General features: G+C 39.3%; 2 protein-coding genes across 2 annotated transcripts; one reads left to right on the top strand and one right to left on the bottom strand.

The window, feature by feature from the left end:
* Positions 1–13,882: 13,882 nt before the first annotated feature.
* Positions 13,883–20,459, top strand: msl2b (MSL complex subunit 2b). The gene is made up of 3 exons (XM_074693855.1): positions 13,883–15,113; positions 16,940–18,321; positions 18,809–20,459. The coding sequence occupies exons 1-3, from the start codon at positions 14,972–14,974 to the stop codon at positions 19,106–19,108; spliced, it is 1,824 nt and encodes a 607-aa protein (XP_074549956.1). The 5' UTR covers positions 13,883–14,971; the 3' UTR covers positions 19,109–20,459.
* A 1,942-nt stretch (positions 20,460–22,401) lies between these two features.
* On the bottom strand, positions 22,402–35,819 carry LOC141807822 (tumor necrosis factor ligand superfamily member 10-like). The gene is made up of 6 exons (XM_074694040.1): positions 35,643–35,819; positions 34,732–34,857; positions 30,539–30,584; positions 28,438–28,554; positions 28,093–28,337; positions 22,402–24,762 (listed from the first exon to the last, which is right to left on the bottom strand). The coding sequence occupies exons 1-6, from the start codon at positions 35,748–35,750 to the stop codon at positions 24,553–24,555; spliced, it is 852 nt and encodes a 283-aa protein (XP_074550141.1). The 5' UTR covers positions 35,751–35,819; the 3' UTR covers positions 22,402–24,552.
* Between the last annotated feature and the right edge of the window lie 25,129 nt (positions 35,820–60,948).

The raw sequence follows: 60,948 nt of genomic DNA, 5'->3' as shown, positions 1-60,948 counted from the left end.
AGTTATCACTGAAAAGTCCAAGTGTTTAACTCTGCACCTTAACTTTATCTATGGCGACAATACAAGTGATAAATGATAATCAATTAAACAGTTTTCTACAGGTTTGATGGGTAAAGCCTCAGCATGTTTGCATTTCAACAGCCAACTGTGCCCCTCTTGGTAGACAGAATGTAAGCCGGGTGCGGACAACTGTGTCATTTAAACAGTGCGGCCTGCGAATAAATCCTAGATGAAGAAAAATGTGATACAGTAAACAAAGAGCAACGATGGAAGACATCCATTTGTCGTTGTTGTTATCGGCATGTGGCTCTTTGTTACAAAGCGCAGTCAAGCTATGTTTCAGCAGCCACTGTCTATTCACTAATCAGCAGACTGTAGTGTTGTAGCTCCACCTTCTGGGGTTGGATTGTTATCTCAACACCCCAACGGAAAGGTCCCAAGAAGTGGGACGGTTTGTCTCAGTCATTTGCGCTTCTGCCCTGGGATTTGTCGGTGGGAACGCCCTGGTGCCGTACCGAGACGAACCACACACAAAGACAAACTGAAACGCTTGATGGAAATGAGGATAAAGTATCTTTGGATGCTCGAGTTATGTTCATTGCTTATAAGCACAAGAAGTTCAAGGTGATAGTTGAAGGTCAAACTTTTAATCTTGGAAGACGCGCCTTCACAGAAGACAAAACTTTTCCTCTGATTTTTTTTTCTGAAACTATTTTAAAGTTCACATGCATCAACTCAAAACACTCTAAAAATAAATCAACGAATATTTAGTTCATGCTTCCTCCACTCTACCTATGGAAGATCAGAATTTCTTTATTTACCTTTTGATTCAGACGGGAGCATCGCTCCAGCCAGCAACAGCAGACAGATCCAGCGTCCTGCACAGAAAACCGTCCTCATCTTAAAGCAGTGAATGGCACCAAACCTGACTCTGGATCTCAGCTGAAATCGACTTCAGTGTCGGACTGCTTGTCACGCTTTGGTTTAATGACAAAGAGAACCAGACAGATTATATCTGAGAAGCTGCAGCATCACTCCAAAAGAGGAACTGTTGTTGACGGTGTACGGTTCCTGGAGAGAAGGAAGTTAGAATCTGTAGATCATACACACACACACACACACACACACACACACGGACAAATTGTTGGTACCCTTCTGTTGAAGAGTGAAACCTCAACCAACAGGTATTGAGGGATAATCAGTCTTTGTCGTCATAAAGATGCATCTTGACTACAGAAGCAGCGTTTAGCTCCATTCATTCAGATGAGTTACCGTTTTTTAAACACTAAATTCACCCTGTTATCAACATAAAAATGTACGGTTGTTCTGTGGTCAGATTTAAGAAACGATACTATACAACAGAGGCAACATCTATCAAGTTTTGACCGTTACAGAGCAACCGGTGTTTTGGAGTTAATAGTGACCATGCTAACTGGTGACTCTCAGCCACAGTATCAGTGATTAACAGCAGGGAGTAACCAGTTAACAGGGTCACACTTTACACTGAAACACCAGGGACATAAATAATTTACTCTGGATGTAGTTTTTGGCTCTTTTATTATGATCCGGGTCTCAGACTCAGCAGTCTGTGTTTTTTTGGTCTGGGAGGGTTTCTGATTTATTGACACATGTTTACGTCCTGGTCTGTCACAGTCTGTTAAAGTGTTCATGGATAATGCATCGAGTGACAGTTGTGTGTTCAAATTGCTCCCTGGGTACTTGCTGGGTTACACTGTCCACCTAATATCTAAGTGATGATATTTAGTTTAAATATCTGTTTTTTTGTGGTGAACTCCTCCACGTCAGTTAAAATTGACTTGATAGAGAAAAACTGAGGTCAGTTTTGGAATCTGCATCCAAAAGTTAGTTAGAAACAGCTGTTAGACCTAACTCAACATAAATTGTGTTCCCCAGTGTAATTCAAACGGACAACAAAGAGTTAAAGCTAATATGCAACCTTTTAGTTTTATGGATTTATTGTCTATCACTAAAAAACTTTCAATACAAATTGCAAGCAAGTTATTCAGCTAACCACCAAACCAAAGACTCAGTTTCATTTGCAGAAAACCACCTTAGCTTTTTAATGTCCTTAAAAAAAGATGGAAGGTTCATTAAAACCGAAGAGGAGTAGCTAATTTTGTTGGAATAATAACATAAAGCTTAATTTACAGTCTCATATTGGTAAACTGGAGATGTTCACTTGGTGTGGGATGTTCCTCTCCAGTTTCATAGCTGTGGTGAGCGGTTCACTATGCTCTCGTCTAAATCCAATGAAAAGCTTCTCTCTGCACCTTTACCTTAATGTGTCAGGATGTCCACACATCTTTGGTCACATGATGTTCTCAGCACACAAAAACCCATCCAGGCAGTGCCAATGTAAAGCCGTACCACTGCAGTTAACTTGTAGGAAATCAAGACTCAATCAATCTTTATTTATGTTGCGTCATAATCAAAACAAACATTATCTAATACACTTTCCAAAAGATTTCGTCAGATTCATTTAAGAAGCATTAAACATGATGCTAGAAGCTAAAAGCTGCAGATAATTTTTTCATGAAACAACAAAAGCAAAGTCATAATCCAGCCATTAACATAATAATATGAAACATTTTATCCTCTATTTAAAAAAAAAACCTAACAGCACAATTTATTTCCCACCATCACATCTTATTATTCTTTGTCTTCCAATCAGACCACTTAGCATAGCAAAAACAAAACATACGTGTAACTAGTGTGTCTGTTTTGTTCTTCTGCTGATGTAAAATACTGATAATAAACACAGCTTTTTTCCAGGTGATTGTACACTGCTTCAAACAAACTCCAGAAACTTTTATTACATTTTCACCAAGTCTGTTCTGCTAATCCGTGTATAACTTCACGTCGTGTCTTTTTACAACCCCGGACGACAGTTTATTTTCGCCTGTGGAGTAGAAAGAGAGAAGAAATAATCAATATTAATAGCATTTTTTTCAATTTGTTGTACTTTTAACTCTCCTATCAGGGCATGATTTCAAGGCTACCCAAATTGCCGTGTTAGTAGTGCAAGCTCAACTCATGCCCAGGTGATATTTACAATGTGCTCTGCTCACATTGGTAAAAAGTAAAGTGACTTTTGACAGGCTTTTGAAGCTGACTTTGCAAATTCAAGAGACTGATTTTAATGTGTCAACAAGCTGTAACTTGTAATTAGAACGAAACTTTTTAGAAAATGAACATTTGGTCATAAACCAGCGTTTTCAGAGTTAATCGTAATGGTAGAATCAAAGTTGTTTGAGAACGTTTTTCCCGTATATATTTTAATTTTCTAGTGTGATCCAAGTCCCATCTGTTAGCACAACCAGTCTGGACGACTCCAAATACTTTGGCTTCACTTTTGCAGAGCATTCATGTCATTAATCTTTTAACACAGTCCGTAACTATATCTCAAATGACAGTGTTGGATGAGCTGCTTTAGACATAAACGACTGCAGAATCCTCAATTAATTAATGATGCCTAATTAATTAACACATAAAGTTGCTTTGTAGGGTTTATGTATAGATGGTGAGCATGATCGTGTTGATTCTTACCGCATTTATTTGCTGGTTTATCCACTTTGAGTCAGACTTGATGCAGTACCACTTCCCACTCTCAACCCTGACCCTGGGAGGAGAAAAAATATAAAATATAATTTCCTCTGTCTGATTCTAATAAAGCTGACCATTTTTTTTTTGTTAATGTTGGTTCTAAAAAAGTTCAAAGTTGTTGATTCAAAATTATGTCAGCCGCCCGTTGAAGCTACAGGATGGTCCTGGTTAGTATTTAACCTACCATTGTAAAAATTAACACCCAAGATGGGTCTGTTCAGGCTTTAATGAAGACTAGATATTATGACAGACTCTGAGAAGGTCAGCATCCTGTCAAAAACACCTTTTTGGTTTGACTTCATGTCACACCCATAGCCCCTTCCCTACAACACAGGTTTAATGCTGACCTCTGCAAAATAGAAACAGGCAGTCTTACCTGCTGCCTGGGGTCATGTTGGAAAATACAGCATTTTTTAACAAGGTGTTAGCTACTAGTGGTGAATGTAACCTATTGTACATGCTTTTGGGGATAACAACTGCCTCCATCTCTAAAAAATATAAAGGGAAGCTCTGTTAGTAGGGATGGGAATCGAAAACCTGTGAGAATCAATAAGAAATGTTTCAATACACCAATATCGTTAGCCTTTGTGCTTAACGATTCCCTTATGAATTCTTTACACTGTGCCTGAGCCGCTGGGCCTTACGTCAACTAGTCTGCTGCAGCTAACTTAGCCTAGCCGTTAGATAACGTTTCCCAAGAAAACTCTGATTCAGGATTTTCAGCTTGAAGTTTTACTGAAGAACTGACTTCATAAAGAAATGTACATTACTCTCTCTCTCAGGAGATTCATATTCAGTTCATTAGAAATGGTATAAATCACCTTATTTACCAAAATAACAAAATAGCATAAGCTTGATGCTAACGTATATGGGAAACTGCATTGATATGCTAGCAGTTAGCATACATCAGTATAACTTCAGCTTCAGAATAGAATTTCAACTTTCATCACAGAAACATATCACATCAACTCTTTGTAAAAAAATACTGAGAATTTCAAATGTCAAAAGCTAACAGGCTAATGAAAGGCTCATGGCTGACTTCATAATAACGAAAAGGTTCCAAAAAACTCAAACCATTGCTATAACCACTTTGAGACACTAGATGGCCTACTTGAATTATTAATATATTACAACACAGTACATCAACGTCACATTGTGTGCAATTTTTACCTGTTTCTGTTTAATTATGCCCAGAAATATCCAGACTCAGGGACCTATTACATTTTATTTTTGTACCAAGAAAATTCACAACAGGAATTGATAAGGGAATCGATAAAGAATCAGATCGATAAGCAGAATTGATAAGGGCATCGGGTAATTGCTGCGGGGTATTCTTTTATTTGTATTTATATTTGTGTTGTTGTTGGTCATGTTTATGTGTATAGCTGTATTTATTTGTATATTATGTGCAAAATCTGAGTCCTCCACCTAATTATTTGACTTTTAAACCATGAGCTGAGGTGTTCATTTCTTACTTTTGTTTTGAAAAATTATATGTATGTTATAACACGTCTTTAAACTTTGCTGTCAGTTGTTTTGAAACATGTTAATTAGCTTGAGTGGCATGCTGTACTTACGCATAGTTTTTCGAGTAACACCCCTTCCTGGGTATCTGTTTGATGCAATCAATGATGTTGAACTTTATGTAATTATTGGCTTCAAGACAGCAGCGTTCTCCTACATCGACAAGTGCTACACACACACACACACACAAAGAGAAAAAGAGAAGCATTGTCATTATAACATAGCAAAAACACCTCTACTGCTAACACCTGAAAGAGGAAACCATGGTCAAATTTCTTTAAGTCTATGACAAAAAGGGATAGGAGGCTAGATTCAAGTTTAAAGTATAACCTTTATCTAATTAAGATGGAGAAGCTTAAGAGCAAAACACCCAACACCCAAAATGAAGAGTCTCTGGCTGGTAGAGAGTCTTTACCCATCGATCGATCGGTGTTACACCACAGTTCTGCTTTCTGAATAGTCACGCCAAGTCTTTGCAGTAAATTCCACCACGGTCCTGTTTCTACTGTACTCTCATTCATGAAAATAAAAATAAAGTGAGCTGTGGACATGCTGGCTGCATTTCGAGCTATGCGTGTGGGAATAAAAAGCAATAACTAGCAGCTAGATTCTCGAATGAAATGCTTACCACTCGATTTGTAAAGCTTCACAGTCGACCGTGGCCTTGGAGGAGGAGGAGAAGCTCCTGTGATGTGTAACAAGTATTATCCTCCATTACTTTTAAAAAACGTCTTAAGATCTAAATTCTTTGTTTCACAAATCAATCAGTCTCTTTTTATCTGGCTTCCAACAAGCGTTGTAAGATCACAAGTTTAAAAGATAAGAAGAAGCCAAAACAGTGAGTTAAAGTCTTGAATCACAGTTGAATTAGGTGAAATTGAACTAACAGACAAAAAAAGTGAAAGAAGTTTATATCTAGCTGATACTTTCCACACTGTGTACGGTCGTAATCTTCTTCATTTACCTCGTAATTCAGGGACATACGCCGCTCCAGCCAGGGCGAGCAGACAGATCCAGCTTCCTGCACAGACAATCCTCCACATCTTCAAGAGCTGGACGGCACCAAACCCGACTCTGGATCTCAAAGTCCTCAGCGTTCAGTTTCTGACTGCTCCACCCGCTCGTGTCTAGTGATGACTGAAGCAGCGGGATAAGATCTGAGAAGATGCAGCTTCATGCCAGAAGAGGAACTGTTGATGACTGCGCAAGGTTCCCTGGAGACCCAAGTTTCAGTGACTTAGTAGGAACCAGCAGTGGTCTGGATTGCAGGGCAGGATGTTGCTGCACTTGTCTCAGTTGAAGAAGTTTGCAGTGTAGTTGCTCCTCAGGCTGCTCTCACATCTGTGCCCACTGATCGTCATTATCTCCCCTCTTTCAAAAACAGCCGGAGACAGACACTCAAACTTTTTAACAGGCGGGATGAGACGGACTAATTCCTGTGGGTTTGTTTAGTATGACGTGTGGGCATCTTCATATATAAAAAGACCAGACCTCTCACATGACACACTAAGAAATTAATAAAGATAACAGTTCTATGCTACGGGGATCTACTGAAGTTTTATTTACACATCTTTTGATTTGAATGACCCCACTTTATTTCTTAATATGTTTTCTGCCTTTGTTTGAAAGCATGAATGAATGATTGTGCTTCCCCTGCTTACTGAATAACTTCAAACCTTCTTGTGTGAGTTCACAGAAGTGTGACCCTGAGTCAGACCCAGAAATCCCCTCAGTGCATTGAATCAGCCGAAACCAGACATCACACATGAAGGAAAACCAGACTCAGTCATTGCTCAGTTGGGATTTATTTTTGGTTCCTTACAAAATAACATCTCAAAATCCAGATTTAAGGGTTTTATAAAATTAAATACAAAAATAAGTTTATTTTAAATAGATATCTGTCTAAAATGAATAAATAGTAAATCAGCAGAATGTGCTCTGAGTAGCTGCTTCACAGAGATGATTTCACTCAGTTTAAACTGCAGGTCAGTTTCCCCTGCAGAAGAGAAAAGCAAAGGAAAAATACATTTAGACTCAGAGTAAAAATAATAAAAACTGACTTATCTTTAAGTTTAAAACACAGACTGCTCTGCCTCTCTACTACTATTATTACATATTTCCTTATATCCTCACTGTTTTATTTTACAAACATCACCTTCAACCTTAGCTGTTATTTACACAATTCTTACTTTCAGTCAACATGTCTTAGTAAAGTTAATGTTTTATTTAATTTCTTTATTTTAAAACTAGTAAGAATTTTAATTTTTATCTGGTGTATATATCTCTCACAATCTTTCTTGTTGTGTCTAGAGTGCTTATTTATATATTTTATTTTTTTACTGACTCCGTCAATTGCTGCTGTCAACACAACAACATCCCAGTTTGGGATCAATTACTTTAGTAATAAGCAATTCTATTCTATTTTTTTCTTTTCTATTCTATACTGTTCAATCATATTATATAATATTGTATTGTAGAATATAAAAGAATATTTTTATAATATAATATAATATAATATAATATAATATAATATAATATAATATAATATTATTTTATATCATATTATATTATATTAAATTATATTATATTTTATTATATTATATTATGTTATATTATATTATTTTAAATTATATTATATTAAATTATATTGTTTTATATTTAAAGATATATTATATTAAAATATTAAATTATTTTTTTATTTTAAAATTGTGTTATATTTAATTAAAATATTATATATTATATTGTATTATATTATATCAAATTATTTTATATTATATTATATTATCTTATATCAAATTATTTTATATTATATTATATTATATTATATTATATTATATTATATTATATTATATTATATTATATTATATTATATCAAATTATTTTCTTTTATATTATGTTATATTAAATTATGATGTATTTCATGACTTTTCTTTTTTCCATGCTTTCTTTAGTACTTCAATAAACCACTAGGAGTAACTATGAGAGGATTTTCTGCCAGCTTCCCTCACACCAAAGTGAAGGTGAGTGAAATGTTTTCAACTTAAACGCAAAAAGAATAATTAAATAACATAGTTTGTTGTTAAAGCGCCTTTTTTCAATTTATTTAGAAAAAGTTGAAGTCATTCTGCTGAAGTCTTCAAGTATTATAACAGATAAAACCTTTGCTTGAGTTATAAATTGAGTCACTGTTTTTTAAAGCTGTGTTATATTGTGGAAGAAATCCACCATTTACTGATTTTACATAAAAACTGAGAAATCCTTCATTCTGCATTTGTTTTCTTCTGTTGACTGTAGTGTATGGTTGCAAAAGTCAAAAGCAACTTTTTAACAGAAGCTTTAGGTTTAATATAATTTATCTGCTCACCTTTTTAATCATGTCCACGAGCCACTGAGCCTCTGGACTGATGCACCTCCATTTCCCTCTCTTGCCTTTAACCCTGGAAACAGAAACAGAACAATCAGACATTTTCATTTCCTGGTTCATTTCCAGCTCAGATCTTGTGGGTAACTACATCAGTGATTTAAAGCATGCTGTGCTTACACGAAGGCATGGATTCTGCAGCGCTTTCCAGCAGTTTGTTCATAGCACGCTTTGATTTTTGGCACCCTGATGGAGGTGACGTTATGGCAGCAAGTCTCAGCTATGAGATCAAAGGAGTTAACTGCAAAAACAGACACACAAAGGGGAGGAAATACAATCATCAAACACATTTTGACAATACATCCAAAGCTTGAACTCAAAAATTAACATTCATGTACTCTAGTGTCCAGAACGTCCAGAATATAAAGCAGTGTTTGATTAAGACTTCAGTCTTACCTCCCGCTGAAGAAAAGACCATCAGAGCCAGCAAGGAGAGCAGAAACACCCAGCGGCCTGCAGAAAGAGTTGTACACATCTTCAAACACTGACTGTGGAGCTTGCTGTTCAGTCTCTGGAGGCTCAAAGTCTTAAGATGTGGAACTTCAGAGAAATTGGATCTTATATACTCCAGCCTGGTGCAAAAGAGGAACCGCTGTTGTTGTGAGTAATGATGCTAAGATGGAATATTAATGCTGCAGCGGTGACAAGTCAGAGGACAGGAACGACAAGTTTGTCCATATATGTTCAGGTGCTGTGTGGATTCATCTTCTGTGTGATGCTAACATCAACACGCCATCATCTGGTACCTGTACTCTGTTTCAGTCCCAGCTTAGTCTTGCTACTTCCTGTCGTGCAACTGGTCCAAAACCTGGTTCGGTTCCAGGAAAATTGTGCCCCTTTTCCTGGCTTCAAATGTAATTTAGATTTTAAGCTTTAGAGTTGTTTTCTCTTAAAAGCCCCTCGTTTTATTGTGCCCAGCCCCTTAGATCACATGACACAGGCCTCCTGGCTCAACTTATGGTGCGTTCCATTTGTACTCGCAAGTCGGAACTTCCGAGTTCTGGAGTTCTGGCAACTGGAACACTTTTAACTTGGAGATGACGTCATTCCCACTCCCAACTCCCCAGTTCTGAATACAAATGGAAGGCACCGTTATTAGCATAGAGGTGACCGCACTTGTGCAGTTGGGGCCAAGATGCTACAGTCAGCTGTGTGTGAATGGGATTTGTTAACAGAGGGGGCGTTACTACGACAACGGTTTTAGGATGAAATGTAAAAGTTTTGTTGCGTTTCAACTGGGCATTTACAAGGAAACAGATTGCCTCCAGAGTGGATTTTTTCTGAAACACTGCAGCCACCGTTGGCATTTTCAGTGGAAAAGCTGATGTTCTGCTTCGCACAAGCGCATACAATAGAATAGAATAGAATAAAATAGAACTTTATTGTCATTGTAACAAGTACAACAAAATTGAAGTCACAGCAGCAATCAAGAAAACAAAAGTCAGAAAGTACATAGAGAGTGCAAACAGGTCCATAATCGTTGCACTGGTTGCAATGACAAATAAAGTTCTATTCTATAATAAAATAGATGCTGACAGCTTGTCCATCATTGTCCAGTCAGCCAGCCTCCACCTCCACAGGGTCCAGGACTGAGCTTCTTCAGCAGTCTGTTCAGTCTCTGTCTCCTGGATCCTGTCTGCTCACAGCAGGTGAAGCTCCTCCAATGTGGTGTTGGTGTCTGCTGTTAGCTCTGTTAGCCATGTCTGTGAATAGTATGATGCTACTCTGCCTTCTGGTATTCCCTCTGTTGCTGGGTTAGCACGGCTAGCTCATCCATCTTATTGGAGATAGATCTTACGTTCCCAATAACAATGGATGGAAGGACAGGTCCATGTCATCACTTCTTAGCGCACACCTGAAAACCAGCACATTGTCCTCACCTCCTTCTCCTCACCTTGTGTGAAGACATCAGGCCTTGCACCAGTTAGCACTGACATGCTACAGGTTGCTAACAGCTGATTTCACATGTAAACAATGCAGCCATGGTTACATGTAGGATCTCCAGACAAAGACAGGAGAAAAAGTAGTAAAAATATCACTGAAGCCACAAAAAGTTTGGTGTCCATGACCAACAAATGAGCCATACAAAGTAATGATCCACTCCAAATACAAAGATTATGAAAAAGAGATGAAAAAAATGACAAGAAACGGACAAAGAGCAGAGACTGCTGCAAAAAGCAGCCATAGCCAACAGGGTGGCACCTCGCAACCAGTACAAGAGTACCGTTGTTACGAACATCGCGGGCTACCATGTTGTGCTTGTGCATCTGTTGCTCCACTTCTGCTCCTAGTATTCACCAATACACCAGATGATCGGACCAACTCTACTTTAGTGGAGATCTACCAAAAGCCGCTTCTGGATAAGACAGTTACGGTGCCAACTACATAGAATAGAATAGAATAGAATAGAATAGAATAGAATAGAATAGAATAGAAAATACTTTATTTAGGGGAAATTCAGGAGTCAGCATTTAAGCATTTAAGAAAACAAAAGTAAGAAGGAGTATAGAAAGTGCAAAAAAGTCCATAAGAAATTAGATGACGACATCCCGTCCACCACTCGTCCACCACTCTCCAGCCTAGCCAGTCTCCACCTCCACAGGGTCCAGGACTGAGCCTCCGTTTCTGTGTAAACATAGATTTTTTTTTCACTGCATTTTACTGCATTCTTTTGTTTTCAGATGATGCGTTGTTGTGTAAATAGGGCCTGATAGACCCCAGCATGCCCGCCGATGATGGGGACAAACAGGCCTGTTGTCCCATGAAATATTATCTCATCCAGGATCCAGGCAACTCAGTCTGCCTGGGTCCCCAGTGTCTGAATCTTGTGTCAATGGGTGACAAGACTAGGAAAGCCCCAGGTCCCAAAAATGACCACACTGCACTAAGCGTTACTAGTGATAACTTCAGTGACTCAGTTTTCTTTGTATTCAATGTGAGCACAAATTGGGGATCTCCAAACACATAGAGGCAGTAATAATAACCCTCACAGACTGAAGAGGAACTATTCTTAGCAACTTCTGTTTCCATAGTAAGCTAAGAAAAACTGTCATAGTGGCATGAGACACGCAAGACAACCATAAAAGAGCAATTACTCACATAAATGGAATGCAGCCGCATCTAAATGACATGAAACAAGAACTAAAGCACACTTTAAAAAATGAAAACAAAACTGACCCGGATCTTTCTTTTAAAATATAAAAGTTGTTCTAAAGCAGGAAAATATTTTTAGAAAATTCTGATTTTGTGAATCCAGGTATGTTCTCACACTCCAGCAGCACTTTTTAAATTGTGTGTCCAACAATCCAAGCCCTGAATACATTTAATTTATTGCACAACACAACAGATAAAGTCATTTAAAATTTATTTTTTAAACTCCACAGCTTTAGAAACTTGAGCATTTACTTCTTCCTTTCCTGACAGTTAACTAATTGATTGTTTAAATGACCTTTGTGCCCAAAATGACACCCAGTTGAAAATCTATTTTTATCATCCCAGTGGAAAGTCCCTGCTGGTCAGCGGCTTCCAACAGTCAACATAAATAACTCAAGGATTTTGTGGTTAAAACAGAAATAAAGAAAGAAACAACAGCAGAGTGAATTGGTGGACAGTATAAGAGTGTTTACATCATCTCTCCACTATGTGTGTCTTGCCGTGGGCGTGGGTTTGTAGCTATTTTTACTGATAAATGGGAGTCGTCACATCGTTCCATGATGAATTCTCTCTTCCTCTTAAACTCATGCTCCTTCATTCACAGACAGCAGCTCACACAGTTTCCATCTTCACACTGAACTATCTTTAAACTCAACCACGTTATCACCACATGCAAGGCTCAGCAGCAAGGGCGCAATATTTAATCAGAAATTTCAACATGTTAAAGGCTTTTATAAGAATATATGGGTACATAAACATACATCTTTTTTTAAGCCAAGATTTTTATTTCCTTAGAGAAAAATTTAACTGTCTTTATACTTCTGTTTTAATACAGCAGAGAGCAAATTTTTCTACAATTCCTACTGTCTGTTAAAGTTAGTTTGATAGCTTTAGTCTACAGTTTGCTCATAAATACAATTTTTTTTATGATTAAGTCTTAATTTTACTGTTTATTTGTTGGCATTCATGACAAATGCCCAACAATTGCAGCTGCTTCATGTCTGCTTTCTTGATCAACACCTCAGCTCTTTGTGTAGTGTAATAAAAACACTCAATAGTATCAACATGTGCCTCTTTGACTTGATTTTTGTTTGTATTCTCACTTTCTGAGCAATTTTCAAACCCAAAATTCATAAGTTAAAGCCCTTATGAGAGACATTTTGTTTTTTATTGATTTTGGTGGCATGTTTAGAGAAATCTCATCCTGCTGGCGTTTAACCTTGTCATAGGAAATTATCAAACAAGCTTCCACATTGCGCTCTGTACCTAACAATTATCTGATATGTCATTAAATTTAAGTAACACTGACAGTTCCAGGAGACATTTCCTGTGTAGGTATATGCATCCTCAAATGCAGTGTGTTTAAAATTGTTTTATATTTAATTAAATCTTTATTTGACTTGATTTTGCTGAGTTAATTATTCATAATATAGCTAATTAGTTCTTAATGATTTATGCATTATCACTTCCTGTTCTTTCAAACCATAATCTTGCATTATTAACACCAGCCTGGTTAAATAGAGAAGTAAAGTTGTTTTTTCTTAGATGTTTTTTTCATTGACTCTGCAGTTGTGACACTTTTGATTGTGAAATGGTTTTGTGTTTTTATTTCATCATAAAACCAACTTCCCTTCTGACTCATGAAAACATAAAATTTGTCACGTAATTCACTACACAGACCAGAATGGGTAGCACTGTGGGAATTGGTCATCTATTGCACGTGTTAATGGATGTTTGTTCGTTTCACTGAACAGAAAGTCATTGTGTTGCAAGAGCTCAATGATTGTAGTTTTTTTTTTTTTTTTTTTTTTTTTTTTACAAGTCCTTATACAAAAAGATGCAAACACTACGTTTTTCTTTATTTTTTTTATTTTTTCTTTAAAAATGTTCTTTTAGGCCACTTTTGTATGGATACAAGATGTGTTTTTTTTTTTCTTTACATCCACTGTACCTGATACTTGTTTGTATATCTGGCAATGTATTTATGCCCATAATTAATAAATTCTTGGATGAACTGTATGTAACCGTTTGGGGACATGGATTCACTTTCCTGTAGATAATCGGTTACGGGAAAATTATGTTCATAACAGGTGTGAAACTATGTTGTGTGAAATAATTATTGGTGCGCCCTGTGTTGATTTTTTGAATTAACCGCCTCTCTCGGTCTCGCGAGATTTGGTCTCGAGCGCCCCCTTGTTTGTGTGTGGGATAACGACGAGAGGTTTGAGGAATACTCCGCGGCTAACGATAGCACGATACACAAACAGGAATTTAATTATCTTTCGGTCTTTGCTGGCGCTCTTAATGTCCACCAAAAGCTGCAGAGGAACATAATTTCTGCTCTTTCCCCGGCTTTCCTCCCGTACTCACACCGAGGCGAGCAGCGACACCGCGAGAGCCCCGCTAATCCCGAGGAGGGGGACGCGGCCTGCTTTTCTAGCCGGCTTCCCGGTGCACCCCAGGCGGCTGCTACTGTCAACAGAGCCCGGTGCTTTTACTGGCATATTTTAATTTACACCACGAAAAGCGTCATAGCTTCGGGATTATTTTTGTTTTTGTACCTGCTGCCTCTCTACCATTTAATCCCATTTTCTCAGGACGTGCAGCTGTTTGCGTCTCCCTCCAAAGAGGAGCTTTTGCAGCCCGGACGGCCTGTTTTGTTTTCTCCACGAACAATAACACAACCATAACGAGCCTGCTGGGGCTGCACGGAGCTGGTGCCTCGCAGCAAAAATACACAAATGCGGTTATGAAAAATAGATGCATCGTGTGATACAAACTGGAGGAAGAAGCATGCATGAGGACTATGGATTTATCAGAAGGGGATCTGGAGCACTTTGTGAAGAAATGCTTTGTGTAATCATAACTCACGAACTGTATGGAAACAACCCGAACCCACGTTTTTTATATGCATGCTGTGGCTGCCTGTGAATGCATTTAAACCCGTCAGACCAAAGGCATCAGTACTTTAAAAGCCGGGACATCACATTGAGGATGGATTGGATGTGACTTGGGATGAGTAACCTCGATTGCTCCCTTCGCGGACTCCTCTATATGTGGGATTTACCTGTTTTATCCATCTATGCTCTCTTCAAAGCCTCCGGACTCCATTGACAAAATCGACGATTTTACCTCAGGACGTGCTTCTCAACAGCTGTGTGGTTTATTTGTGTTTGTGTGTGACTTTTAACATCTTAATCCACCTCTAACGGACCGGACCGGACTGGAGCCCCGGGACAGGCAGCTGAGATGAACCCGGTGAATGCGACCTCTCTTTACGTGTCCGCGAGCCGTTCGGTGCTGCAGTGCGACCCCCGAGACCCCCGGGCACTCGCGGAACTCTGCAAGCTGCTGCCGTTTTTCCGCCAGTCCCTGTCCTGCCTGGTCTGTGGTGAGTGCATTTTATTATGTTTATATAATGTGACAGTTAACCTGTGTGACGGAGTGTTTTAGAGAGGTGTTGGGTAACGTGTGTTGTTGTCAGCTGTGCTCTCAGTAGGAGCGAACCTTTAAACAATGCTGCTTTCAAGTACAATCGGAAATATCATTATCGACTATACACCCTGTGATTTAATACGGTTGGAAATAAACTCGAAAAATTAATCTCAAGGAACTTTTTTACTTTAACATTTCACCAGTAATTTCCAGTAATTAAAATCCTGTAACTTACGTTTTCGTTATACATAATGGAGACTTTTATTTAAATAAACAATAAACATGCAACGATCGTCATAAATATCATACAATTGGCCTGAAAATTGTAATATTTTGCAAAAAGCTCTTTAAAAAGCTATGAAAGTAATTTATTTTGAAAGGTTGAGTTAAAAATATGGTGTTCCTCTAAAAAACTGTCTGTAAAATATAAATGTAGTAACATATTTAAATGAAAAAACATTACACTTTTAAAGAACAGGCTGTATTTCTGCTGTTCGTCTTCACTTTTGTACCAGTAAATTGGATTTTCACTTATTTCTTATAGTGAAATAGTTTGGTTTACAATTATTTTCAATATTTATTATTTTATATAGTCTAATTATAAAAAACGGTAGATTTCCATGCTGTTGAGCAAATATACTTCATCTAAAACATTGCTAACCATGTGAGAGAATCAGTTTTCTATTAAGATTTGTCAAAGTTATTCATATTTGAGGGATTTGTTGTGTTACAGCGCGGCAGGTGTGTCTAACAGGAATGCAGTGTGTCAAAAAAAAACACAACATGAAATAAATACAATTTCAAAAACAGTTAAAAAGCTATTTTGGAATCTATTGATCAGTAAAATATTTGTATACTTCTTTTCTTCTCTTTTAAAAATCCTGAAAATCAAAATTAGTTAGAGCTGAGACTACCCATTTGGATTCAAGTCGTTTGTGAGACTTGAAGGCACCGTTTCCACAGAGCAGTGAACGCATCATAATTCACAGCGACACCCATCATGACACACCCCCCTCTGTGTGCTTTTTGGCAGCAATGGGGCGTTTCTCTGTCATCATTTTGAATAACAGTCCTGACAAACACTGAATGGATGCATCTTTCCCCCCACGCTCATCCCTGAATCACCAAAATACAGAATAATGCATGAAATAAAACAAGGTGTTAAAGTATTTTAGAGGTGTTAGCATCTGTAAATAAGTCAAATGTGGACTTGTTGTTAGAACAGCTTGTATTAGGATGTAGACTGCATCTTTTTTCCACACTGAGTTGACGTGTGTTCAGTTTTCGCCGGAGGAAAAGGCTTCATGTGTTTGCTGTGGTTGCAAGAATATTGAAAAGAGGAGCAGCTTCATTAAACTCCCAGATATTGATTCCTCCTGCACCTCCTCTGCATAAATAATAGCTCAATATGCAAGCAGCGCATACACCACGTTAAATATAGACTTCCTGCAGATACGTGGGATTTATCACTGAGGCAGTGTGCACAGTGTGTAGGGCTGGTTGTTTCTCATGAATGCACCTTCATCCTCTTTGCTATCTGCAGCTGCACTGCCTAGCAACCAGCGTTGCTAAGGAAGCCTCTCTGAAAGGGTGGTTGTCACCCAGTCGGGCAGGTTGCCAGACGCCACTCGGTTTACAAATATCACAGCAACAAAGAAAAATGAGGAAGTGACTTTTAGTAAACTCTTCTTGCACGCAGCGCCGCTCATTGTCAGATCATTTGTTTGTTTTGGTTTTTTTGTGTGATTATTTTTTTACTTTACTGGCTTCTCGTCTGTGAAGGTAACCTGCTGCAGGACCCCATCGCTCCCACAGACTCGTCATGTCAGCACTACGTCTGTCGAGGCTGTAAGGGCCAGAGGATGCAGCTGAAGCCGTCCTGTAGTTGGTGTAAGGACTATTCCCGCTTTGAGGAGAACCGGCAGCTTTCTTTGCTCGTTCACTGTTACAGGAAGCTCTGTCTCTACATCACACAGTCGCCGCTTGCCCCGCACATAGCAAGCGCTGCCAGCGACTCGCCGGACCTCCAAGCCATCCTCAACGAGGGCCTGACATTAGCCGAGAGCGAGCCGGAGGCGGAGGACGTCTCAGACTCAGCCGGCCTGCCACAGAGCGCCTCCACCTCAGAGTGTGTGCAGTCTGATGAAGCGCTGCCGGTGAAGGAGATCAAAGGGGAGGAGTCCTGCTCCATCAGTGTGAACGGACTGCACGACTGTAACGGCCTGGTCAGCTCGGACTCTCTGCAGCCCATCACCATAGAAACAGGTGGAGGTGTTGCAAAGCAGGAGAGCTTTTCAGAGGAGATGCCGGTGTGTGTGAGCGTGAGCGGGGCCGGGGAGGCCGGACTTTGTGACATCAGTAGTTTTGGGGATGACCTGAAACACGGTGGGGGGCCGTTGTTGTTGAGTGTCGAGGAGGTGCTCAGGACTCTGGAGACGGACACAGACCCTGACCCTGAGCCCAGCCCCCAGCCGGACTGCCCCCCCTCTGTACCTCAGTCCAGCCTCAACGGGCCTCACTGCCCATCAGGCCCTGACTCCTCCCGCCTCATCCCCTCCCTCCCCCCAGAGAACAGCCCCCGCCTCCTCCACCCTCACCCTCAGCCCTCTATGCAGCCTCCCCCTCAGCCCTCCACGGTCATCCCCCACGTCCCTCCTCGTTACCACCGCAAACGTTCCCGCTCAGAAAGCGACAGCGAGAAGGTGCAGCCCCTCCCCATCTCTACCCTCCTACGAGGGCCCCCCCTCGGTGCCAACAGCTCTCCTCATCACCCCAACCCTGGTGCCACCACCAAACAGGAGCCTAAGTTCCCTGCAGCTATGCCCCACCCACACCTGGCCCCGGTGCCTAACGGAGGACCCCCGAAGGTCGGCAAGACTGTGTTAGTCCCCAACAAGGCGCTGAAAAAGACTGTCGAGCACCACGGGGGCCCCAAGAAGGCTTACACTAAGGCCAGGCAGGGGGCCCCGAAGCCCCGTGCACAACCCCGTGACAGGGTGCCCCCACATCCCCACGCCCACCCACTGACGCACCCACCGAGCCCCTCCAAGCCGCTGTACAAGAAGCCTGTGGAGAAGAAGGGCTGCAAGTGTGGTAGAGCCACCCAGAACCCCTCAGTGTTGACCTGCAGGGGGCAGCGCTGCCCCTGCTACTCCAACCGCAAGGTGAGACCAGGACAGAGCGTGACATCAGAGTCTGAGCTCTACAACCTCATGAATCAGATATTAATTAGAATTTTTTTTAAAACTATTTTTTTCCTATTTGTTGTGTTATGAAGTGAATTATTCTCTCTGACATTTTTCAAACCTGATGTTTTGATTTATCTGTGAAATTTATGTTTTTTTGAGGTTACGAGGTGGTGTGATTTGAACTTTTAGCTTTTCCCCGGAAAATGATTTCATACTGTGTACCCATTTCTTTGTAGCCTTCAGTCCTTAAAGCAGATGTATTTTGTTTTTATTGTGGGACTGCAGGCGCTCAAACATTTTTGATCGCTCCTGTTATATTTCACTTTAATCAGAGTTGTCAGTTCCTTCATAATCTTAAATCTGTAACACATTTTTCTCATGTGAAATTCTTTCTGTTGTTCTGTTTTTGTTGTTTGAATCTCTCTTTGAACGTCCTGTGATTGATTAAAGTTTTTTTTCGTAGGCGTGTCTGGACTGTATCTGCCGCGGCTGTCAGAACTCCTACATGGCCAACGGGGAGAAGAAGCTGGAGGCCTTCGCCGTGCCGGAGAAAGCGTTGGAACAGACTCGCCTCACGCTGGGCATCAACCTCACCAGTATCACAGCGGCGGCCCTGCGTAGCCCAGCCACCAGCTCGCCGGGTAACACACTTCTTAACGTCACCACGGCGACAGGAGCCCCCGTCACTGCCGCCTTCCTGTCAGGGACGGGGCACGACAACCGGGGCTTTGACGATTCACTGGAGATGCGGTTTGACTGCTGAGGTCAGTCGTACGCACATTCCCCCGCCCCGCCAGCTGGGCGTTATCCATCAGGGCGTACCAGAGACCTGCAGGGGGGCGGAGCCAGAACAAAGGCAGCTACAGTGACAGGCGATAGCGAGGGTCACCAGCTGAAGCTGAGGAGTCGCCCTCCATTTATCGCCCCAAACTGCACCATGCTCGTGGTCTTGCAGCGTGGAGGAAGAGGAGGAGGAGGAGATGTAGCGTTACTGTATGTGCAGAGATTTCATTTCAGATAGAGCTTCACTTTTTGTTTCCTCTACTATGGGTAATGTGTAGAGCATGTTGTGTAGCCTCAGTGTGTGTGAGTGTGTATGTGTGCGTGCATGTGAGAGTGTATGTATGAGGGGAAGAGTTTGAGTTGCGATGGAGACATCATCATCAACAGAGACTGGTGTAATTTATATAAAAGAAAGAACTTTTTGTACGTGGACTTATCAGTTTCCTTTGAAGAAGACATTTTACGAGATATTTTATAAGTTACATCACAAACCAAGAGAAGCCGAGCAGGGGCACACCTGCACTCAACCAGAATATTTTCACACAGGTGGAAGGCAGATTGTGTTTTGACTACTAGAAATAATACTCACCACTTTTGAAAACAACACAACCGAAACAATAACTCCTGTAGGTAAACATTTACAATAACACAACTTTTGATATCGATTTCTGCCAGAACAGGGATGTGAATGAAAAACCACCAGCCAAACGTTTGTGAAACCTGTCTGTTGAATGTTTATACACCCAAACATTACTCTAGATGTTATCATGAACCAAAAACCACCACACTTGTAAAATGGTAAAAGCATCAAAGCATCTCTCCCTGGTTTGCTATTTAACCAGCTCAATCATGTGTGTGTTCTTGTATTAAGCACTTTCCCCACCTTTTCACACTCAGCTGAACACCACCACTCATCTGTGATCTGTTCTCGCTCGTGTCGAAAACTCTGGTTGACTGCAGGCCCCGCACGCCGTCACCACACGCGTTCTGGTTTCTGGAAGCTACACACATGCTGCTAAATTCCACAAAGGACTCAAGAAGGAGCGCACACCTGTTTTCCTCGTCTTTTCGTTCTGCTTGTTTTTGTTTTTAACAACATTTGCAGTATTTATTGGACGTCTCCTAACATAGGTTACGTGTTGGGCGTCAGTTCAGCCCTCTTTCTCTCTGCCTGTTGAGTCTGTTGATTCCAGTCTGGACTTTTCTCTGTCTCTGTTCAGTTGCTGTCGACTTCTTAGTGTAAGTTTCTGGTGTCTCCAAACAGTTTTTGTTCTCCCTCGGGGCATTTAAATACCTGTAATATATCTGTAACATATTTCCACAAAAAGAAAGAAAATCAAAATCTGACAAAGTGTCGTGTGATTATTTGACTCAATCCTAAACTGAAGTTTGATTATCTGTTCCTGCACTCATTAAAACAGACACTAGAGGGCAGCATGGAGCTTTACTGTGCAGCTTTTTATTCTCACCAGCAGGGGGCAGGCGACACCTGTTAAGATGAGCAGGTAGGTTTTATTTTGTACGCTTTCAAATCACCATTTTTGAATATTTTTAATCCTTTATGAAAGAATTACTTGTAAAACTGTTTCAATTAAACACTCACAGTGATCATATTAAATTTCAATTGAATTTGCAGCCCCACAATGAGTCTCACTTCCAAGATCCCTGATTCAGGATATTTCAGCTCATTTATCTTCGTGAGGATGTCTGAGATTCTTCCTGCAAATATTGGTATGTTTATTACACTTTGATTTCATGTTTCTCTGACTGTTTTTAAATATATTTTTGCTTGTTCACATATTATTTTTTCTCATTCTTATCCTTAAAAAGACGCCTCATCCTCTCAATGTAGGGATATTGATTTGTACAATCAACTGGAAGTCAACACGTGGAGGTCCAACTTGTCAGACCTGATCTTTTGAGACATGGGCTGTTTTCCAAACCTTTTGCATGTAGTTTGTAGTATGACTGTTCTGTTGGGTCTGTTTTGTAGTTTACAAAAGTTGCGTTTCCACCAAGCAGTCCGGTTCAGTTCAGTACGGTTTGGTACAGTTAATCCTGATCCTGTTTGTGTTTCCACAGCAAACTGTGCCCTCTCGTGGTAGGCGGCGTTTAAGTCGGATGCCAAAAGCCACAGCTGTTAAACAATAGCGTGACGGCCTAGCAGCGCGACATAATTTATCCTGATAATAAATCCAACGAAGAAGAAAAACGCGACACAGTAAACAAAGAGCATAGATGGAAGACATGCAGCATTTCGTCCTCTCTGTGATTGGCATGTAGCTCTTTGATACAAAGAACAATCAAGCTTTGTTTCAGAGAAGTCTGTGTTGTAGCTCCACCTTTCGAGAGCAGATCGGTTCAGTCTGACACCCATACGAAAGGGTCCTAAAAAGTGGGACGGCCCATCTCGGTAATTTGGGTGTCTGTCCCGGGATAAGTAAGTGGAAACCCCACAAAATGCGCGCCATACCTAGACGAACCGAAACCGGTCTGCTAGGTGGAAACTACTCTGGTTTCCAGTCTCGGAAGCCAGAGCTACAGCTGATGTTGTTTTTTTGTCTTTATTATAAATGTACAAAACAAACTATAGGCAGATTTTGATATTTAGCTATTTTGTTAATAATGTCACAGCAGAATCATCATTCTTAATTTCTAATCTTACACCAAAAGTTATATCATTTACTGAAAATAAATCTGGATTTTTACTTTTACAGCTCATGAAAAAAACATACAAATAAATAATCCACGTATGGTTTAAAAAGTGAATCAGTGGTTTATATGGGCTTGAATGAATTTGTAGAAGTAAACACAACTTTTACAACTTAACTTTAGTGTTGTTGTATTGTAGTTGTAATACTGACTATTTCCAGTAGATGGTGGTAATTCGCCAAAACCTGCTACCCAAATAGACAAACTGCATAAGTACCGTGCATTATGGGAAACAGTATGCCAGATAGATTGGTCCGTTGCATACTGAGAAATTTTCCTGGATCAGTAGGACGTCCGGGGATTTTTAGTATACTGCAGATTTTGCAAGTTTTCGTATACTGACTACTACAAACTGATATTCAGCTAAAACAGTAGGCACTACTGGTGTAGTAGGTGGTTCGGAAAACAGCCAGAGACTCTGACAGACTTCTGGCACCTTACCTAACAGGACTAAAATAGCACACTTTGTTATCTGTAAAAACAAATGCTGATACAGATTAGAGTGAGCAGAGTATCAGTTGGCTCAAGCATTCACAATCTGACTTATCAAATATGAGCTGGGTTATGACTTCTTTATTTCACATATTTACAAAAAAAATCACCTGATTATTTACATTCACATTCATTTTTTGTGTATCAGGTAAACCAAATTTAAAACATCTTTATTCTTTGAAGCCGCTCAACTGTTTGAAGTTTTTCTGACTGCAGATGGATGTTTCCACTTACTCCAAATGGAGGCTGAACATAAGGTACTGTTTTTACAGGATTATGCTCTCAGGTTACTCTGAACACCAGCCTCACAATACGTCAACAACAGAGCTACAAAAAATCTTCTAGAGAAGTCTTTGGTCATAAAATGTGGGTAAAAACACATCAAACACAGAAATTTCTACATTCAGGTGAAAATTGAGGAGGAAAATCTGTTATTTGAGTTATTTACAAGCGTTCTGCATTGAGAGCAGCAACATTTCATATTTGAAGAACATCTGTGATGTTGAAACTTTAAAACATCTTCTTTTGCTTTTAATTTTGCAATAAAAAATCATTTGACCATGTGCGATTTCTTCTCGCGCTCATCAATCATTTTATGATTTTTGTTTGTTGGTCTTCACTACAAGGCCTCTCACGCCATAATAGCTATTAGTTATTGACATGAGATTCGGCCTTGTAGTCTTAAGAATAATAAAAAAATCCCATGACTTCTGACTACAAAATAAAAAATAAGCTCAATCACTCATACGTCCTCGAATATTATTTCTAGTTTTGTCATACTGAAGATGTTTCAAAGTCAAACACACAGTAAATCCAACATGACATGAATGTGAAAGGCTACAGCCCGTAGGGAGTCCTTAATGAACTCTTTGGAAATCTATGATGGATGCACTATGATAGAGACAGCTGAAGGAGACACACGGCGATCCTGCCAACAGAAACAGAGCTCGATAAGCTCAGAGTGTTGTTTATAAAATGTGCTGCACAAATTTAGCGAGGCCGAGTTGATGTTTCTATGAAGGCCACAGCTCTCCTAACTTTACACAACATTTAAACAGAGCAAGTTCATCGAGAGCAGAAGAGAGTTTCTAGAAGAATCCTCGCCAACAATTTTTAGACACATTTAAAAAACTGAAAGTATAAAACAGAACTGAATATTTACATCTTTGCATGAACTCAAATTAAGATTAACTAGAAGTAGAGTGCCTCAAACCTGCATTGGGCAGCTCCACAAGTTTTTAGCATAGACTGTATTTATCATTGTTTTGAAGCCAAAATTCTGTGCTGGAGAGACTGTGAGGGATTCTGGGAGAATCTGAGTGGAGCGGGTGACAAAAATAATAACTATTGTTTTCTTTTGCGAGTCTTATCATTTCTTGTTTCTACCTCCCAACATATTTTACAATCCCCGAAAAAAACACACAAGAACAGCAGCTGTCAATCATCACCAAACGTGACATAAAGTCTCATTTTTTACCTCTTATAACTAATGAAAACTTTTCGGAAAAAAAAGAGGACTTGAATACAAGACAGTCAAATAATATCTTCAAATCACCACAACAATCAGACCTGAAAAACATTTCTGTGAGGTGTATTAATTTTTTAGAGTTTCATCACAGCCCATCTGGAATGACTGGGGAGATGGATTTTTTGAGCTATGCTGTAGCCAGCCACCAGGGGGAGCAGTTTTTGTGGCGACCTCACTTAGAGCCGAGCAAGATGACATCTATTTTTTTTAAAGCCTATGGTTTTAAGTTGCTAACGGCTGTTTTTACAGATGCTTTTCAAACCGAGCGAGTAAAATGTAAAACTTAACGCGGTGTAATGCGTCAAAAATAGCAGAAGAAATTACTCATGTCTGGTTTGGCAAAGATTACTAGCCTTTGGTAAAAGTTTTTGCATCAGGTCCTGTTTTTGTAAAATTAGGCAGAAATTCTCACGTATGAGTATTGTAAATTCTAAAATTCAGCCCCTTTAAACACAGAATTCTGTCCTTAAAACGCTAATTGCTTTTATTTACACCCACTAAACCTTCTCTTGGAGTTGGACTCCATCAGTTTGTTTGATTGTGGTTGTGTGTGATCCTGAAAAGATTTCTAAATGAGTCACAGTTTTTTTTTTTTTTTTTTCGGGGTTCATTCACAGGTGGAGTCTCAAAGTTTCACCGGACAGATCATCTGTCCCAAAAATAAAAAAGTGAAGTGTTCACAGATCCGAGTCTTAGCTGATGAGAAATGCCCCGAAGAAGCTGCTTTTCTCGTCCATGTCCACCGCAGAGGCGTTGGTCACAGTTACAAACAGGCGGTCACCGGTGGTCAGCGGGAACAGCCCCCCCTGGTGGGCGGAGTGCAGGGAAAACTGAGAGCCGCGGGACCAGCAGGAGGTTCGGCTCGTCTTCATCAGCAGGATGGGGACTGGATAAGAGCTCACCTGGAGGAGGCAGGAGAGGTGAGTAAAAGGCCCCAACAACAGCAACAGCAACTAATTTAGACAATACACCAACACCCTCTGACTGAAAAAAGAAGAAAACAATAAAAACAATCTACTTTAATCCTTTGAAGTGTTTGGGGGATCTAAAAGCCTCTTGGCAAATGTTTTTCCTTTTACTGCTGCTCTTAAAACTTACAGTTCAAATGTTTTGGATTGTTCCTCAGACCACAGCTCGGCAAAATCAGTGTGGATTAAAGCGCTAAAGTGTTCTTAATTCAGGAAAAAAGTGAATATCCTTGAGTTTTTATGACTCCTACTTAAGGAGTTGGGTAAAATGTTGATTAAAAGCAGAATTTGATTGTTTGCACATTATTTAATCCAATATTTAATTAGAAACAGCGGAAAGACAAAACCAAAACAGTTCAGTGGTTCATTAAAACTTAATGTGGGTTTTGAATTTGATGCCTACAAACACTAAAAAAAACCTATAAACACCAAAAATGTTGTAAAGTGCTGAATATAAAACACACTTAGAGGAATACTCCCACTCTAACAAAGTTGGTGTTGAACAGGTTAGCAAAAATAAGGTTCACTTCAATTGTGAGAGACAAATACTGGATGTGAGCAGCGCTGCAAAAACAGACATGACTCTGTAGTGGACATCACTGCATGGGCTCCAAAACGACTCAAAAAGACGTCTTGATGAGACCCTGAACTGCAGAGCTGCTGAAATAATACATCATGCAAGAACAGGACTTTTTACCTCGAGGTGAAATAAGTGATCTAAAGTCAAAGTCACGTGGTCCATCGGCCTGAGCTGAAAATAAAGTTATTAATCATCTGGTTGAGACAGCTCTCCCGGTCTTTATTTTGTTTTGGTGAGACAAAATAAAACATAAAACGCAAGGAGCGCTCTGAGAAAGGAGACATCTGTGACCCATCTGGGGATAATTCAAAGCACAGGGTCTGAGGGAATAATATGATGTCCAAATTGATTAACAGCTCCTTTAATACACAAACACTAAAATGGAAACCATCCTGAAAGGAGTTGGAGATGAGACCGGGTGCCATTAGCGAGATGCAAACCATTTACACGTATTGTCTTTCATTAACTGTCATTCGGACAGAGTTTGTCCCATGGATGTTTCATTATTGCTTCCATGTTTCCTGGTTGTTCCTCTTATATCTCCTTCAGTATAAAGAAGTCTCCTTTTATGTTTCCATGTACGCTCAAATTTCGTACAACTCTCGACTTTAACCCTCTCAGTTCTTACGTTAGTGTTGTTTATTTGAAAGAATGTGGAGGTTTGGACCATTTTCTGCTTTGATTTTTCTGCCATTGAGCAACCTAAACTTTAACTTTTAAACTTGACCAAAAATGTCTTACATACACAATGGATGGGACTACATAGTATAAAATTTGTCAACAGGGGGCGCCAAATTCCACACTAACTGGTTTTGCACGTCACATTTGTATTTAAAGCTATTTCACATAGCTTTTACATGACACACAATTTTAAAACGTTAAGTACTTTTCCTCAAGGGATTTGACAATTTTTGTAATCTGATATGAGATCTTACAATGTAAAACAATACTTCACAATTTGTAAACTTAAAAAGGACAAAACACAACAGCACATAATGAAACGTGTCATGTGATATTGCAGCATTATCTGCAATGTAGTTATTATGAGTTCTATAACCTTGTTCTTTGTAATGTTAGCTGAAGTAGGTTTTTAAAGTGAAAAACATTTATTATTATTCATTAACATTGTTTTACTTAACTTATGGTTATAAAACTCATTTTTATGTGACTAAACATTAAGCTTTGTAAAGTTATCTTAAGTTAGGCTAAGTTACAATTCTTAGCGATACAATGCTAAACTTTGCAATACTTTACTTTGTGATACTTTACTTTGTGAAACTATACATTGTGATAAATTATGTTTGAATGCTGCTTTACGTTGTGATACGTTATTTTGTGATACGTTATTTTGTGATACGTTATTTTGTGATACGTCACAATGTGATACGTTACGTTGTTATACGTTACGTTGTTATACGTTACGTTGTTATACGTTACGTTGTTATACCTTATGTTGTTATACGTTACGTTGTTAAACGTTACGTTGTTATACGTTGCGTTGTTATACGTTGCGTTGTTATACGTTGCGTTGTTATACTTTGCGTTGTTATACGTTGCGTTGTTATACGTAGCGTCGTTATACGTAACGTCGTTATACGTAACGTCGTTATACGTTACGTCGTTATACGTTACGTCGTTATACGTTACGTCGTTATACGTTACGTCGTTATACGTTACGTCGTTATACGTTACGTTGCGATAAGTTACGTTGCGATACGTTGCGATATGTTACTTTGCGATACGTTATGTTGCGATACGTTATGTTGCGATACGTTATGTTGCGATACGTTATGTTGCGATACGTTTCGTTGCGATACGATACGTTGCGATACGATACGTTGCGATACGATACGTTGCGATACGTTACGTTGCGATACGATACGTTGCGATAAGTTACGTTGCGATACGTTGCGATACGTTACTTTGGGATACGTTATGTTGTGATACGTTACGTTGCAATACGTTGGGTTGTGATACTTGTCGTCCTGATACGTTACGTTATACGTTGCGATAAGTTACGTTGTGATACATTAGGTTGGGATACATTATTTCGCGATACGTTATGTTGCGATAAATTACGTTGTGATACTTTATGTCTGAATGCTTTACTTTGCGTTGCTTTACATTGCAAAACTTTATGTTGCAATGTTTTACCTTCTGATACTTTACGTCTCCATACACCATACGAAACTTTACATTGCGATGTATTACATTGTAATACTTTGCTTTTTTGACTTTGCAAAACTTTACATTATGATACTGTACGTGGCATGAAGTTACTTTACATAATATTACTTTACTAAATGTTGCATTACATACAGTTATGTTGTGTTGTGTCAATCTTTTGACATGATTCATTACTTGACATACAGTTTTATTATTTACCATTAAGTTGCTGTTTTGTTAATTTACATTGCTGTATTAAGTGTTGTGTTACTTTACGTTGCAGTATTTTAAAATGCAGGACTTTACATTGTGCTAAACGTTGCATTAAGTCACTTTACACTTTTAGAACTTCTTCATGGCTAATTAGATAATTACAATAGTAAAACTATCATGATGCATTATCAAGCCTTGACACAGAAGAGGTGAGTGGAAGAAACTTTGCTGTAAAATCGTCGCTGATGAGACGGATTAAAATTCGAGACAAACCTTACGACAATGACAAAAAAGCAAGTATCTACCTTTTTATAGACGTACTGCAGCAGTGGCCTCCCCCGGTCCTCCGCCTCCTCGCCCTCCTCACCCTCCTCCTCCAGGGAGTGGGTGTGCCTGAAGTAGGTCTGGGCGTAGACGTAGTAGAGGCCAGGTTGTGGCACCACCAACTCTCCATCCACCAGCTGGACGTCCTGTAGGAACGCAAGCCCCTTCTGTCCCTCCCACCACGAAATCTTCTGGCCCTGAACCCGACGACTAGCAGGGACCGGAGCTGAGCAGAGACACAGAAAATGTTTTATATCAACATGACTCCAAACTTAATCTTTAAATTCTGCTTCATTCAGAGACCTGATGATTTCTGCTGGACTCACCTCCATCCGCTTGCTCCAGTTTGGGCACAAAGCTGCCGGTGACATGGGCTGCAACTTTGGGACGAGGTGAAGTTCTGTCCACCATCACAAGAGAGGGCAGCACCCGGGACACCTCATCTTACGGGAAAACATGAGAAACCAGATTAAAAATGAGAGCACACTCTTTGAAAACCAAACAGAAAGAGAAGAAAACGCTTTATTGACATCACACCCCTAAAAACCCAGTTTTAATAATGTTCTGTTTGAAGAGCACTTTGTAAAATATGTGGCACAGCGTGATCCTGGAAGGCAGCGAAATATCAAAAGATAAGTCACACTGTCCCTCATTTTTAAAAAGTTACAGATACTGTTTGAAACTTTCGAAACAGACTAAAAACATATTTTGAAGGGAAATTGAAGACAGCCAAAGGAAGTTAGAAATCTCCTCAGATGGGGGGAAAAGCTCTGCGCTCACGGTTTGTTTGAAGGAGTTTAGAAAAGATCTCAGACTCGGCTGCCCTAATTTCCTCAAGCGGATTGTTTCAGACATTTGGCACCCTGAATGCAAACTCTGTCCACTTTAGACTCCTGCCAAAGTGATTATCAGAAATACGCTCTCATCTTTCTAAAACAAACTGGGAGGGAGCGTAAATTAGCAAAAACAGCTCTGATGGTTTTGTGTTTCTTTGTTTAGTGTCCAAGCCTTGTAGCAGGTTTCAGAGCAGTCTGGGGTCAAACAGTGGATTTTGAAGCTATTGGGACATGACAGGTTGATGATTTTATTAATTTTGACGGCACTTTTCTTGAAAATTACAGTTCCTCTCAAACAGCAGACAAAAACGTGCAAATATTTTAAGACTAAGACAGAATAAAAGACAGAAACGTTGTTTTGATATACACTCACCAGCCACTTTATAAGGCACACCTGTCCAACTGCTCGTTAATGCGAATTTCTAATCAGCCAATCACATGGCTGCAACTCAATGCATTTAGACATGTAGACATGGTCAAGACGATCTGCTGCAGTTCAAAGTGAGCATCAGAATGGGGAAGAAAGGTGATTTAAGAGACTTTGAATGTGGCATGGTTGTTGGTCTGAGTATTTCAGAAACTGCTGATCTACTGGGATTTTAACCCACAACCATCTCTAGGGTTTACAGAGAATGGTCCCAAAAAGAGAAAATATCCAGTGAGCAGCAGTTCTGTTGATGCCAGAGGTCAGAGGAGAATGGACAGACTGGTTGGAGCTGATAGAAAGGCAACAGTAACTCAAATAACCACTGGTTACAACCGAGGTCTGCAGAAGAGCATCTCTGAACACACAACACGTCCAACCTTGAGGCAGATGGGCTACAGCAGCAGAAGACCACACCGGGTGACCCTCCTGTCAGCTAAGAACAGGAAACTGAGGCTACAATTCACACAGCAACACCAAAACTGGACAATAGAAGATTGGAGAAACGTTGCCTGGTCTGATGAGTCTGGATTTCTGCTCCACATTCAGATGGTAGGGTCAGAATTTGGCCTCAACAACATGAAAGCATGGATCCATCCTGCCTTGTATCAACGGTTCAGGCTGCTGCTGCTGGTGTAATGGTGTGGGGGATATTTTCTTGGCTCACTTTGGGCCCCTTAGTACCAACTGAGCATGGTTTAAAGTCCACAGCCTACCTGAGTATTGTTGCTGACCATGTCCATCCCTTTATGAGCACAGTGTACCCATCTTCTGATGGCTACTTCCAACAGGATAACGCTCCATGTCATAAAGCTGGAATCATCTCAGACTGCTTTCTTCAACATGACAATGAGTTCCCTGTACTCAAATGTCCTCCACAGTCCCCAGATCTCAATCCAATAGAGCACCTTTGGGATGTGGTGGAACGGGAGATTCTCATCATGGATGTTCAGACGACAAATCTGCAGCAACTGTGTGATGCTATCATGTCAATATGGACCAAACTCTCTGAGGAATGTTTCCAGGACCTTGTTGAGTCTATGCCACTAAGGATTAAGGCAGTTCTGAAGGCAAAGGGGGTCCAACCTGGTACTAGAAAGGTCTACCTAATAAAGTGGCTGGTGAGTGTATATTTAAGAAGAAAGACTCATCTTCATGCTGTCTTACCTCTTACGGCTGATGAAATCTGCCTTTGGTAACGCTGAGACAAAGACTGCAGAAGAAAAATCAGAAATACAGATTTAAAGCTATTGTTTGTAATTTTATGTGTGTTATATCCGGTTAAAAAGTCGCCACAGAAGCTTAAAAAAACACTGAATATTTTTATTTATCAGCAGAGATGCTGGAACAAATGACGCTTTCGAAGTTCAGCTGTGAGACAGGGTTGTGTTATTAAAGTGAGAACATACCCGTGGAGCAATAACAATATCCATTCTGGACAAAGAAACTAACGAAACCCACATGATTTAAAAAAAGAAAGGAAAGAAAACAGGGAAGTAACAAATAAACACGATCTGCCCAGACTTTAAACCTGATCCCTGTTGGAGTCAGGATCAGGAAGTTTTTTGAGAAGCCTCATGTTCAGGTCAGTAACAGATCCTCTCCTTCTTGTGTTTCTTGTTCCTGTACCCAAATGTTTCGACTCCAAAAGAGGAAACTTCTGCCAAACTGATGAAAACAATCTGAATTCTGGGCGAGATCACGACTAAAACTTACAATAAATTGAAAAAACGTGAAAACAGTTGATTTTGAAGCTTCAGGGTGAGAGGAGATGACATGCTGCTGAGTGAAACTGTCTGTTCCCCCACAGATAATACAATAGAAAACTTAACAATCAGCTTCACATGACCCTGAAATGTGCATCATCCTGTGACCTGAGTCAAGAAAACAGAGCGATGCTGTGGGTCAGACTCTCCCAGCGTCATGTTTGTGTTCTGAACTAAATTTAATCCCGCAGCTGAGTCAGAAAATAGCCAGCAAAGTCAGAGGAGAGGGAGGTCTGAGGGGAGGAGGACCTGAACAAACAGACAAACTCCCAGCGAACCGGGAGGAGGACTAACTCCTGAACGAGCGTGTGGGAGAATATGAGAGCCGGGCAGGTGAACGCATTCCTGTGCTGATTAAACCTCACCGGATCACATCTCATCTCCAGCTATGAAGGAGCTCATTGTGCGTCTGCAGACACTGATTTGGATCATTTCGGCATTTTTCTGCTGCTGCTCTTGTTCAGAGCTCAGGAATCTCCAAATGATGATAACATTAATAATAATTACAGAGATTCTTCCCCGGAAAGTCTCCTCTGAGCTTCCTTTAGTTCAGCTTTGAGGCTTTGACATCTCATGCAACAATTTTGAGTAAAATCTGTTTAACTCTGAGTTCAACCTTTTTGTTCAGACTCAATTTAAACAGCTTGAAGCTTCAATTTTGACCAATTTAGGGATTTTAAAAAATAATAAACTAACCCCTTGATGCCTGTTGTTGCAAATTTGCAACATAATCTGTCAGGTCCATTGACTGTATAAAGAGTGGACAGCGTGGCTCCGCCATTAATCATTGTACGGTTTTGAAGCCAAAATACCGCCGTTTCAGGCGCCACCATTGTAGCAGTTTGGAGCCAGATTCTGCGCAGTAGAGACAATGAGGGATTCTGGGAGAATCTGAGTGGAGCTGGGTGACAAAAATAATAATTATTTATTTTCTTTCGAGAGTCTAATCACTTCCTGACTCTACCTCCCAACATATTTTACAATCCCCGAAAAAAATACATGAGAACGGCAGCTGTCAATCACCATTAAACGTTACGTAAAGCCTCGTTTTTAACCTCGTCTAACTAATGAAAACGAAACTTTTCAGAAAAAAAGAGGACTTGGATACATGGCAGCAAAATGATATCTTCAAATCACCACAACAATCAGACAAGAGAAACATTTCTATGAGGTGTATTAATTTTTTAAAGTTTGACCACAGCCCATCTGGAATGACTGGAGAGACAGATTTTTAAACCTACACTGCAGCCAGCCACCAGGGGGAGCAGTTTCTCTGGAGACCTCACTTCGCGCCGAGCAAGATGACGTCCATTTTTTTACAGTCTGTGTTCAGGTCTTGATTCAGCTGTATTCATTATGTCACAATATATTGCTCAGAGGGAACTCATATCAATATATAATGCAACTTATTTATAACTGTTATTTGTGCTAAATTCACGTTTATAATCTCCTTTCAATTTAACATCTGTAAGAATGCAAAAGAATTTTATATTATTAATGTAGAGTGACTTTAGACCTTCAAAATCTGAAGACTGTCATTCTTAACTACAGCAGGAAATGATTAATCCTGAAATATGGGAAACTTTACCCCAAGTTTGTTACATTTTTGCTTGAAAACTACTGACACAATGATTTTTTTAAGGCTGTGCCTCCATGCAGCATAAATCATATTGAACAGTCTACAATCTTCTCTGGCTTCTACTGTGAAGGAGTAACAGTTCGGACTAGTGTGTAAATGTAGTATTTGTGAGAAGGGTCCAACTGCAGCTTCGCAGGCTGCGGTCTCACGGTGCTCAGTCGCTCGTGCGCAGTGTAATACGGAATAGCTTGCCTTGGAAAAACCGAACATAAATCGCATGTATACTTTTAATTGTTTAAAAATTATGTAAACGTTGGATAATTTTGCATCAATATTAATTGATGAGAAAATTAATACATATCATGAATTGATAACACTACCGTAATTTATTTAGCCTTATCCCTGCAAAACACCCCCTCCCTGCTCCTCTGCCGGTTTCCTCTGCACTCAGACGGGGCCATATTTTACTTGACCAAAAACACAAATAAACGGACTCCCACCGAAAAAATCTGATATCGGCCTGCATTCACGCTTTATTTAGAGAATTTTCAGCGCGTTACTTTCACACAAAAGCACCGCTAAATAAGGCTCTTGTATGTATATGGATTTCTTTATTAATTTGTTGTGACTCAGATGAGGGCTCATGAAGGAAATTAAAATAGAAGTGGATGTCTATGTTCATTTTGTTTTTGTTTTTTTCTCAAAATAAAAAAAACACCTACAAGGACCCCATGTTGGCTCTTCTACCTGTTGATCTTCACAGAGCTGGTAGCTCACATTATGTTATGTTATCCCATTTAGAGCACTGGTAATCTGGATTAGGTAATCTTGAGGGTGATCCACACGAAACTGAGACGGGTTATCTGATCCTGGATAGCAAAAAATTGGGATTTCCAAATCGGACGAAATTCTTTGAATATCTGGCCCAAAGTGATGAAACTTGGCATTTATTAAATTAAACTTTTTCTGACTTTTCAGATTAACTTGACGTTGATGTCGTGTTTGAGGGCTTTGAAAAGTAGAACTAGAGATATTTTGTGAATATGGATCAAATTTGGCACCGTGGTGCTTTCAAATATCTGCAGAAAAAATAGGTTAACTCCCAAAGACAGTCAAGCCAACATGGCTGCTACATCAAGGGATGATGCTCCAGATTTATCACCTGAGAAAAAGTGGGCAGCTGAATTCAAGAGGGGCAGAGAGAGCCGGACGTCCTGCCACAGCAACAACCCAAGAATTTGTTTAATTTTTGTTTTTTATTCTATTTTTCCTTACTTAGTTTTATCTTATTGTGATCTCTGAAATCAAACTTAACTGATACAAATCTCAAAATCAAAGAATTTCTTGTGATACACTTTGAGCTAACAGATCTGAAGTTTGCTGAGAAAACCACTCTTCGAATGTTTGTTGAATCTATTTCTGATGCCTTCAAGGAGGTCAGGAAACCAAAAACCCTCAGTCCCTTTAGTGACACACGTCAAACAGATGTGCCACATGTTAAAGAGTTTGATCCAGAGCAGATGAGCGTGTAAAGAGATAAATAAATCTTGCTCAAATCATCCCCAGTGGCAGCGGGGATGTCTTCGCAGCGGGTGGTGACCCTCCTGTTTTTGCTCTCCGTACAGATGTTGAGTTTTGATCTAGTACTTTTCGTCATTTAGGGATGAACTCACTGTGAAACTCCCTGCTGCGTAAAGTCTGATAACACAGGAGACCTCAAGATATTAAAACAAGCTCTGTGGCTTTGACAGATGAAGTGTGAGGGATTAGTCATGTCTCCAAACTCCAGTGGGTGTGGGTTTTTTTGTTTTGATCCACAGCAGGCCCAGGGGGAAGAAAATTGCTCTCTAAACGCCAAAAATCTCTGCATCTGGCCAAATAATCAATGAGTCATTAATACTGATAGGTGGAGGCTGTGGCGGTGATGTAATGCTGGACACAGCTTCAAAGAGACGGCTACCATCAGGTTGAAAGTTTGAGAAGCGTGGGTGCAGGTGTTCTGGTTTTCATCGTACCTTTTCTATGAGCAGGTGGAGCTGCTGGGTGACCTGCCAGCACGGATCCCCCCGGACAACTGTGATGCTCTGCAGATCAGCTCCCGTCAGACAAGAAACGCTGCTCCTGGCAAACGTCTCCTTCATCTGCAGAGAGGCGCGTTGAACAATTAGAGGAGAAATCTCTCTCAGTTTCTCATCAATCACACCCTGAGGAGGTATTCAAGGCTTTGAGCTTCTCTCTGATACACACTGTCCACATGATTTAACCACATTTAAAGCATAAACTTTCCAAACCACTCAGAAAAAAATCCATCCCTCTCATTTTATCATCTGTTTGGATTTCATGTGCCCATATTGCTGCTGCTCTAATGATTAACTCTTGTAAACACAGACTGAGAGCTGAGCTGGACTGGATCCAGGTAACCAAGGGACTCTGGCTTCACTAAAACAAGCAGAGTGAGTCCAACACACACACACACGCACACCATACACACACATGCAGCTATGTGAAAACTCGTCCTGATAATCACAGCTAATCATAAAAATAGCTGCAGTTCACCTCTGCAACTGCTGCCAGGACTTCTTACTTCCTTTTCCCCTGTTGTTTGCTGCGTGTGTGTCTGTGCATGAAGTTGTATTGTGCAGAAGTGATCAGTTTTCCCTCTAAGAGGAATAAATGTGGCCTGAAGTGCATTGTGCGAGGATCAGACGTGTGCCGTGGAGCGCAGCAGCAGAACAGGAGGACGCTAAAACAATTTGAAGTCGCCAGAACAAGCTGTCAGCGCTCAGTCTGCTTCTTGCACAGAAGTTTGTGCAATAAAAAAAGTTTTCAGACGCGATGAGAAGTTGAAGAAGTTGCGTTACGCACTGCGCGGTGATGCGTAAAGTCCCCCGCGCGTCTCCAGCTCCTGAATCCAAACTGTACTCACCGAGTTCAGAGCCGTGGTGAAGTGCAGCACGGTGATAGTGACGACCACAGTCTGCAGCAGAACCGCCAACAGCAGCAGCACGCCGAGCTTCGGACCGGAGCCCGTCATAACGACAGACCCGCCGTCCGGTACCCGACCAGCGCCGTCCCGTCCCGTCCCCAGACCTCCAGAGCAAGAACAATGGCAGAGAGCGGACTCCTTTACTTCTACCCTCCCCGTCCTGTGCGGGCAGGAGGAGGCGGTGGAGGCGGGGCCGGCCTGCAGAACAAGAGCTTTTCCCTCTCTGAATTTCTCCTGCAGAGATGATTGTTTCATTTCTGTGCTGCACAAACACTGATAGCCTTTCAGGTTATTGTGAACGCGCGTATCAGCGCCGGAGATCTTTGCAGTGAGCTTTACCGTGAGAAAAACACATTTTACATCACAATATGATCAGATATAAAGGTTGGAAACGTGCGCAGAGAGGTGCAGCAGCTGAATCTAACTCTGACTGGGATTTACAGCAGAGAAAACACCTATCAGTGAAGTCTGCGTCAGTTATATGAGGTTTCCATGAGATGAAACGGAACATTTACTCATATTGTTGCATCAAATAAAGTATGTTCATTTGACACGCTTAAAGACAGACTCTGAAATATTTAAACACATTCAGTTAGCAAACTGGATTAAGGAGAACTGTGACATTGAGAACGACATAAAGAGTTTTTTGGAACAAAGTGGGAAGAAAAAGAAATTTATAAGTGTCCTTTATACCTGTCTCATCAATGCAGGAATCAGCAGTGATTTAATAAATAACATTTATGAGGGTTGGGACAGAGACATAAAGAATTTAAAGGCCAAAACAAAATGGAATGAATGTTTACAGCTTACATACAAAGTCTCAACAAATGAAAATCTTAGATTAATTCAATATAAGTTAATGACAAGAGTATGTTATAGCAGGGACAGAACTCATAAGTTTGACTCATCTTCGCCTGTCACTTGCTTAAAGTGCGGTAGAAGTGACTCCCTCATCCATTCCTTTTGGTATTGTGAAAAAGTACAGAAGACATGGTTGGATATTGAGAAATGGCTTTTTAATATTTGTAAACAGAAATTTATATTTTCACCAGAAACATGCTTATTTCAAAATGTGATAAAGTTGAAATACCCTATGGGATGGCAATTAATATTTTCTTCACTAGTTTACAAGAAATTGCTGTTACAAAACTGGAAAAATAACGAAGCTCCAAGTGTAGACAAATGGAAAATCATAATGAAGTATTACTTGAGTATTGAGAAAACTTTGTCAGAGGACAAAAATAAACAAATGCAGTTTGACATATTTTTGAGGCTTTGTAAAAAATTTAACTATATTAGCTAAAAATTAAGCCCAACACCACCTGTTATATATATATATATATATATATATATATATATATATATATATATATATATATATATATATATATATATATATATATATATATATATATATATATATATATTTTTTTTCTTTCTTTTCTCTCTCTTTTGTTTCCAACAGTTGTACGAGTACAAGAACAAAAGAGCCACCAGAAATATAACTGTGAATGTGTGGTTGTGAGTGAGTGATTAAGTTTGTTTTATACTTTTATATATATATATATATATATATATATATATATATATATATATATATATATATATATATATATATATATATATATATATATATATATATATATTTAAATTTTCTTTCTTTTCTCTCTCTTTTGTTTCCAACAGTTGAACGAGAACAAAAGAGCCACCAGAAATATAAATATAACTGTGTGAATGTGTGGTTGTGAGTGAGTGGTTAAGTTTGTTTTATACTTTTAGTTATTTCAATGTGAGTATGTTGATTCTTTTGTTTGTTTGTTTTTGTTTTGAGTTTGGTGTCTTGTCTTGATTGTGATGTTGTCTTGTGTCCTTTTTATTATTTTTATTTTTATTTTTATTTAAAAAGGGGAAAAAATAAAAATAAAAATGGGTTATACATTTGTTGATAAGCAAATGGAATGTGCATTGATTAACTTTGTTTCCCCTCTGAGACAGGGAGGAGCTTCCTTGTTGTTTTTGTTGTCAAATAACGTGTACAATCCTTAAAATGTGAAATAAAAAATAATAATTAAAAAAAAAAAGAAAGGGAGCATTAAGCATCTCTGAGCAGCAGCAGATTGATTGAGGCTGTTGAAACATTTTCAGACGACCCTGGCATTCCTCTCATGTTGTATCTTTCTCATTTCACTCCTGATAAGCTGACATAAGAAGGGGCAGTGAGAACTCATGTGGTGGGAAAAACAGAGGATGGTGTTTTCCATCTTAAGATCTTCTCTGTTCATCCATCAAACTGCTCTCTGAGCTCAGCTTTGCACGCAAAAAGTTGTCTAAGGACACAGATGCTGTAATTTCACCTTAATAATTTAAATTTACTGCTGTTGTAGATATTTTTTATTGAACAACGGGCTGTTTGGAAGCTGAAAGCTCTCTTCTCTTTATCAGCCTGGATAACAGAGACATGATGTTCTGTTTGCTCCTTCACTGATGCCACCACACTGACAGATAAAGTGTTTCAGATGGAAATCAGAGCTTCAGCGTGGAGAGATATAAAAGAAAGTAGCATTTGTTTTCAATCTTTCCTGTCTGTTCATGTAGTTAACCTTTAACTGCTGGAAAAGTCCCATTTAGTGTGGAGATAAAACATCAGGAGGATAAAAGTCTTGGATATGTTCTCTTACAGCTTTTTATTTTTGCATATGATTCATATAAAATCGCACATGGCTTAAAAATGCTCTGAAATCTGGAGGCTGAGATTGTCAACATGCATATTAATATTTCAGAAGAAAACTGGAAAGCAGCAGTTTAAAATTTAAGGCTGAATGGAAATACTCCAAAAATGTCTGTATTTGTTGAAATCTTGCTCTTGTCTCTTTTATAACCCCCTCTCAGTCAAGGAACAGGGGTTGGTTTCATCGAACATTTTGAAAACGTGATAAAGTCATCGAACAATGTGCTTTAAAAGCAAAGAATTCCAATAAATGCAAAAGTATTCTTAAGTTTCTTGATTTTGATAAACCTTCAACGTTTAATTTTCACTGCAGTATTCCCAAAACAATGTTTTTATTGTTTTTCTGAAAAATCAACTCTAAGAAACCTGAATATTTACACACAGTGGGGAAAATAAGTACTGAACACGTCAACTTTTTTCTCATCACATTTATTTCCAAAGCTGCAATTCAAACAAAATTTCTACCAGACATTGGTATTAACTCAAATAATCCACACATGAAAAGAAATCACAACGTTCAGGTCCATAAATAATGATTATGTGGAATTAAGTACGATAACACAGGAAAAAAGTATTGAACACACCATGGAAAGGCTGTATACTTTGGCAAAGAAATGCACCATACCACCTGAAATCTGTCAGTAATTATTACCAACATCAGCTGGGCTAGAGCAAATTGATGCTCCCATAATAAAGGTGTTTTTTCACCAAGCAGTTAAATACCACACACCTCGTGATGGGTAAAGGCAAAGAGCTCTCCGAAGACATTCACAACCTGATTGTTGCTCAGTATCAGAATGGAACTGGTTACAGACTTATATCAAAGCACCTGAATATTCCAGTCAGCACCGTTGGGGCCATTATTCACAAGTGGAAGAAGCACCACCTTACCATCAACAGGCCACGCACAGGAGCTCCTTGAAGATTTCTGACCAGGGAGTCAGAAAGATAGTCAGAAGAGTACTCAACAAGCCAAGGACCACCCTGAAAGTGCTCCAGAAAGACTTGGAGGCAGCAGGTACAATTGTTACAGAGAAAACAATAGGCAATGCACTCCACCGCCATGGCCTCTGTGGACGCTCAGCCTGTAAGACTCCATTCCTCAAGAAAAGGCATGTTGAAGCTGGTTTAAAGTTTGCTAAACAGCATCTTGACAAGCCTGTAGAATACTGGGAGAATGTTGTCTGGTCAGATGAGACCAAAACTGAACTTTTGGGCTGTCATACTACATACCATGTTTGGAGGAGAAATGGCACTGCACATCACCCAAAAAACACTACACCAACAGTGAAGTTTGGAGGTGGAAGCATCATGGCATGGGGTTGTTTCTCATCTCATGGTGTTGGCAAACTTCATATAACTGACGGAGCAATGAATGGAGCCATGTATGGGGAAATTCTTGATCTGAATCTGCTGCCATCCACCAGGATGATGAAGATGAGACGTGGCTGGACCTTCCAGCAGGACAACGATCCAAAGCACACGGCAAAGTTGACTCTCAAATGGTTTCAAAAAAAGAAAATCAATCTGTTAGAATGGCCTAGTCAATCACCTGACTTCAATCCAACTGAACATTTGTGGAAAGAAGTAAAGAAAAGGGTTCACCAGAGGGCACCAAAGAATATTCCAGATTTAAAGACAATCTGTGCAGAGGAATGGGCCAAAATCACACCTGAGCAGTGTGGGCCATTAGTTCAAACATACAAGAAGCTTCTGGAAGCTGTCATTGCAAACAAAGGCTTCTCCACTAAGTATTAGATGAGTCTCAGTTAGCGTGTTCAATACTTTTTTCCTGTGTTATCGTACGTAATTCCACATAATCATTATTTATGGACCTGAACGTTGTGATTTCTTTTCATGTGTGGATTATTTGAGTTAATACCAATGTCTGGTAGAAATTTTGTTTGAATTGCATCTTTGCTACTTCTTAGCTTCCAGTTTGGGTAGACCAGGCCAAATTGATGTACTGCACGTCTAGGTCTCTTTGACGACATCACACCAGCTGACGAAGTTTAGCAGTTGGACGAGATAAAACACAAAGGTCTGTATTTTTCTCTGCTGAAAACCATTTCTGTAACTAATTTTGTAGTGATAGTGGACACAGGAGCCTAACTGTCAGACAGAAAAAGGACAGAAGAACAGAAGAAAGCTAAACAGGAGAGAGATACAGGGCTGTATCACTCTAGAACACAGGGGCTAAACTGTTTGTGCAAATGTTGCCTCCAACCCACAGTCAGCAGTTATTCTGCAGTGGTCTGTTCAAACTTGAGAGTCTATCAATAAAATGAAGAGTGAGGTTACGTTAGCTCTGATTGGTAGATGACTGGCAGGACATAACCAGGATTCACTAACGTTACACATTACAGACATGTCTTAGAGCACTGGGCTGTCAGCTGTGCTAAATATAGACAGCTACTGAACTACAGTACAAAATAACAGTGTTTACTTGTTGTCACGTTAGCCTACAGATACGTCAGAGCACCGAGCTGCCGATAGCACTACATAAAGCCAGCTACTAAAACGTTTCAAACTGTAGCATTACGCAACTGTTCTGTTGAGTCCCTTATTTCGGTGTGTTGTATCCAGTAAAAAATTGTCTTGAACAAAGAAATTTGTTTTGATCCAATCTCCATTTAATTTCAAAACAAAAACATGCCTCACTAAAAATAACTTGACAGTGCGCGTGAGACTCTGGGCCATGGTTAAAACAGATCCCCCTCATAGCATCTTTAAGAGAACATGTGAGCAGGGGAAGGGGTCTGGCTCCAATTCTGGACTTATCTGGAATAAGACACATTAAGATTTTTAGGTTTGCATCAACCTAAACAGAAATGTAAACAAGCTAGGTGGATTCACAAGAAACAAAACATAGTAAGATTACAGACATTACTGGTTTCACATAATTTGTCTAATATGACCCTTCAAAGAAAATGACAACCTCTCAGAGTCCAGCTGTCAAAGGAAAAATCTCCCAACTACAGGGCTTCAAACTTTAAAGTTCCTCAGTAAAGATGTTGTTGAAATGCTCACATCGCTGCTCCCAAACCGGTTTGATCAACTGAGAACTCCAAAAAATGTGATAGTGAGAAATCTGAATATTTTAGACTGAAACACTTCCCTGCTCACCCTTCTCTTCTGGGAAGTGATTGTGGCCTTCAAGGACAAAAAGTTACTGTGAAGCACAATAAGTCTGATTTTCTTTTTCTAAAGTTTTCACCATAAAAAGCTCTTATCTGTTGACCATTTCGAACGGCTATAGAGACGTGTTTCTTACGAGATATACACTGCCCGCCAAAAAAATAGCCACCTCCAAACAGAAAGGTCACACGCTATGATTTTTTTTGTTGGATCACCTTTGATTACAGCACACTTACTCTGTTTCCATAAGCTTCTGCAATGACTCAAGATTTGTTTCCATCCAGTGCTGCATTCATCATCTTCATTGCTGATGGCAGAGTCTGACTGCTGGGGGTCAGCAATCAGTGAGGCTAACCGAAAAAAAAGGCTTCAATTAGCTGGGGAGCATAGAGATTGGACTTGGTCTGATGAGTCCAGATTGACCCTGTTCCAGAGACATGGGCCATTAGGGTAAGAAGAGAGGCAGATGAAGTGATCACCCATCATGCCTCGTGCTTGCTGTCCAAGCCTGAGGGGGCAGTGCTCTGATCTGGGGTTGCTGCAGTTGGTCAGGTCTAGGTCCAGCAACAGTCTGTGCTCAAAGAATGAGGTCAGCTGACTTCCTGAATATACTGAATAACCAGGTTAGTCCATCAATGGGACTTTCTTCCCTGATGGCACGACCTTATTCCAAGATGACGAAGCCAGGATTCATCAACTTTTTTTTTGGATGGGCAGTGTATGTGCTGAGTGAAGACTCTTGTCCACAAATTCTCTTTGATAAACTGTCATCAGCCTGTAAACTTAAACCTCTATCATCTCCTGTTGCTCAGTGGAGTGTACTAAATAGTAAGGAAAGGCTAATATAACCTTTTATTGAAGGCTTAAAGAAGTGGAAAGATGGAAGAAGACATCTCATGTTTGGTGAAGCAAGAAAAATATAGAAAAGGTGAGCAAAGAGCCACAGTTACTAATGAAACAGTTAAATATGAGAAAATTCCAACACAAGTGGAGCTGATTTTATCTCATGAGTGAACAGCTTGTTCAACTGACCACTGAGGTTAACTGGTTAGAGATGGAACTAGGAAGCTGGGGCGATATGCTTTTTTCCAAATTCAATTTTTTTTTACAATTTTTGGGACACCAATTCGATTTATAGTGCGAGTCTTCAATATTCCAGATTTTTTGCGATTTTTGTTTCACTTTTTTTGACACCAAACCCAGTGAAAAAGTTGAACGAAGATAATGATGTCTACAGATGATATGAGGAACCATAATTTCCCAAAAAATGAACTTGCGTGAGAGTCTTTTTTAGAATTTATTCTGGGGATCTGACATTTCAGCTTTTCTTTAACTCAGCTTATTAAAAAAAGACAAAAATGAAGGATCTAAATTTTTAGGTATAACATTAGTACTTTTGATACCTTGAGTTTCAAGAAACAGTGACAGATCATTTTGAACAAAGACAACACAGTCACTCTGACATTAATCCCAAAACACAAGACCAACAACTGTCTGAGTTTAAGATTTGTTTTTAACATATTAACAAATGCGCCAAATAAAACTAACAACTGTTTGAGTTTGAGTGTTTTTTTGAAAAAATAAAATAAAGTGCAAAATTAAACAGTTTAAGTGTTAACTCTCCCTCGTTCATTCATCTTGTCTGAACAGCACCTGCAGTTAGGGATGGGTACCTTTCACATTTGAAATGATATGGTATCGATGCTACCTGGCAATCGGTACTGGTACTCAACAGTACCAATTTTCTGTACTTTTTTGTTTATATGTGGTAAAAAATATTAGTTTGTTTAATAATAAAGTATGACAATTTTTAAATGTAACATATTTATTCTTCAGTATATAACCTTGCAATGCCGTAATCATGTCAAGCATGGAGAATCTCCTTCTCTTCCACTCCTTCACAGACACATTGATGCTTTCAGGTATCTAAACATGGTACCTTTTGGTTTTAAATGAATTGGTAGTGGTACTTTTGACAGAATTCGTTCAGTACCTATGAAAGTACCTAACTCGGTACCCATCCCTACCTGCAGTGGTGTCAAACCGCAGTAATGTTGCGCCAACTACTGGTTAGGAGGACTTACTCGACATAAGAATTTTTTTTCATTGACTGTCAGCTGCTAGTATCAGCAGCCTTAATGAGTACTGATACCTTGAAATACGGCCAGTATCAGCTTGATACCTGATACCAATACCAGTACTCACCCATCCCTAGATGGAACCAACAGAGCTGTATAAACAGGACAACAAAGTTAAACATTTAAGGTTCATTCAAAGTTATCAAAACAAAACCAGTTTTATATTCAGGTTTGATTTACAGATACTTAAAAATATTACTTAATAATTCTATAAAGTCTGTTTTGAGAGATGCTGCTAAATAGACAAACTGCTCCTTTAATGGCTCTGCCTTTCAGTGAGGATGTTCCACCAAAAAAAGCAAAAGTGTTTATTTTTTTAATCAGTTTAACTCAGGATAGACGAAAACTTATCTTTTAGTGGAGGTTAAAAGGAAACATTTTGTCTCCCTCTTAGATTTAACATCACTAATCTTTTTCTTCTGTTGTTTTTTGTATTTATTTTCTCCTTTAATTTCATTACACAGTAAATCTTCTTCTTCTTTTCTTCAAGCAGACATTTAAACCCATCACACTGCTGGAGGGGTTTTTCCCAGGAAACAACCTCCCTGACACGTCACGCTTGGAACAGCGAAGTCAGCAGTTTCCCTCAGCGTCATGTCGCATCAGTCAGGGATGGGAAGCAGGAAATTTAAGACCTATTCATAAAAGTTAACACAGAGCGTATAAAAGAGTAGTTTTTCATTCATAGGATTAAAAATCTGGAAAGATTCTTTTTGGGGATCATATCTTTGATTTTTTAAGTCCTTCCACAGTCCAAAAGCTAACTTAGGAGCCAAATGAAGGTATTATTCAGAAACAAATCAACGGAGTGAGATGTGGATGATTGAACGGCCTTGGTGGTGTTTTTTATCAGTATGTAGCTGTGCCGTAAGACAGACCCAGCATATAAAAGGATCCTGGTCCTGTACTCGCTCTGCATCTGCAACATCTGGCCTCAATCTGGCTCCTACGCCTCGCCGCCCCCATGGGAGACGCTCTCTGCTTGGGTTTCACTGTGCTCCACTGCTGCGCGCCTGCAGGGGCTGCAGGGGGTAACACGCTGTACGACTGTATGTGTATGATTACGAGCGCGGGGAATATGTCGAGGTCATGATCCTCCATGAGAGCATCCTCCGATTTATCCTCCTGATACCAAACACTTGATTTTGTCACTCAGGAGGACTCTTCATCGACTCACGTTTCCTCCCTGTAGGTTTCCCCCCGCAGAACCACAGGACCAAGTCTTTAGGCCTAAAATAAATCTCCTCTGGACTAGCTCTTTGTCAGGCACGTATCCTCACAATGTGAATGGATTGGAGTCCCCACGCTGTGATTAATACAAACTCAGACACACACTCTGAGTGTGTTTCTGAACGGCGGCCAAGTTTTGACAGGGATACTAAGAGGAGAACTGACCGACTCCCCCGCAAAGTCGACTCCCTCCCTGTACTCAGCCGCTTTCCAAACTTTGTCTTCCACTCCCCACTGCCTCGTTCTGCCTCCCCCGCGCTCTTTGTGTCTGTCAGACTCTTTTTGCTTCTCTTTGTCTGCTCTATCCTGTAATTTATGCCACATTTTCCATTTTCCCCTGTTATCACGTACCCCGCCTCCTCTCTTCGTACACCAGCCTCTGCAGAGACCAGGTTAATCCCTGTTTTAACTTACATCAACAAGAAGAAATGCACTAAAATCTAAATAAAACCCACATCAACAAGAGGAAATGTGGGCTCATCTGTTACTCAACTCACATTATTACATGTTTATATCTGTGGCCTCCATCAGGCAACATTTAAAAGAAATCCATTCAAACATACACAAAGGGTACCATAAAACAGACTCTGACATATCCTCTGAAACAGATATTCATGGTTACCTTAAAACACTGAAGCATTGTTTTTCAGAGGATACCTTAAACATTTGATCATGACTGAAAAGCTGATGGGTAACCCAAAACAGACACCAGAGGGTACCTTAAAACATGGAAGAGGTTACACTTAACAAAATACTGAGAGAGATTTTAAAACAGATTCCAAATGCCAGCTTCTCTGAAACATGACCCAAAGGGCACTTAGAAACATACATTGTCTAGTACTTTGAAACAAAAGTAAAAAGTATTTATAAATGATAATTTGAATAGATTCTTATATAGTTATCCAGATCAGACGGTAGATCGGATACGCTAGAGCAGTGGTTCTTAACCTTGATGGGAGTACCAAATCCCACCAGTTTCATATGCCCATTCACCAAACCCTTCGTTAGTGAAAATGTCATATGAATTTATTCAAATTCAAGACATTTTTTTTTATTGGTGCACAAAATGAATCGTGCATGAACATCACCTTGTTCCAAGAACACAACCAACACAGTGCATGAACTCACAACAAATGAAATACCTGCAAATCAGTGTGACTTCTGCTGTTGCCTTTGAGAGACCAGCTCAGATATGTGTGGCTTCACCTTGGCAAGTGCCACTTCCTTTAGTTTTGCTGGTGCGAGACTCGAGTTGCTCAACTTGGCATTGCAAATCATGGAGATAGGACGCTGATATATGTGAATCAATGTTGTACATATTCTTTTCCTCTTTTCTTCCTTTTCTTTCTAGTATGGATTAAAATATGGCCAAGCAGGGCGTTTCATCACAAATTGACACAATGAGTCAGGTATGTTTTGCAGCGGAGGCTCCACAACCCCTGAGACTGACTCACCAAATCTCTAGGGTTGGATCGAACCCAGGTTAAGAACCACTGACCTAGAGTTTCTTCAAACATATACAAAAGGTGACTTAATACGTGAGTGAGAAAGGTACTGTGAAATAGTTTCCTACCAGTGGTGATTGCTCTAAGACTGCGAGGGAAGCTCAGCTTCCCCTAAAATGTCCCTAAAAAAAGTGTTGATATGTTCTGCTGTGTGGACATTTCATTGATAAAATCTGAGCTAGAATTCCTTCATCTTTTGTTCAGAATCAGCTCCTATCACAGGTAACTGGCTCCACCTCCTTCTCATTCACCCCCGCAGCGTCTCAGCGCTTTAACACAGTCGGACGCTGAGCGTCTTCTGACTTCAGCGGGGAAGTGTAGAGTGGGTTGTTCCACTGTGGAAACTGGACGGTCATTGGATAAACGCTGGGCTTTGTCCCGCCCATCGGACGCTCAGCGTCTCTGGGGGTCTATGAGGCAGTGGGCTGGCCTGGACGCTGGGCTTCTGCATGATGATTGGATGATCTGTCTGAGGCCGAATCCCTTTTTGATTGACAGTGAAATGAGCCAGTCAGGAATCTCGAAGTATAACCCTCCACCGGAGCCTCTTCTGAGTTCTACATTCAGTTTTTCTGGACTGATCCGGAGGTTTTATCGATCCCCAGCGAGTTTACCTTTCTTAAAAACGACGAGCGTTGTGTTTAAAGATTCTCTCTCTTTTCACCAATAAGCAGCTACAGCTACAGCTGCTAGCAAGCTGGCGTGTAGGGTAGAATTTATGTTTAAACAAATTTATGATGTAGGCAAAAAAAAATGAGCTTCTCCTACTTGACTGACCAGCAGCTGCCACTGATTCCTACCACACATACTTTAAAGGTACCTAAAATCAGAAATTATGCCTTTAAAAAGACATTAAAGAGCCCATTAAATACTTGTAAAAAAAAAAAAAAAACAGTTTACCTTGAAACAGGTACATAAAAATCAACCCCTTATGGTACCTTAATGCACCTTAAAAACTTACATGACAATTTACCTTAAATCAACAGAATTTCCATAAATACAATAATTTAACAGACCTTTCAACTCAGAAAATCTAAAATCTGTAAGTGTTTCTTGATACAGATATTGAAAGGGTACTTGAAACAAGAAATACTTGGACATTTATGAAACAGTATCTCAAAGAGAGGCTCAGGTTTATCTTTAAACTGGGTCAACTTAAAATACCAAAGGCACCACTCAGCAGATGTCAGGCAGCACCTTAAAACAGACACCAAAAGGCAACTTAGATTTTAGAGGGTACCTCGACACAGATCGAGAAAACATCTTTAGCAGAAGTTGAGAAGCAGCATCAAAGTACCCTTTGAGGATCTCTTTGAACAGTTTTAAGAGGATACTTTGAAATCAATTGAACACAGATGGGTACCTTAAAACAAACATCACATTGTATCTTTATAGGTAAAAGACACATTTTACCCTCACTTATAAATACTTTTAGAGCCTCAAATGACATAGTCCACTTTAACCGTGTACCAGACCCCACTGAGTACCTAGAAACAGACATTAGTGACAGTTATTGGCCTTTCATTAATAGTTCTTGTTCTGCTGAGATTTTTTCCCATAAAATGAGTCGTATTTGAGGAGCTCTGGCAGTAAAGTTGACTTTTTAATAACCTAAACTCCGGCCTCTGACTGAGCTTAAGTCATTACACTCCCTAAAAACACCTCGTGTCAACTCTGCCAGAGCTATGAAACTAATGAGGCAATAAATATAAAATTCATCATGCTTAACGTGGATAAGTGTGTGTTTCCATGTGTGTGTGTTAATCAGGCTTTGGATGGTTAAATAATGAGGGCTCGGCTCTGAAAAGCAGGCCCGTACAAGGTAACTGAGCTCGTATTTTCGGAGGTTATGTGAGGTATGTGAACGGTAAACTGCTCACATAATTTAACGTCCGTGGAAATAAGGATTATAAATAAAAACAGAGCCATTACTGATCAAATAATAACTGAAAAATAACATGCTTTAAATCTCTCCCGCTCCCTTGACTGCTCGGTGGAGTGTCTGCCAAAGTAAACACACACCTCATACACACTGCTTACACACACACACAGATTGTATCAATTTTATCACTCCCATTAGAAAGAGCACAGCACCAAAATATATTACACACACCTCAGGAAGGGACAGGCGGAACAATTCGACCAATCATAAATCAGAACCCGACAGGCTGACCAATGAGGGAGCAGGAAACTTTCTGGGAGCTTTCCAAAACGTCCAAACTGTTTCTGTCTCCCGCTTGTTTTTGCCAGTTTTTTTTTTTTTTTGGTTTTGATGATGTGTGTGAGGGAGTGTGTGTGTTCAGCATGTGATAGCTTGCTATGTGTGTGTGTGTATGTAAGAAGGCCCCTTCTTCTCCTCTGTGTGTGTGTGTGTGTGGGTCTGTGAAGGTGTTTTGGTGCAGGCTGCTCGCTGCCTGCTTCATTTCATTTGAGGAATCATGGGTAAAAAGAGAAGCAGGCGATCGAGGGGGTAACCATTCCCGAGAGAGAAAACCTTACAGATACAATTACTAAAACATGTACGTGTGTTAAATGTGTGTGTGTGTTCCTCTGTGTGAGGTTTTCCTGTGCTGGTGTGTGTGTTTATGTGATGGTTTATTTGTGCATGTGTGGCTGTTTGTTTCTGTGTTTCAAAACAGTTTTTCAAGACTGTTACTTATTCTACAAACATGATACTTTTAAATCTACGTTTTATAAAATAAAGAAAACTGCAGTTCCTTAAGTGTCCACTTGGGGCTGATGACAGACACAAGCAAAACCTTATTTGAACCCATATAAAAATGCCAATTTTTACAGCCTGGTACAAAAATCTGTCCTAGCAAATAATTCTTCCAGATCTCACCCATTTTCTTTTATCAAGTCTGTAAAACAGCTTTTTGGATGCTACGGCTACAATCTTTGGAAGGGTTTGGGTCATAGTCTGAGCTGTTAGGGGTCTAAGAAGAAGGCAATGTGGATTCAACCTGAGCTGCTTTCAGCTCATGGCACACAAACAGTGCTCTCCATCTTTCTGAAATAACAGTTAAGTAATAATCCTGTTTCTTGGCCAATAAGCTTATTTTTCATCAACACATGAAGCTTAAGATGGTGCAAAAGCATAACTTTAACTCGACTCTTTGAGCTTCATGCTTCCTCAGAAAGCAACAGGTGACATTAATGAGGTTTCGTCCTCTCAACTCAATCAGTCACACCCTCCTCAATGAGTCATCTGCACAGAAATGAGTGATCCCCCTTCATCCAAATGATAAATTGGGTCTAATGGTGTTCATTCAGATTCTGGGGCAAGCACCAAGTGGACACTTAAGGTACTGCACCAACACCAGAGGTTTCTGCATCCAATCATTTCATCATATATTTTACACCCTTTTTTTGTCAGAGTATTTCTTTAAAATATCAAAGCAGGCAGAGTTTTGGGGTAAAAAGTGTCACCTTTGGCCCTGTAACCTCACTACTGCATTGTTCGTAAAGGCTTTTGTTACTTAATCATAGACTGTATGAAACATGGACGTAATCTCGCCGACGTCACCCGCCTGTTTCTGAAACGGAAAATGAAGCAGATTGGCTTTAGCGGCCATATTGGTAGTGGCAAGGGCTTCGCCTACAGCCATAGGGCGCCGGCCGTCAGGTGACCCTCAGCTGTGCCTCTTATTGGGGGAGCTCGTGATGTTAATATCCTCTGCATGGCCGCGTTAGAAAAAAAATCCCCCCCCCCCTGTACAGTGGGTGCTGATAGTAAAATTAACGACTCATACAGGAGATGTTTTTTGAACCAGGCTGTAAATAGGTTAATTTCTGCTTTGAGAATGTTATATTTTTGTCTTGGTGTGTTTGTGACTTCCACTACTTCCAGAGCCAGCCTCAAGCAAACACTGGAGAAACAGCAGATTTTAGCACTTCAGCATTGTCTCATATTCTCAGACCGGAAGTTGTCGCTTGTACTTAACCTATTTATGCCCCAAATTTATAAAATCTTTTATCAGTTGAGTATCTCCAAATCATGTTGTGTTTTTATTTAATTATTTTTTCATTTTTTTAACTTTGTTTTGAGGAAAATAGGATTTTTGACTGGCAACAATTATTATCGGTGGTCACACAGCTTGTGACTGGGTCACCTAATAATTGTATAGAAAAAATGATAATTATAATACTAATAATTCTATATATTAAAAAAATAATATAATCATAATACATTTTTTAAAAAAGGTGGTGTGTGTGGGGGAGTGGTAGGTGTGGGCATTAGCTATGGTTAGTACTTATGTGTCAAGAAAATGGCACCTAAGTTAATTATGATCAATCCTGCAGGCAGTGTTTTTGACTAGCTATCCACCCACCGGCAACTTTTGTTGCCACTCACAGAAATAAGCCCATGAACAAAAAAAAATATATCCCAGGTACAATTTTTGGTGGAGTGTTACTCTAGAGTAGGGGTCACCAACCCATTTGAGACTAAAGGCTACTTAACGGCAATAAGTGCAAAATGCTGCTTTTACTTTATTTTTATTTTATCTTTAAGTGACAGTATCATGGGCAGTATTTAAATCCTTTTAGATTTTTTATTCTTTGTTGTCCTAATTGTTTCAATCCTTAATGTTTTTATTTTAACAGATGTTTTCCTTTCTTTTATTGGTGGTGGTTCTTAGTCTTTTATATATTTAAATATTTTTCCTCATATTTCTCTTTTACCTCTCTTTCACTTCTTCTCTTTTATTTCTTTTACTGGTTGCTTTTATGATGTAAAGCACTTTGTAACTTTGTTTTGAAAAGTGCTATATAAATAAAGTTTATTGTTATTATTATTATTATAAGTGGCACAAAGGGCTACTTGTCTGATAAAAACTTTCTGAAAAAAATTGCACGGATCACTTTTTAATAACATTAATCGCAGTAGAAGTTGTAATACCATGTGAAGAGACTGCTCACAGGTCAATGTTGATTATTTCACAATTATTATTAATAATTTACAGAACAATGATGGTAGGAGGGCGCTCCATTGTGAGCAGTGCTCTTTTTTGGAACATGCACTAAGGTGCCCACAAGAACCACATTGGTGACCCCTGCTCTAGGGACTTGAATAATTAGAATGATTAAATAATTATAATTTTCTCTGGGGGGAAAATCATAAGAAATTTATGATAATTTGCTCTTTCCACGATGATCCACCATGTCTTCCCCCAGAAGGAGCAGGAAGCAGATGATGTAATGTGACAGGAAACACTTGGAAACTATTTTTATAAACCAAAATCTTGTCAGCTGGCATATAAGTGGAAAAAGTTGCATTAGTGACGTTGAGATTTTTTATTGTGAGTAGAAAATGACAGTGATACACTTTGGCAACAATTGTTGTTAAGAGTCTGACTGATGTCCTAACTTTACCCCTTTATGGCAAAACAAGTAAAGGGAATTAAAAAAACTTAAAACCTGTAACAGACACCAAATACTGAATCTTCTGACTCCACTATTAACTTTCCTACACATTTTCTCACACTGGTTACCTCCTTTATTTGTAACAGATAATGATCCAGAGGAGTTAAATCGTCCACTTTCCCATAAAACTCAAGAGACTGGACTCTCTGTTTGGGCTGGGGACATGTACTCAATAATAAACAGATCCTTAAAGATTGAAAAACCAGTTTGTCCAAGGGATTGAGCAACCCCTGGTCTCGGATTAGCACAAATAATCCCCCCCTCACTCTGGATTTGTGAGATTTGTTACTCTTTTACATGATCCTGGACCAAGATTTGTAGCACCTGTGGGTTTTGGCTGTTTAATACAAACTTGTGCCGTTATTCCTTTCATGTTGGATTTATAGGAATGTTTTTCTTGTAAAACAAAGTTTGATGGTATTGCAGATGTCATCCAGTTCATAAAAACTCAGCTTCGGGGTTCTGGAGCGCTTCGTAAACGTTTGCTGCTTAAACTTCCAGATGAGCGAGCGTGCCGTGCCAAAAGCATGTGCTGCTCTCCACGAGAGAATGGGACACATTATATTTAAAGCTATATGAAATCATGGGAATAGAAGGTGATGTGCGGCTACGCCTTTAACGTCTTTCTCCTACACTGAGCAATAAACATCGAGACAACAGTTTGAGTCCAGCGTGTTTGTGTCTCTGTGTAAAGCCAGCTCTGTAAAAACATAGTTTTAACTTTTAACACAGAAAGAGAACTCTAACCTCAGCCTCTTCCAAAACAAGGCTGTGAACAACACTTAATCATCACCGGTGTTGGACCTCACAGTCTCCACAGCCAGCGTCGACATCTGATTTAAATCAGAGGAGTGGAGACTCTTACAGCAGCACCAAAGACTGCAAACTGTTAAAAAAAGTCAACGATGCCTCCATGACGTCGTCTTTTCTTTGGTTGTTGTTTTGGTGGCACTTTTCAGTGCCAGATTTGGTTCAACATCCAGAGTAATTAGCTGAGATGACACCAAGCAGACGGCTAACAGCACATGATGATTAACCAGAGCGGCCTCGCCTCTAATTATGCATCATTTTGAGCCGTAAAATCATTTAAAAATTTGTTCTGCGGCATTATTGACAGGAAAAGACATGAGACTGAGCAAGAAACAGGGAGAAAAAAGGGGGAAATGACGTGAGCTGGCCACTCTGAGGATTAAAGCCTTTGCGTTTGTGGCGATATCATAAAACTTAAAAAATAAAAACCATTTAAAGTCAGTGTTTTACTACATCTTCTTCTCTACACTGAAAAAAAAAACATTTTAATAAGTGTTTTTGTCTTATTTTAAGTTGCATATTAAGTAAAAGCACAAACATTAAAAGCTTCTGTGTGTCTGTTATCAGGGTGAGCATTTGGGGCAGTTTAAGTGAGGAAATGAAGAAATGTTCAAGTAAAAACAAGTTTAAAAAATGTGCAAAATGATCATTTTTGCAAGATACCAATAATGAAGTTTGAAAATATTATATGGTTAATACTAAAATATAATGATGGGTTGAGAATTATGTATATCTGTGTGAAATTATAATGACTATTGTGGATGGAAGTTTTCTGTTGCTGTGTCCAAGCATGAAATACGGATGCATGGACGTAGTTGTCTGTTTTGTGTTTTTTCGTCTATGATAGTGATTTTACTTTAACCTCATGTTCGAAAAAAATTAAAAATCAATCAATCAATTAAGTACCGAATTAGGTACTTTTATGGGTACAGACTGAATTCAGTCAAAAGTACTGGGTACCGATTCATGTTAAAACAAAAGGTACCATGTTTAGGTTCCTGAATGCATCTTTGTGACTGTGAGGGAGTGGAAGAGTAGGCGATTTTCCATGCTGGACATGAACACAGCATTGCCAGGTTACATATTAGAGTATAAACATGTTTAATTAAAAAAAATATATTTTTTTTTATTAAACAAATTGATATTTTTTACCACATAAACACAAAAAAATACCAAAAATTGGTGCCGCTGAGTACCGGTACCGATTACCAGGTACTGGTACCAAGTTGGTACCGTATCGTTTCAAATGTGAAAGGCACCCATCCTTAGTTTTGAATAAAAAATGTCTTATTTTACTTGATATGAGCCACATTAAATGTATCTATCCAAAAAAATCTTGTTTCCAGTTGTATAAAGACAAAAATGAGGTCTGAATTGCTTGAAACAAGTTTAAAAAAATCTCTCAATGGAGCAAGAAAAATTTGCTTGAAACTAGAATAATGTCTCAACACAAGTAACTTTTCTCTTTTTCCAATGGCAGATTTTTTTTTAACTTGTTACAAATAATAAAGACCTAATTTTTGTCTTTAAATAACTTGAAACAAGACATTTTCCTGAACTGCAAAGGTGAATGTGTCTCATATTATATCTTTATTTTTCTACTAAAAATCAGACAAAAACACTTGATAAGATTTAAGTTTTTCCTGTGTTAAGTTTCAGTGAATCCAGAAATAACTCACTTGTGACCAAAGATGTAATTTTAGTACAGTTTTAAAACAGTTTTCTGGAAGCATTTAATATGAAGCTCCATGAGGATTTACTCAATTTTGAGCCAGCCCCTTGTGGCTGTAATTGGAACTGCAGATTTGGTCAACAATTCACATGTTTTTAGAACCTCAGTTTTTCACGTTTGGCTCTGTTGTGTGGTTTTGTGTGTGTGTGTTAGATACAGAATGTGTCCTTGTTCACTTCAGGGCCCTCGCTGTGGTTTTTCTGCCTCCCTACCAATCTTTCTCTGTCCTCCCGCTCTGTCTTTCTGCCATTCTGCAGTCCCTCCCTCCCTCCACTCTTTCCAAACTGCCTTCCACTCCCTCCTCTTTCTCTCTGGCTGTCAGGAAGAAGTGAACAATATGACCTTTAGTCGCAGCGATAACATTCTCCCTCATGAATTCCCCGCCGCCCGGCTTTCCTTTCACATTCTCACCGGTTTGTTTTCGCTCCTGGCGCCTCTGTTTTTCTAAGAAATGATCATCTTGGCACCCGGTGATTAACGACCAGCAGCGTGGGGGGGTTGGGGGGCTGTGAGAGGAAGTGTTAGGCCTCCATGGGGTCACACTCAGTCATACGTGAACTAAATATATGCTCACACTGCAGCTGAGGGTGTCTCATCACTGTTTTCATCTTCTCGCCGGTGTTACAGTCGTACCTGGTGTTTATTTTCAACCAGAGGAGAAGCAGGACAGAGGCTTGTGTTTCTTAGAGTCCCCTCAGAGAGGAAACATGGAAATGAGACCCAGGGGCCGGGGTGACTGGAGCTGAAATGGGGCCCCGGGGTGAATATGAGTTATTGACCCTAAACTTGTCCCCATCACATTTACAGTACACTCCGTCACTCTGAAGCCCCAGAGGGAAGACGAGTTGATGGTTGCTTGGTATTTTATGTTCGGCACTAACCAAAGACAAGGCTGTAAACAAAGTGTGAAACAGTTTTAGAGTCAAACAGGGATCTTAAAACTTAGTTTTTCACACATTTTCCTTCACTGACTGAAAGATTAATCATGAGAAAATTAGATCCAAATTTAATTAAAAAAAAAAACTTTCTGCTGGTTTACAAATGATTTTACAAGGTGTATAATTTTTTTAATCATTTTTCAATTCAAATCATGATAAAAATTCAAACAGCAGCTAATGATTCAGACATTGGTGGTACAACTTGTTAACCTGTAATTCAATTTGACTTGATTTGATATGATACCATATAATACACTACAATATGAAACAAAACAATATGATACAAAACAATTCAATATGGTACGATATGCTATGATACGATTCAATAGAATAAGCTACAATACAAAAAAACAATACAATAGGATATGCTATGATATGATAGAATACAAGACAAAATGATAAGGGTCAATACAGAATAAAACAAAGTATGATACGGTAAGTCAATAAAAATGCACTGCAAAATGAAACAAAACAATACAATACCATAAGACATGATTAAATCCATTTAGATTCTATACAGACGGTACAATTCAATATGATGCAAAATGATACAGTAAATACAATAAACTATTAGACGATACAGTAGAGTATGATACAATATGATATAATACAATACAATATGAAAAGTTACGATAGGATAAGTTACAATACGATAAGATACAATACGTTAAGATACAATGTGATAAGTTACGAAAGGATAAATTAAAATACAATAAGATACAATAAGACAAGTTGCAATACAATAAGTTACTATATGATAAGTCGCCATAAGCTATAAATGAATAAGTTATGCAATGATAAGTAACAGTTATAGACGGTATAAAACATAGACGTAGCCTCCTTCTGTTCCTGAAATTGTGAAATGAAGCCAATTCATGGACGCAGCCACATTTGCTATGATGCCATCTGTTAGTTTTTCTTCGAGCAGCTTCAGGGCGCCCGGTGGTCACGTGACCTGAGCTGTGCCTCTGATTGGAAAATCAAATGATCCTAATTACTTTTAACCTGCAGAGATAGAAACAAATTCACTCATCGCACAGTGTGTACCGATAGTGAAATCAGCGTTTTAGACCCAAGCTGTTTTTTGAACCAGGCTGTAAATATGTTTTTAATGCTGTAAAAGTCTATTTTTTATGGTTGGATGTGTACATGACTTCTGGTCTTTCTGCAGCCAGCCAGAAGAACAGCGACTTTTAGCACTTCCACATAGGCTTCATTTTTACTGATCGGATGTTGCCCTTTGGTTACAAGGCAGAAAGTCAAGATATAAGTTCTGATATGATAGGGTACACAACGATAGGTTACAATACATTAAGTTATGATACCAAAAGTAACTATACGATAAGTTACGATATGATAAGTTACGATATGATAAGTAAAGATACAAGATGTTATGATATGTCCAGGTACAATACGATAAGATACAATACAATAAGTTACAAAACAATAAGTTACCATACGATGAGTTATGATACAATAGGGTACGGTACAACATGATACAGCACGATATGATACAGTACAATATAATACAGTATAGAACGGTACGATACAATACAGAACAGTATGTATATGGTATACGGTGTATATGGTACGGTACAGTATGATACAGTATGGTACGATATGATACAATATGGTACGATATGATACAGTACGGTACAATATGATACAGTACAGTATAATATGATACAGTACAGTATGATATGATACAGTACGGTACAATATGATAAAGAGCAGCACAATATGATACAGTACAGTATGATATGATACAGTACGTACAATATGATACAGTATGGTACAATATGATACAGAGCAGTCCAATATGATACAGTATGGTACAATATGATACAGTACGGTACGATATGATACAGGAAGGTACAATATGATACGGTACAGTATGATATGATACAGTACGGTACAATATGATACAGAACAGTACAATATGATACGGTACAGTATGATATGATACAGTACGGTACAATATGATACAGAACAGTACGATATGATATGGTACGGTACAATATGATACAGTACGGTACAATATGATACAGTATGGTGCAATTTAATACGGTACAGTACGATATGATACAGTACGGTAAGAGATGATACGGTACAGTATAATATGATACAGAACGGTACGATATGATACAGAACAGTACGATATGATATGGTACGGTACAATATGATACAGTACGGTACGATATGATACAATACGGCACGATATGATACAATATGGTATGATATGATACAGTACAGTACAATACGATACAGCACGGTACAATATGATACAGTACGGTACAATATGATACAGTACGGTACAATATGATACAGTACGGTACGATATGATAAAGTACAGTATGATATGATACAGCACGTACAATATGATACAGTATGGTAGGATATGATACAGAGCAGTACATTATGATACAGTGCAGTACAATACGATACAGTAAGGTAAGATATGATACGGTACAGTACGATATGATACAGTAAGGTTCAATATGATACAGTATGGTACGAATATGATACAGTACTGTACAATATGATAAGGTATGCTATGCTATGATACAGAGCAGTACAATATGATACAGTACAGTGCAATATGATACAGTACGGTAAGATATGATACGGTAGAGTAAGATATGATACAGTACAGTATGATATGATACAGTATGGTACAATATGATACAGAACGGTACGATATTATATGCTAGGGTACAATATGATACAGATCGGTACGATATGATACAGTATGGTGCAATTTGATACAGTACGGTACAATATGATACTGTACAGTACGATATGATACGGTAGCGTACAATATGATATAGTATGGTACGATATGATACGGTTCCGAACAATATGATACAGTACGCTACCACATGCTACAATTCAATGTGATATGAGGCAGATGTAAGATGATAAAATGGTTAACAGTGCCTTATAAGATGATACAAAATGGTATGAAACAAAACAATATGATCCAGTACAAATGATATGATACAATATGATACAATGGAACAAAACAAAACAACACAATGCATTTGATACGACACAATGCAACGTTGTGTTATGTGATACAAAACAAATCTGTACAATAGGACAAAACACAACAAACTATGTTGTCCTCTTGGAGAAAACTGTCTCTGACTTATGTTTTCTTTGAACTATTCCAATCACTCCACCTGATTCCTAAAATAAATCATACCTTCATTTTTATTTAAGGATTAGCATTTACCACAAGTTCTGACTGCAGCCTGCCTGTTCACTGAGGTCTTTTCTTCTTTTGGCTGTTTCTGTTTTACTTTGACAAATAGAGCTTTTGAGTTCGATAATCAGAAAAATCTGAAGAGGAAACAAGCCTTTTAAAATTAAATTACAGACCTCAGGTTTGACATTTTATTGCACAATTTAACTTAGTGTTGCGTTTTATATCATTTTTAAACTAATTTTGCTCTTTTGTTTGTTTTAAGCTGGCACAGCGGTTAGTAAATAAACTCTGACTCTGCTCACCAGTTTTCTCATCTCCCCGGGGTTAGAGAGCATAATTTAATAAACTTTCAAACATGTAAACAAGTATTTTTTATTAATTACAACAGATGTGGTTATAAGAAACTGTTTTTGTTTGTTCGGGGTCATTAAAGTCTAAATTTAATCATTCGTAATCACTACAAACATGTTGTAAAAGTTACAGCTTTTTAATGATGCTTGGCTTTCTACATCGTGCATCGCTCAGTCTGTCCTTATTAGATCCATACTCTCAGTCAGGAAACGACGGTACCTTCACAAAAGAACTTAAACAGGCAACTTATTTCTGGTTTCCTGGATCTTCCCGTCTCAAAAAATCCCCTATTGGCTTTAATTTCCTGCAGCTGGGAGCAGTTTTTTTGTTTCCTTTACGTAAAGCGTTGCATTGATGGACAACAGTGCTCAAAAATCCTGCATTTTTTAACCCTGCAGTCTGCCAATCTTTGGCATACGTTTGTTCATATGAAGAGGCAGAATTTCACATCAAACTCTGAGAAAAGAGAGTTTAAATTCCTCAAAAACACATTTTAACGGACTCTACTTGTGTCTAAAGTTGACTTGTGGGTCAAAAGCAATTTACTCTACCCCTAAACGACCTAGAACTGTGTTTGCGGTCGTATATTGTGACAGAATTTGGGCCTCCGACCTCGAGCATGAGCTGAGAGAAACATTTGCTGCCATGTGATTGAGATGACTTTTTGTTTTCATTGTGGTCGGTTTCCATGCTGGGAAAAACACTCAAGTGTGCTGTGACTAAGTGGAAATAGGTTATGAGGGCGGAAAATAATTCACTGTCTGAGTGAATATTCATAAATCATCTTCATACGACGAACAAACACAGATTTTTTGGGGGGTTAATCGTCTCCTGATGAGCACAAACCCCGGCGCTCCAGATGCAGCTTTAACGACGCAGGTTTGGTTTCTGATTCCTCACGATCAAAACAGATAAACACACTCAGACCTGTCTGTCAGGAGAGGCCTGCTCACCTCTGATCACATGACCCGACAGGCATGTTTCGCTCTGTCACGCAAACATCTGACTGGTTTCTGTTTCTGTGCAGGCTTTGACTTGAAGGACTCGAGTGTTTGTGTCAGGAGGAGGAGGAAGGGAGTGAAGCGAGGACAAAGAGAAGAGACACAGAGCGGCGTCTTTGGTTCTCAGTGGGAGATGAGGAAAACCAAGCAGAGAGGAAACAGTTTCTTATCATGAAGACAGATGGAGGGAATCTGGCAGAAATTTTTATCCGTTTTTTTTTTTATTCCTCGTTCATTTCCCAGGATGTCAGATCACAATCAAAAGCAAAGTCTCAGACCTTAAATCAAAGTTTGAGTGAAAGTCTTTCCTCTGTGAGTCCTAAAAGTTTTATGACCCTTGTGAAAATCAAAGAAACAGAGTTATAATCTTAGAGACCGTGTTGCTTTTATTGATGGTCTGATTTAATGATATGAGCTTCATGTTCTGATGAGGGGGATTTGGCGCCACCTGCTGTGTCAGGCTTCTCTTTTGAAATTAGACGCCAACACTTTCAAAAATACAGAACAGGATCAGAGACTTTTTATTCTTTTTATTTCTTTTTTGAGGTTTGGGCGTAAAAAAAATTACGCCCTTTTTTCTTTATTCAGACTTAAAGGTCTAAATTCTAAGTTCTTGGAACTCTGACTCTCAGTTCTAAGAAATCTAAGAGTTCTGACTTTGTTTCTCAGGGTTCTCGAGTTCTGTAATTGGAGCCAGAACTTTTATCACTTCTTTTCTCCCTGCAAAGCAGGAAAGACAGCGAGAAATAAAAACCTCTGTATGCTTCCCCTTGGAAATGTCATCAGGAGGCACGGCATCAGCTATCATAGCTATGCTGATGATACACAACTGTACATCGCTGTGTCTCCTGATGACTCAGGACCAATCGATACCCTCTTTAACTGTGTTTTAGATATTGAGGCACTGGCTCTAAACCCATGTCAGCAGGTTAAGGGGCTGTTTACATGACAACAGTTTTAGGGTAAAATGCAAAAGTTTTGTTGCGTTTCAGCCTCCAGTTTACACGGAAACAGCGTTTTAGTTGACCTGAAACGCAAACTTT

This window comes from Halichoeres trimaculatus, unplaced genomic scaffold (assembly GCF_033239565.1).
Source record: "Halichoeres trimaculatus isolate MK-OKI-2021-1 unplaced genomic scaffold, fHalTri1.1 fHalTri1_scaffold_18, whole genome shotgun sequence".
Taxonomy (NCBI): Eukaryota; Metazoa; Chordata; class Actinopteri; order Labriformes; family Labridae; genus Halichoeres; species Halichoeres trimaculatus.
This window is presented reverse-complemented; position numbering and strand designations above follow the sequence as displayed.

Bases quoted from the DNA above. Each gene is read 5' to 3' on its own strand.
- msl2b (XM_074693855.1), top strand. From the start codon at position 14,972: ATGAACCCGGTGAATGCGACCTCTCTTTACGTGTCCGCGAGCCGTTCG. The intron at 15,114-16,939 runs GTGAGTGCATTT...TCGTCTGTGAAG, and splicing joins CCTGTCCTGCCTGGTCTGTG to GTAACCTGCTGCAGGACCCC. The intron at 18,322-18,808 runs GTGAGACCAGGA...TTTTTTTCGTAG, and splicing joins CCTGCTACTCCAACCGCAAG to GCGTGTCTGGACTGTATCTG.
- LOC141807822 (XM_074694040.1), bottom strand. From the start codon at position 35,750: ATGACGGGCTCCGGTCCGAAGCTCGGCGTGCTGCTGCTGTTGGCGGTT. The intron at 28,338-28,437 runs GTGAGTCCAGCA...GTCTCTGCTCAG, and splicing joins ACTGGAGCAAGCGGATGGAG to CTCCGGTCCCTGCTAGTCGT. The intron at 24,763-28,092 runs GTAGATACTTGC...TGCCTCCTCCAG, and splicing joins TGCAGTACGTCTATAAAAAG to GTGAGCTCTTATCCAGTCCC.